Below are 72,089 nucleotides of genomic sequence, written 5' to 3'. Positions count from 1 at the left end.
CACTGAGAATTATGTGCTAGATCGGAATCACATCAAGCCCCATGCTGCTTTAAGCCATGCTATCTGCACATTGATTGAGACCCACAAACTGTGTGATATATGGAGACACTTGAATAAGAATGATAAACAATATACATGGACACACTCGAGGAAACCTGATTTCCTCGCCTAGACTAGATAGACTATATTGCTTTAAGCACCAACTTAATATCGTGAAAAACTGTGTAATAAGCCCTTCAGGCTTTTCTAATCATGCTTTTGTTATATGTACAGTATTCATAGCAAACATAAAATCAAAGAGTGCCTATTGGCATTTTAATGTTTTATTGTTGGGTGATTTAAAGTTTAATGAGGTTTTTAGTTTTTTTCTGGAAAGAATTTAAACTAAAGAAAGATTGTTTTGTTAACCTGCATCAGTGGTGGGACTATGGAAAAGTTGAAATCAAACTCTTATGCCAGCAGTATACTTCCAATGTCTTTTAAAATGCTACACAAAAATTGAAAAAAAAATAGAAGCCGAAATTGTAGAGCTACAGGCACTTATAGAGGCTACTGGAGGACAGAATGGAATTGATGCCCTAAAATCTAAAAAGTTAATCGATGCGGACCTGCTAGGCACGAAGGCAAAGGGAGCTCTGGTCAGGTCGCGCTATCAAAATCTTGCGCAAATGGATGCCCCATCTAAGTTCTTCTTCCATTTGGAAAGGAAAAATGGCCAGAGCCGATACATTCACTCACTGCGCTCAGAAAGTGGGCAAGAACTGACAGCGCTGCCTGAAATAAGACGTCGTGCTGTAAGGTTCTATAATGAACTTTATGAGAGTGAATATAAGGAAGATGAGGAGTTGGCCTCTAGCTTTTATGCAGGCCTACCAAGGCTATCGGAAAAGTCAAAAGCAGTGCTGGAGAGGCCTCTGTGTGAGCGAGAGCTTCGGAATGCATTGCAGAATATGGAGGGCGGAAAAGCTCCTGGTATTGATGGAATACCAGTTGAGTTTTACAGAGCCTTCTGGGAAGTGCTGGGTGAGGATCTCTTGGATGTTCTCAATGAGAGCATAGCTGAGGGATCTCTACCTTTGAGTTGCAGGAGAGCTGTTATTACATTTACATTTACATTTAGGCATTTGGCAGATGCTCTTATCCAGAGCGACTTACATTTTTATCTCATTACACATCTGAGCAGTTGAGGGTTAAGAGCCTTGCTCAAGGGCCCAACAGTGGCAACTTGGTGGTTGTGGGGTTTGAACCTGGGATCTTCTGAACCATAGTCCAATGCCTTAACCACTGAGCTACCCCTTATTACTCTTCTGCCAAAGAAAGGTGATCTACAAGAAATTAAAAATTGGAGACCGGTAAGATTATTGTGCTCTGATTTAAAGATCTTCTCAAAGTCTCTGGCCAATAGATTGAGGGAGGTGATGGACCAGGTCATACACCCTGACCAGACATATTGTGTGCCTGGTAGGCTAATTTCAGACAATATTGCTTTTATTCGAGACATAATAGAGGTCTCTGAACTTTTGGGTATTCATTTAGGGCTCATTTCCATTGATCAAGAGAAAGCTTTTGACAGAGTGGAGCACCAGTATCTTTGGGCAACTCTGAATGCTCTTGGGTTTGGACCAGGTTTTATTGGAGCAATTAAGGTGTTGTATGGAGATATTGAAAGTATGCTAAAAATCAATGGTGGTTTGAGCGCCCCTTTTAAAGTTAAAAGAGGTATAAGACAAGGATGTGCACTTTCAGGAATGTTGTACTCTTTAGCAATTGAACCCTTGTTAAATAAGTTACGTTTTAAAGTGGAAGGGTAGTTTTTACCTCGTAACAATTTGCAGCATCAGATATCAGCTTATGCCGATGATGTTATGATTATGATTAATGGACAGAATGATATAGATAATATGGTAAAAACTATTGAAGAGTTCAAACGCATATCTTCTGCTAAAGTAAACTGGAGTAAAAGTGATGCACTGGTTGTTGGGAAATGGGAGAGGGGTCCACCATCATTACCTGGTGGGTTAACCTGGAAAAAAGGTGGAATTAAATATTTGGGAGTTTTTATTGGGGATACAGTCACACAAGAAAAGAATTGGGTTGGGGTGGTTGAGAAAATCGAGGGCAGGTTAAAGAAGTGGAAGTGGATTCATCCACAACTATCTTTTAGGGGGAGGGTTTTAGTAATTAACAATTTGATTGCCTCTACATTGTGGCACAGATTGGCATGTGTGGATCCTCCTCCTGGCCTTCTTCCCAGGTTGCAAGCAATTCTTGTTAATTTTTTTTGGGATAGACTTCACTGGGTCCCCCAGGGTGTACTTTTTTTACCTGTTGAAGAAGGTGGTCAAGGACTTGTACACCTGTTGAGTAGATGTGCTACGTTTCGATTGCAGTTTATACAGAGACTTTTAACTGGACCTGAAGATCTGGTATGGAGAAAAGTAGCTCAAATTATCCTGCAGAAAACTGAGAGACTGGGACTTGACAACACCTTGTTCTTTATGGATCATGAACAGCTGAATTTAAAAGAACTACCTTCCTTTTACCATGGACTTTTTAAAACATGGGGACATTTCAATGTAACCAGGATTTGTAAGACAGAGTCTTTATTCTGGTTACTTGAGGAACCTTTGGTAAAAGGAGCTCGTTTTGATTTATCAGATGTGTATTTGCCTGGTCTTACACTTAAATTATGTGGTTCCGGTATCATAAAAATAAGGAATTTAATTGATGTGGCTGGATTTGACCTAAGTGATGTATTTTTACTGGCTACGGCTTTAGAACAAAGGTCTCTATGACAAGCTTGGATTATTATACAAATGTGGAAAAAAAGAATAACTGAGGAAGAACTGCTTTTACTGCAAAATTATGGTAATGGATTTTCACTTCCAGACACGAGAGATCCTTTTCCAAAAATTTTTATTTCACCTGACTTGAGGGGCATGTCTGGTATTTTGCCGGATTTAGAAGGATTGCAAAATCTAGAGTTTACTTTGGTGAAAGGAAAATTGTTGTACAGGTGTTTTGTTAAAATTTTTAATAAAGTGGTATTAAATGGAAAAAAAGAAAATGTGTGGCAAGAAAAACTTGGATTGCGAATTGAGGATAAACCAGCTTGGAGGGTGATATACAAACCACCATTGAATAAGCAAATCTGCAGTGGCGAATATTACACGGGGCTGTTGCTGTAAATGCTTTTGTTTCTGTCATAAACTCAGATGTTGTTGATAAGTGTGTTTTTTGTGGAGTAAGAGAAACTGTTTTTCATTGTTTTACGGAATGCATCAGATTGAGGTCATTTTTTGTTTTATTGAGAAATCTGTTTTTAAGATTTCAAGAAAAGTTCACGATTAATATGTTTGTTTTAGGATTAAAGTATTGTCAAAAACAAAAAACTAAATGGCAGCTAATTAATTTTATTCTTGGTCAAGCTAAACTTGCGATTTATGTGTCGAGGAGAAATAGAATAGAGGACAGACAAAGTCAGGATGTTGTACTTCTTTTTAAAGCACTTTTAAAAGCCAGGGTTGGTGTTGAGTACGAATATTACAAACTAATGAATGATATGGAGTCTTTTAAATTAATGACGTGTGTTACAATGATATCATCTGTACTGTACTTGAAGGTGAATTAATTTTTGAATTGTTACTAAGCTAAACTTTGTTTGTACACTATGTGATACAGTGACTTTGGTAGGTTGAATATTGTTAAATAAAGTTTATTTTTAAAAATCAAAATCTCTCTCTCTCTCTCTCTCTATATATATATATATATATATATATATATATATATATATATATATACACACATAATATTTTTCTTTTCCTGATGTGTGTATACATTTTTGGGCTGACTCTGTTCTTATACTGTATATACACACACATATACACTACATACATACATACATACATACACAAAGTTTGCTGCTAAACTGCTTTTAGATCTTTGTTTCAGTTGTTTCTGTGATGTACTGAAATATAATTACAAGCACATCATACGTTTTAAAGGCTTTTATCGACAATTACATGACATTTATGCAAAGAGTCAGTATTTGCAGTGTTGGCCCTTCTTTTTCAGGACCTCTGCAATTTGACTGGGCATGCTCTCAATCAACTTCTGGGCCAAATTCTGACTGATAGCAACCCATTCTTTCATAATCACTTCTTGGAGTTTGTCAGAATTAGTGGGTTTTTGTTTGTCCACCCACCTCTTGAGGATTGACCACAAGTTCTCAATGGGATTAAGATCTGGGGAGTTTCCAGGCCTTGGACCCAAAAGTTTAATGTTTTGGTCCCCGAGCCATTTAGTTATTACTTTTGCCTTAATTTTTACTAACTTTTAATTTTTATCATGCTGGAAAATGCATTGTTCTTCACCAAACTGTTAGATGCTGAAGATGCTGTTGGAGGGTGTTCTGGTACCATTTTTTATTCATGGCTGTGTTTTGGGGCAAAATTGTGAGTGAGCCCACTCCCTTGGATGAGAAGCAACCCCACACCTGAATGGTCTCAAAATGCTTTACTGTTGGCATGACACAGGACTGATGGTAGCGCTTACCTTTTTTTCTTCGGACAAGCCTTTTTCCCGATGCCCCAAACAATCGGAAAGAGGCTTCATCTGAGAATATGACTTTGCCTCAGTCCTTAGCATTCCATTCACCATACTTTCTGCAGAAGATCAACCTGTCCCTGATGTTTTTTGTTTTTTTTGTAGAGAAGTGGCTTCTTTGCTGCCCTTCTTGACACCAGGCCATCTACCAAAAGTCTTCGCCTCACTGTGCGTGTAGATGCGCTCACACCTGCCTGCTGCCATTCCTGAGAAAGCTCTGCACTGGTGGCACTCCGATCCCGGAGCTGAATCCTCTTTAGGAGATGATCCTGCCGCTTGCTGGACTGTCTTGGACCCCCTGAAGCCTTCTTAACAAGAATTGAACCTCTTTCCTTGAAGTTCTTGATGATCCTATAAATTGTTGATTTAGGTGCAATCTTAGTAGCCACAATATTCTTGCCTGTGAAGCCATTTTTATGCAACGCAATGATGGCTGCACACGTTTCTTTGCAGGTCACCATGGTTAACAATGGAAGAACCACCATCCTTTTAACATGTCAATTCTGCCATTCTAACCCAATCAGCCTGACATAATGATCTCCAGCCTTGTGCTCGTCAACATTCTCACCTGAGTTAACAAGACGATTACTGAAATGATCTCAGCAGGTCCTTTAATGACGGCAATTAAATGCAGTGGAAAGGTTTTTTGGGATTAAGTTAATTTTTTAAGCTAAAGAAGGACTATGCAATTCATCTAATCATTTTTCATAACATTCTGGAGTATATGCAAATTGCTATTATAAAAACTTAAGCAGCAACTTTTCCAATTTCCAATATTTATGTAATTCTCAAGAACTTTTGGCCACGACTGTACACTGCCCAGCCAGAAAAAAAAAATAATAATAATCACTTTATCTAAACAAATGGTAAAGAGTCTTCCAGTGGATGCTTACTGCAGTGATTAATATGTTTCAGCTGCAACACATTATTTGAGCCTAAGTAAGGAGCTTCCTGTGAGTTAAAATTAGAAAACAATTAAGAAGATTGCAAAAACTACTCAAGTTCAAGTAGACTTTGTCACTTCAACCATATACAGTTAGTACACAGTGAAACGAAACAACGTTCCTCCAGGACCAAGGTGCTACATGCAACATAAATTTACAACATAAATTAACAGAAGAGCTAAAAATAGCTAACTAATACCTCATTTTCACTACACTGGTGCTGGTGCCAGGTGCCGCACCAGCACCAGTGTAGGCCCGCATTTACACTAGACAGGAGCTCAGCGGGAGCTGCATGATAATACGTCACAGGCCACTAAACAGAAACGACCAAAGCCGAAGTCAGTTTACTGGTTATTCTCCAAACTAGTATGAAAATGTATTTCAGTATCCAAAAGCAGTTTATTCGACGTGTTATAAAAGTTTTTTTAGCTTATACACTATTTGGTCGGTTGTTCGTGTGAAGCCTGCAACTATTAGTTCTTCTCTTATTTCCTCATACACTTTTTTTTCTTAAAGCACTTTCCAATTTCTGAAAAAACGCTTTTGTTTCGTCCGCGCTCCACATTAACAGACTTTGGGTCTCCGCCATTTTTTTAAACGCTTCCTATAACTCCGCCACCGCTCCTGACATCACAGGTTCTCGCAACTAGACCAGCAGAGTTAAGGGGCCGGTTTGGTGCTTATTTTAGGGCACCAGCACCAATTTTTTTCTGTGGAAAAGCACGGCGCTGGTTCCAAAATTGGGAACCGGCACGGGAACCAGAGCAGTGGAAAAGGGGTAAAAGAAACCTAGTTAGCTGGCTAGCGGAGTCAAGACAGATTGACCTGACCATAAATTTTACTAACATAATTTAACAACATAAATTAACAAAAACTTACTATCTAACCCAGAGACAACAGACAACATAAAGTGCATGTGCAAATTTGCAAACGAGCAACAAAGTGACAGTGTGACAAACACAAAATAACATAATACTTTGTGGTGTTGAGGTGATGAGTTGAGGTAGTGTAGAACCAGTAAAAGTTTTAATTAGGAAGAATTTAAGACGTTAGTGCAAAAAGTAGTCCAGTAATGAATATTGTATTTTATAAATTTTATATTTAATATAGCTTTTTTAGGTTGGTGTGTACAATAGTTTGGTAATGTAGGTCAGTGTGTTTGCGCTTGTGTTGATTAGTCAGTCCAGTCTCAATGTTTTGAGGTAGTTGAGTTACGCTGAGTGATAATGTTTGTGCGTGTGTGTGTTAATCAGTCCAGTCCCTATTTGTTGAGAAGATGGATGGCTTGTGGAAAAAAGCTATTGTACAGTCTGGATGTGTGTGCCCGAATGCTTTGGTAACTTTTTTGTAACTTTTGGAGTGAGAGGGGTGTGTCCGATCAGCCACAATGCTGGTGGCTTTGCGGATGCAGCGTGTGGTGTAGATGTCTTCAATAGAGGGGAGAGAGAACCCGATGATCTTCTCCGCTGTCCTCACTATCCGCTATAGGGTCTTGCGGTCCGATATGGCACAATTCCCAAACCAGACAGTGATGCAGCTGCTCAGGATGCTCTCGATAGTCCCTCTATGGAAGGTGGTCAGGATCGGTGGTGGAAGCTTCTTTTCAAAAAGAAGAGACACTGTTGGGCTTTCTTGTGCAGGGAGCTGGTGTTGAGGGCCCAGCTGAGGTCCTTCTCCAGGTGGATGCCCAGGAATTTGCAGAGGAGCCGTCAATGTCAGCGGAGAATGGTCGCCTCGTGTCCTCCTAAAGTCAACAACCATCTCCTTTGTCTTGTCGACATTGAGAGACAGGTTGTTGTCTTTACACAAGTCCGTTAGCCTCTGCACTTCCTCTCTGTACGCTGACTCATCGTTCTTGCTAATGAGACCCACCACGGTCGTGTCATCAGCGAATTTGATGATGTGTTGTTACACAGTGTGTCAGCAGTGTAAACAGCAGGGGACTGAGCACACAGCCTTGTGGGGCCCCAGTGCTCAGTGTGGTGGGGCTGGAGGTGCAGTTCCCGATCCGTACTGACTGAGGCCTTCCGGTCAGAAAGTCCAGGATCCAGTTGCAGAGGGAGGTGTTCAGGCCCAACTGGTTCAGAATTGGGTTAAGAACTGTATAACACATTATTAAATTGCACTGTTGTTGCACATTGGAAAAAGCTCATATGGTCTGATGAGTCCAGATTTACCTCTTTCCAGAATGAAGGGTGCATCAGAGTAATGATGCACCTACCATATCCTGCCTAGTGCCCACCGCACAAGCCTGTGGGGGGCAGTATTCTGATCTGGGGTTCCTTCTGTTGGCTAGGTCTAGGTTCAGCAATGTGAGTTACTCAAAATGTGCTCAGCTGAATTACCTGAATATACTGAATAACAAGGTTTATCACATCAGTGGACTTTTCATTACCTGACCGCACAGGCATATTCCAACATGTGTAACAGTGGGTCAGGAAGAAGGAGACATTTTGACACATTGATTTGGCTACCATGGAGTATCAACCTTTTTGAGAATCTTTGGGATGTGCTAATAAAATAAATGATGTGCATGAACTTATTGCAACAATGCCATGGCTGCAATCAAAGCAAAAGGCAGTCTACATCAGACTGACATTTACTGTATATAGGGGTAGCTGAGTGGATAAGGCATTGGACTACGGTTCGGAAGATCCCACAACCACCAAGTTGCCACTGTTGGGCCCTTGGGCAAGGCCGTTAACCCTCAACTGCTTAGATGTGTAATGAAATAAAAAATGTAAGTTGCTCTGGATAAGAGAGTCTGCCAAATGCCTAAATGTATAGCAGGATGTGTGTGTACACACATGGAGGACTTATCATATACTTGAGGACTTATCATATACTTTTCCAGTGTGTGTGTGTGTTTAAGTCCTGCCCTATTTTCACATGTCTACTTGTAAATTTCTGTCTATAGAAAATAGCAACCTGTATATTATGTTCATTTCTATTTGCAAATTCCTGACTATAGTTAATAGCAACCTGTATATATTGTTTATCCATTGTAGATTTGTAATTATAGTTACTAGCAATCTGTATATTATGCTCACATATTGTCATTCTGTAATAGTTACCCATAGCTTCTCCCTGCACATATCCCTTTTAGGTGTACTTAGAACTTATACCTTTATCCTGCACTTTCTGCTAATTGCACTTCTGGTTAGACAAACTGCATTTCGTTGCCTTGTACTTGTACATGTGTAATGACAATAAAGTTGAATCTAATCTAATCTAATCTAATAAATTTGTGTGAAGTGAAAACAATAGACTGAATAATGTACAGTAAATAGTGCAACTTTATTCCTTCCATATTTTGCCAGATGAATTCAGTTGTGATTTTAAGCCTTTCAGCAATTCCAGAAAAAATTCTAATCAAAACAACTCAGTCAGCAATTTTAAACCTATGGGAACAAATGGCAGCATATATTTTGGAATAATCAGGTAAGAATTTATAAATGAAATGTTTAAATCAATATTTTCTACAAATTTCGACAATAAAGGATAGTTGGTATGTACCATGACCGAATAATAGATAGATTTTCAATAATTTAATAATTTTTTATATTTTTCATTAACTAATAGCATGTAGAATCACTCGATGAGCTCCGCCGACTTTATGCACTGGAGAATTGCCCAAAAGGTAGTGTGAAGTTTTCCTGGGTGAATATTTTATCATTATTTAAAAAGAAATAACTGATGAAACATGCTGCTTATTTAATTTTCAGTGTTTGACACATAACCTTTTAACAGAGATGTCAAGTAACGAAGTACAAATACTTCGTTATCTTACTTAAGTAGAAATTTTGGGTATCTATACTTTACTGGAGTAATTATTTTTCAGCCGACTTTTTACTCCTCGCATAGAACTGCAGTTTTTACAGTTAAATTATTACTTTGTAAAATAGTTTTTAAATAATAATAGTTTATACAGTTAATCCGGTTTATCTTGTTTATACAGTTTGGCATCAGTCACTTTATTTCAAAGTATTTATTTAGATTTATTTACATTATTTATTGTGAACATTATCTTTTTAAAACATATTTGATATGTTATAAACAATACACTGTAACATAGTGCACATACACTACTTCTTTTTATCTCACTTACTTCTCATCACTGTAAATAGTAAATATTTTTCAAAAAGGAGAAAATTTAGATAGAGAAGGGATAATCTTGAATGTTTGGCGAATGTTGAATATAAAACCAACTTTACTGCGATCTTGATAATTATATACACTTTACTTTAACAGGGTTTTTTTTTCTTTTTTTTGAGAAGCATGCCACCTTAGAAACCTTTGAGGAGAACAAGAATCTCAACAAAGAACCTGCTAGCTGAATAGTGTGTTTAGGTAAATCTCAAATGTTTTAATACATGTTTTTGTTCCATTAGATATTAAGCAGCTTCAGGAGTTGCAGTCTTTGAACAAACTTGATGGACGTCCACCACAAGAGAAGACTGATGTAGCGCGTGAGAGAGAACTTTTCCTGGCATTGGCCTGTTCTTGTAGCCCTTACATACAGCAAGCAACCAAATTTTTCTTTAAAAATTTTCATCTTCTTTTTGACTGATTATTTTCACTGGAAAAGTCACAATGTTGTGAACTTTGTGTAACTCCTGTATAAATCATACTTTGAGTTAAGCAGTGTGACACTTAATATCTTTGTCAGGCTGGGTGACATTTTGTATCATTTAGTGTCTTGATTTGCCAGATTTTGCTGGTTTTTGTTATATTGTGTGAATTGTTAATTTATTACACTGTATGCTGGTAATTTAGGATTTTTGATATGTTCAAAAAAACTATAATATTTCTAATTTGTTTCATGCATCTCATTTAAATCTGACTTTAATCTCATTATGGTCTTATATATGGCTCATTTGCTTCTTTTTCAAATGCAATTCTGTTTCTCATGTACATCTCAGATTTTTCAAATGTTCTATATCTGAAAGATAACAGAATTAATGCATGATAACGGCAGAGCTCCAAGACATGAAGCGGACCATATTCCAGTGTTCGGTTTATTCCAGAGCTTTGGATTTTTTCATTCCCGAGATGACTGTGTAGCTCATGGCATACTAACACTTTAAGCTTTTTTTATCATGTCTTCAAATTTTTTTTTGTTGTAAAATGCAGATTCATTAAAAATAATAAATGTGTTTTTAATTATCTAGTCCAAAACATATTCCTGATCCAGAAAAAAAAGTTACATTTAAAAAGAAATTATGCTAAGGCTGCTATTCTGGATTATTTGTATGATTCACTTTGCTATTCAGGGCCCGGTTTCTCGAAAGCTTCTTATCGCTAAGTAGTTCTTAAGTTGTACCATAACCTCTCTCTTAACGTTATGGCGCATTTCCCGAAACGTTCGTACGCTAAGTGTCTCTTAGGTAAGTCACACGTTCGTAAGGTTGGTCTGGACCAACCTTAACTCATTCTTAGCGTAGTTTCAGCTCAAGACGCTAGTCGCCGCCACTGAGCAGCAGTCTTTATAAATCAGCGGCATATGGAAGCACATTATGGCACGTTATCAAAGTCGTATTAATGATGGAATATACTGTAGGCCTGTTTAAAAATTTTATTATATTTGATATCAGAATTAATAAAAATGACTTTTAATTAGCCTATTTCATAATGTGACTAAGGCATCAAAATTGGCAATTACGTTTAATATTAAACAGGTGGCAAACAATTTGATTGTTGTGCTAAACTGAAAACAGTGCCGTCCGCTGAGCCGTGTGGTTCATGTAAATTTTTCCTTTAGGCAAAACTTCAACCCTTTTCATATTTTGCCTATGGCTGTGGCTATTGCTTTCCAAGGCAACAGATTATGAAGCTTCTTGACCTGCTCAGACCTGCACTTGCCAGGCCAACGCGTCGTACTTACCCTGACCCCGATGTCCAGCTGCTCGCTGCTCCATCATCCATAACTGGATGGACTTTTCTTTTGACACGTTTTATTTTATGATGAAATTTGATTAAGTTAAATGAGAAAATAAACTTGGGAGTTTCAAACCCCGCATCCATTCATTTTTCTGAGTGATTGTAATGCTTTATACACCTATCTCACCTACAGTATGCGGTTTGACTCGCTGTGAGATGAGGTGTTATACCCCTATCCCACTTACATGGTTTCGCACGATGGCCATATGTAGGGTTTATCATGATTCACCCCGAGTTTTTGCGCTGTGATTCCATCTTTCCGCGTGGAAAATTAAATGTTTAATTTTTTTGCCGGTCCTTGCGGAAGCTTGGAAGATCTGCAAGGTCTGCAAGCTTCCGCATGTTAAACATGTTTAATTTTTTACGTGGAAAGATGGAAACGTAATCACGGCACCAAAACTCGCGCTATATTATGATGAACCATACGGCCACCGCACGAAACTGCATAGGTGAGATAGGAGTCTTAAACCTCTACTCTGTCATCTCGTCGTATTTATTCCATAAGTGCGCTATACAACCCCAACCACTGACATGCTTCACATTGTTTCTGAAGCTGGTGAAGATTGTTGTCAGTTGTTTGTCAATCAACTATGATTGTACACCTGGTTCGTTTTATCCGTCACCACAGGTTACATGAAAATATTGGCAACAGTTTGGTGATTTAATTTATATATTTGTCTATTATCGCATGTATTGATAAGTTAACCAATGTCGAAATAAACACTTTCGAAAGAATTGAGTGCAATGTTAATTAGCATAGAAAGTGCCGTCTTTCTTAACGTTGTCATGTAAAAGGAATCAATAATCGATTCCTGAGCAATGGATGTCAGCTAATTCAGGTACTTCACTGTAGACAGCGCCTTGTAACGTCGGACGTAAGAGGCAGCGACTTAAGAAGACTCCTAAGGTACAGTTCGAGAAACACACTTAGAAAAGTAAATCACTTTACGAAAGATATATCTTAAGAGTCTTCTTAGCATGCTAAGAGGGTGCGTTATCAAGAAACCGGCCCAGATTATTTTATTTAATTCAGTTTGCTATTGACCAGAGATGATTAAAGGAATTACATTTTAATTTATAATTAGTGATATTTATTATTCAAGGAATATATTTAAATTATACATGTAATTATACAATAAAAAAGTGTTATTATAATTATATCACATATGTTTCATTATTGATATTTAAATTAAATAGGTCACGATTTGTCATCCAGCTAAATCAGCTAAGAATGAAATAAACAGTGCCTCAATGTGGTTATATAGTGTGGTTATAAACCAATATTCACAGTGCAGTAGCATAGGGTAAGGAACATGCTTAGGTCTGTTAACCCAAGGAAGGCTGCAGGCCCTGAGAGGAAGGGGACACAAAAATATGTGCAACACAGCTCTCTGCAGTCTTCACGAAGATCTTCAATCTGACTCTGTTGACAACTGCCCAGTTGCACCTACCCCAGTTCTTATGAAGTGCTTTGAGAGACTGGTGCAACATCACATCAAAACCAATTTCCCAGACACCTTCAACCCAGCCACTTTGTATACAAAGACAATAGATCCACAGAAGACACACTTGCTACACATTGCAGTACTCCACCTAGAACAGTGGGAAAACTACATGAGGATGCTCTTCATCGATTATAGCTCTGCATTTAATACAGTCTTAATTAACAAACTGGTAACCAAACTGATGGACTTCTCTTCATCTCTCTGCCACTGGATTAAGGACTTTTTGACCAACCACCTCAAATGGTTAAGATAGGCCCCTATACAGCCTCCATCCTAGCACTCAGCACAGGTGAGTGGCTGCAACCCAATCCATTCTACCAACACCATCATCAAATTTGCAGGCACCATCACAGTTATTGGACATATCTTAGGAGGTGATGAACCAGCTTATAGAGATGAAATCCAGAGACAGACACAATCTGACCATTAATGCTTCAAAAATTTATGATAGAATTCTGAAGGCACAACAAGGATCACACACCACTGCACATCAGCTGAGTCTGCATGGAGAAAGTCCCAGCCTTCAGATTCCTTGGCACGAACATTGCTGAAGATCTTTCCTGGATCTCTCCTAGACCACCTGATAGTGTCTTTCTATTGCTGCTCCATTGAGAATGTGTAAACATAGTAGGTAACTTAGTAACTTACTTGCAGCTCCACACCAGCAGCTCACAGGTAGACAAGAAAGCCCTCCAGAGAGTGATCAACTAAGCACAGAAAATAATTGACTGCGCATTGCCTTCCCTTAAAGAACTTTACATACTGTAGGATGCTGCCTTCAAAGGGCAGCAAGTATTCTAAAGGACCTTTTGCACTTATGTAAACTGCCGCACATTGGCAAACAATTCAGGTCCAACAATTCACAAACCAGTAGACTTTAGAACGCCTTCTATCTCAGCACCATACAGTATGTGAGCTAAATGCTGTCAGGTTTGCAAACACACATAAACATACTGTAAACTGAAGGATCGCCCCAAACCTAAAGGTTTTCTGTATATCGCAGTTAGTAATAAAAAAAAAAGTAATCACTTTTTTTAAGATTTAACAAAGCTTGCAACATTTTCTTAACCTTAAAATCAAAATGAAAGATTTGAAAAGGAGGAAGACCCAGCTATGCCGTCCACTGAACAAGCTGTAGACCAAATAACAAGCATCCTAAATAACAACAATCCTCTCATTTTCAGTAAATTGTGGAGGATTTTATTAATTATTATTATTATTAACACATAATATTCCGGCCCTTTCTATGTTTTGTTGCATGCATCTAATATCTATTTCAGTTTAGTTTCTCTTCAGCGCATTTCTTCAGTTCTTCCATTTTCTCTACAATGTCTTTATCCAGAGTATCCTTTGCTTCCTTAATCATGATGTCCAGATCCTGAAGTGTAGACAGAGCATCATTTTTTAAGGCGATCTCCTGTAGGAAGTGCATACACTTCTGACATTCCTCCACCAGTCTTGTAATTTCTTTTTCTTGTTGTGTTTTTTTCTTCTCTAATTGGCTTACTCGATTTTTATTCTCCTCTGACTCTGCCTCATAATTCTTTTTCAGATCTTCCAGAGTCTTCTTGACCTTCCTGGTTTTCACCACATATATTTTTCCCTCTTTAACATGTTTAGTGTAGTCACACTTTCCAGGACAGATTGTGCACTTGCCTTTTGACATGGCGGTACACCAGTAAAGATCTCTGACCCACCAACATCCTGGGTAATGGCAGTTCTCCTCACACACACTGCAGCATGTAGCCTCTGTGCTCAATGATGGGTCAATTGGTTCCTTTTCTTTGTAGGATTCCTCCACTTCACATTCAAGCTTAATTTCTTTGATTTGTTTCCGTAATCTGGAGATGTGTTCTACTAGCTGCTTGCGGTGTGTCAGCACACTTTCAGTATTCTTCAAACTTACAGGTTGGCTCCCATTTAGAAAATCTATAAATTTCTTCATGCTTGTGGTGAACAGATTCCATGCTGCCTTATAACTTTGGAACAGTTGGTCGCTTTCCTCTTCACGGTCATATTTTGCATAAAAGTTTTCGCAGTGACAGTTGTCGAACCTGAAATGCACAGGTTCCCCATCGTCAGTCAGAGCACATGGTATTTTGGCATCTTTAATGGCCTTAATGGAATTTGCAGACGTTGTTGGGGCATGTGTGAGAAACACAACAAAGTTTTTCTTCACATCGTTCCCGAATAAGGAAAGAACAGAATTAAAAACATAGCTCTGTCTTTCAGTGAGTCGAACAGTGCTTGATGACATCACAAGACAGACTGCATCAATTTCATGAACCCAATCACTGAATTTAAATAACTCAAGAAAACTTTCACCAATTTTTAAATCCTCCTTTGTAACTTCTGTTTTCCCAAATCCAGGAGTGTCGATGACGGTCAGGGAGAACGGGCTGTGTTCAGTAAAGATGTCATACACTGTGACTGCATCTGTCTGAGAATGAGTTTGGTTCTCTTCCGTCACCACGAGCTCGAACCAAATTCTGTCTTCACTGGGAACACCCAGCATGTAGTTGACCATGGCATTGATGAGTGTTGACTTCCCTACTCCTGTTTCTCCCACCATTATTATGGTTTTATGAGGTTTGCTCTCATCTTTTTCTCCAAAGGCCATTCTCTTCAGTCCTTCACCAGTAAGTAGAGGCCATGTCTTTAGAATATATCTTGTAAGGAATCCATTTATTGTTCGGCTGTTTTTCATGTATTTATGTTGTTGTTGTTGTTGTTCCTTCTTTAAGGAGCTCCTAAAAATAGGTCCATGTATAGTGCATTAAAGAGACATAGATTACAGACTGATAGATAACTATGCAATCAATATAATTGATTATTTACACCTGAAACATCAAAGGTAAGCTTGTTTAAAGATATGCTGGAATATTATATAAAATCCGTAAAATTTAATTAGCTGCTGTTTTAATTCTAGATTAAACAGCTTCCGTTTGTCTGTCTGAAATTTAGGATTAAAGACTAAATCTATTATGTGGAGAATGTAGTTCTGTCAGAAAAACCTTACCCACGAGACACATGGCGTCCGCCTTCCATTACTGTTTGTTACACTTGTGTCTAAATGTGAGAAAAGAGAAAACATATTTAACCTAAATATTATAGGTACAATAATAAGTACATTAATTTCATAGCACACTTTTAGACACAGCATTAGTGCTTTTTGTCAAAGGTCAATGTTTAAGTCCTGTGTTTGTGTAATCTTGGTTGATTAATTAATGAGTAGTGCAAACATTTCTGGGACCTAGGGTATGTCTTCACCAAAACTTGCACCAAATGGAAAAATACACACACACACACACACACACACACACATAGGAAGAAAAAAACATGCTTGATTTTATCAAAATGCTTTTATTTGCCATACTGTCATGGCAATTCACCTAGAATGCACTGGAGAACACCAGATGTGAGGAAAGCCATTAAATGATTGAAGGTGGATTTCTATGAAAAGCCACTGCAAAGTTACTGCAAAGACAAATGCAGATTGGGCTTAGAAAGAATTTTGGGAAACTATTTAGAAAAGAAAATTATCTGGGTGGCCCAATATATATATATATATATATATATATATATATATATATATATATATATATATATATATATATATACACACTCACCTAAAGAACACCATACTAATACGGTGTTTGACCCCCTTTCGCCTTCAGACCTGCCATAATTCTATGTGGCATTGATTTAACAAGGTGCTGAAAGCATCTTTGCAGTTGATGGAGATTTGTGGGATGCACATCCAGGGAGCGAAGCTCCTGTTCCACCACATCCCAAAGATGCTCTATTGGGTTGAGATCTGGTAACTGTGGGGGCCATTTTAGTACAGTGAACTCATTGTCATGTTCAAGAAACCAATTTGAAATGATTCGAGCTTTGTGACATGGTGCATTATTCTGCTGGAAGTAGCCATCAGAGGATGGGTACATAGTGGTCATAAAGGGATGGACATGACCACTATGCACTATGAAACAATGCTCAGATAGCCCGTGGCATTTAAACGATGCCCAATTGGCACTAAGGGGCCTAAAGTTTGCCAAGAAAACATCCCCCACATTATTATACCACCACCACCAGCCTGCACAGTGGTAACAAGGCATGATGGATCCATGTTCTCATTCTGTTTACGCCACATTCTGACTCCATTTCAACGACTCAGAAATCGAGACTCATCAGACCAGGGAACATTTTTCTAGTCTTCAACTGTCCAATTTCGGTGAGCTCATGCAAATTGTAGCCTCTTTTTCCTATTTGTAGTGGAGAGGAGTGGTACCCGGTGGGGTCTTCTGCTGTTGTAGCCCATCCACCTCAAGGTTGCGCGTGTTGTGGCTTCACAAATGCTATGCTGCATATTTCGGTTGTAACGAGTGGTTATTTCAGTCAATGTTGCTCTTCTATCAGCTTAAATCAGTCGGCCCATTTTTCTCTGACCCTCTAGCATCAACGAGGCATTTTCGCCCACAGGACTGTTGCATACTGGATGTTTTTCCCTTTTTACACCATTCTTTGTAAACGCTAGAAATGCTTGTGCGTGAAAATCCCAGTAACTGAGCAGATTGTGAAATACTCAGACCGGCCCGTCTGGCACCAACAACGATGCCACGCTCAAAATTGCTTAAATCACCATTCTTTCCCATTCTGACATTTAGTTTGGAGTTCAGGAGATTGTCTTGACCAGGACCACACCCCTAAATGCATTGAAGCAACTGCCATGTGATTGGTTGATTAGATAATTGCATTAATGAGAAATTTAACAGGTGTTCCTAATAATTCTTTAGGTCAGTGTATATATATATATATATATATACAGTAGAGATAGAGAAAAATATCGATTCAGTGATGTCTCCTGATTTGTTTGTGTCATGCATCACTTCACTGACTCTAAAATTTATTTTAAAATATTTTTTAATTTAAATCTGTTTACATTTGAGGTGGTAAAATCTTGCGGTCCTTTATAATCCTACATCCTCCAAACTATTCACACATCCTGCCTAATAGATTCAAAGATTCAAAGATTTAAATAACTTTATTAATCCTAGAGGGAAATTGCTTAAAGAGGAGCAAATTATTTGGTAGGTTTGTTTAAAATTTTAACAAAATCTAAAAAATGTCAATCAAATCAGCACCATCATGATATCATGATAATCCATGACCACCATATCATGATAATATCATATTGTTTCAGTCCTGATGATTCCCATTCCTAATATACAAACAGCCTTTATTGATCATGAATACAATTTTCAAGCCCAGCACATTCAGTCCATTACTAACAATCTAATTTCATTTATTTCCATATATTATAAAACTGAAACTAAACTTTAATCAATAATAATAATCTTCCTTATGAGGAAGGATCCAGTTGACAGGTTAAAAAGAAGATAATGTTGCGGTATGGAGAGCCGTTAATGATAAGAGCGCTGACGCAGGGCTTGAGTTGTGAGAGTGCTTATGACAGGCACGGGAAGACTTTCCCGTGTAGTGATAGCGTGGGATTATTAATTATGACGCTTAAAAGGAAACTAAAAGAAAACTGAAAATAAAAATAAACAGAGCAATGGATGGGGCTCTGGAAAACAAAACTATCCTCTCAGGGCGTTGGCCATTACTAAGGATTTATTGGAGAGAGAGAGTTTCTTTGTGCTTTGCACTATTAAACTGAGTGCACACGCTGGACTTCACTCTCTCTCTAACTCGCCGGCGTTTTCGGGAGACAGATGCTGGGGCTTTGTCTCTTTCTGCGCGCTTGTCTTTGATTTTTTTTTCTTTGGTCTTTGTCTTGGCCCTGGTACCTTTACTGGTGTTACCTAATGATCACACAAAGTGCCGAGGTATTAGGACCCTTTATCAGGGCCGTGCACAGACCTTTTAATGGGCATGTGCTGAAACTGAAAAAAGGGCACCCCCTCCCAATAATATTCTTATATTATATTTAATTAGTATTAATAACTGCAATGTTGATTAAACTATAGGTCTGCATGTTATACACCATTATAATGACATATGACAAAGACATTTAAGGACAATTTCATTTCTAAATTTTATTTTACGATAGCTTGGCATTATACAGTGCAAATACACCTGGCCTTCTAGTAAAGTTAATTTTACCAATTTGCCTTCTTTGCTTTGCATACATGCAGATTACATTTTGCATGATAAACTATATAGAATGCCTAGTGACCTGATCATTCTCATTATCATTATGTAATGTTTTTTTTTTTTATTTAATACAACATTATTACAGTAGTAAACCATGTTTTTCTATGTTTATACATGTGAAGACGAGCGGAGAGCATACAGTACAATAATAGATTTTTAAATAATCTAACCAGCAAATACATGCATAATATAATAGCATCGTAAACGTTAACCTTCCGTGCTGTGTGACCATAGGCTATATAATATGATGAAATGTTAATTAATTACATCATGTCATTTACATGCATTAGCACATTTAGCAGATAGCCATAAAATTAAAATAGAAATTTCTTATGATATATTTTACCTGGCTGACCCGGATCACTCGGGTGCTTTGTGTCAAACTCAAATGTAGTTACACCGCGGGTTTTTGACCAGTAAATTTGTGCAATTTGTCCATCATTAAAACGACGACATCACATTATGTCAACATCACAGCAGTGTGGTGAAGCATTATATGAACATTTATAGACATACTAGTGTTTATTTCATAAAGACAACATTGCAGATATTCAAACAACAAGATATTTTACTGTTACAAGACGAAGACGTTGGTCTTCTTCTGCTTTATGACGCTGATGAGCTGAATCGTAAGTTTGCGGCGCTCAGGGGGCGGAGTTGTGAAGTTTAACTGACAGTTTGAGCGGTTCTAAGAGATGCACTTTTTAATGCCTTCAAACAGGGTAGATTGGCTGAATGCCTTATTAATTCACTATATTGGTATTTAATAAATGTGTAAATAAGCTCCAAAGGTGTAGAGGCACGTGAATTTGAATAGAATTCATATTCTTGGTAGTGTTATCAGGAACGTGGAGCTATTGCACATTTTTGATAATACCCTTATAAATTACTTCTGTTTTAAATATAATTAATAAATAAAAAAGCTTAAAGTGTCTGCTTAACTTCTAACAAAATGGGAAGTGGTCATTCCAAAAAGTCTCTTACTCCTTATGATTGGATGTATAATCAAGGATTTGGAATTTTTGTTCATCCTTTCATTACCAATTTGGCTGGATGGACAGAGGGTTCTCCTCAGTGGAGACATTATCCTAAAGAAGGTTTATTTCACAATGCTGACATTATCACATGCTAATCTTGTCTCTCATCTTTTACAGGATAGTTTGCTTCCCTCACAATTGGTTATAGTGAAGGTCAAAGGTCCTGCACCTGGTGACTCTAAAGAGGTTTTAGGTAATTTTTAGCTGATGAAGTTGCCAAATGGGCAGCTAAAGAAGCACCTTTGTCCCCATAAGTTTGTAGGGATACAGTATTCTCTTTCACGTCCCATGTCTCTGTCCCAAGTTGGTCATCTGACATTGACATAGCCTTCTTGCAAACCCATTCATTACCCAAAGATCTACATTTTTGGTCTTCCTGTAAGTGTTCAACTGGCAGCGATATGCTAATTTAGGATGAGACCAGCTATATAGCTCTTCCAGAATCTGTCCTCCTGTTATTAGTGCGTCATTTTCATGGTATTTTACATGTCGCAAAACGGGGGGTATCTGCATGATTGAGGACAGATTCTGCATTCACAATATCAAACAGACTACACTTGTTCTATTAGATTCCTGTTTGATCTGTGCTCGTGCAAATACACAAGGAAAACATGTTAAACATGATGCCTTGCCAATGCCTATTGCACCATTTAACTGTTTACAAATTGTCTTTACACACATGCCACCTGTCAGAAATCTAAAATACATGCTTGTAATTGTGTACAGATTTTCTAAATGGGTAGAGGCATTCCCATGCTCAAAAGAAAATGCAACAATAGTAGTTAAAATTTTGGCTAAAGAAATCATTACTAGATATGGTATTCCAACATCTATTGACAGTAATAATGGCACGCCCTTCATCTCCATAGTGAAACAAAAAATGTCACATCCCCTACCATCCCCAAAGTTCTGATGTGGTAGAAAGGAAAATACAAAACATACAAAAGCCACCCAATTGACACCCAATTCTACAACAAAACTCTCACCATTTGAGATTATAATGGGAAGACTATTCCCCACCCCCTGCATAAAAGGTAACCCCGGTGTTTCCCTTACAGGTGATCTGGACGTGATTGTTGGCGATTATATGCAAGAACTCATTGAAAAACTGAACAGTGTTCATGGAAATGTCTCTGCTTCTCTCCCTCTGCCTACAGACAAGCCTACTCACTCTTTCATCCCAGGTAATACAGTGCTGGTGCAAAGTTTAAACCCCAGGAAGGTGGGGGACGATGCCCGCAGTACACCCACAACTGTTATTGCAGTGACTCGCACAGCTGTTCTTATAGACTCACATGCAACAGTGGATTCACGCCAGCCGTGTGAAGAAGGCACCTCAGACGACTCTGACTGCTTGAGATAATCAACCACTAGCTCACAAGATCTCCTAGCCCGCACCGAGGGGCTAGTGGAGCGACACACGTCCTGAAGACACCTTAAAGGGTGTAAAATTTTTTACATACACATACAGGTTCAACTTTGTATTAGCTTGCTCTTTTTTTTATTTTATTTTTGTGCCAACGCCTGATTACCTATGTACTGTTAATTTCATTTCTAATTGTGATTCTAGAAGTGATTTAATCCTGACCATCTTCTCTATAACTTTTCTATCTATTCTCTTTATCTCTAAAAGCAATTTCCCTCTGGGATTAATAAAGTTATTTGAATCTTAAATCTTTGAATCTTGAATCTTCTTATCATCATCTTTGCCGACTTTACTGATTATGAATCTGCTTCTTCACGTTAATATCTCTTGCTATGTTAACTATTTGACATTCACAAATTATTTTAGAATTTAAGGGGGCAACTGTTAGAATTATTTTATATATAAAGGAATTATTTCTACTCTCTTGCTCTCTTCCTCATAGATCTGATATTAACGTTTTAAATCTTCCCTGCTGCTATCTTCCTATCTCTTCTTGCATCTGCTCTTGAAGGTGTGAACGCTCCCATGCTCACCTTCCCAAACTCTCTTTATGTTTCTCTCTCTCTCTCTCACACACACACACCAGGACAGCCAGGCACAAAAACTGTTTTTTTCCCCAGGCAATCTACCTCATGAACAGTTAAACATCATTCTAACTGACAATAACTACCTCCCTCTGCCTCGGGGAAGGAGACAGAGGAAGGTAGTGAGAGATACCCATAACTCAAGCCAACATCTTGTGATCTGTCTCTGGACAGACACCTTTCTATCTTCCTCTCCTTTGATTCTTCAGGATCTCCCCGGGACATTTACAATGGTTCATGTTCTTTGTAGTAACATAAGTCGATGGCACAGGCATTCAGTCGTACATATAAAAACCCCATCTCTTGCTGTTAATAAAGAAAGACCTTTCTGATAGACAACGTGTGTGCCTGTGTTTGACTGAGTCTCTCCTGGTGCCATAAAAGCTTAACGAAGCATAGCGGACAGACCGAGCAACTCGCTTCTTCTACTACACAACTTAAAAAAAAAAAACTTTACCCCCCAATAAAAAGGGCACTTACGAGTGGTTGAGCTCTACCTGTGCATGTGCCCGCCCCTTTATATAAACACAACTGATTGCCTGATGGCGGCGTTGCCTGGCAACCATGTGTATAGATGACCGCTCCTTGGCCTGTTCGGAACTCCGCGTGGTAGCAACCTGCGGAACCCTATTTTTGTATCAAGTTTATACAATATGACATCAAAGTATACTATATGTAGGCCTGTCTCAAATATAAACCTTTTTAAAAATATAAAATTCCTACATAAGCATTGTGTTTATGCACATACATTGGCTAAGAAAGTTACATTTATTTCGGAATGTGAATAGTTTGCAAAGTGAATAAGAGTGTGATTGTCAGAAGGGGGTGACGAAGTGGCGGAGCAATAGATCCAGATGCAGAGTTGCAGGTGTGATTTTGAGGCGTTGAGAAGCTGTGAGACCCTGAAGCCGCATATCAAGGAGAGACGTGAAGCAGAGCCATAGTCAAGGAACGAGAGCAAGAGTTCAATGCCTTTAAATCCAAATCGTGAGACAAGAAACAGGAATACGAGGTAACAAAGAGAGGTCAGCAACATGAAAACTATTAAACAAAATACAAGAATATCGAGACAAGAAAAGCCAAAAATCCAGCATCAAGGTAGCGAGCTGCAATTCCTTATAAGCCGGAAGAAATCAGCGCCGGATGAGAAACAGGTGTGCAGGTGGGGCGGTCCGGGGGTGTGTAAGGAGAGATGACAGTGTGGGAAAACATGACAAAAGTGATGAGAAGCCTGAGAGCGTGGGAAAGTAAATGTCAAGGGATGACAGGGGACTTTGAACGTGGTGTGTGCGTGAGTTCGTGAAAGTGATATACTTCATATACTTAAGTTTATATACTTCAGTTACTGAAGTATATGAAGAGGTTGAACAATAAACCATGTATTACTTCAATAAACCATGTATTACTTCAATGCATGGCCTCATCCATCCTTTATATTCAAGCGTTAGTGATAAAGGCCAAGTTACAATTACACCAAATAGCCCTGATTAACTTAAAAAAAAGAATATATGAATAGGAATAAGGTAAAATGATAATGAGAATGTGCCTTTAATAATAAGAAGAACTGCTGAGGAGTTTATGATAAACTGCATAAATTTAAACAGAAAGATAAAAAATTTAATCAGTAATTTAACTGTGTGTAAATTATTGAGGTCAGCTTCAGTAATTGTGATTAACTTCCATGTAAACCTAGTGATAGAGTTCCTCTAATATATGCTTAAACGATCATATTTATTAAAACTTTTATATTATGTCTGCAATTGACAGTGTAACTGTAACTTCACTAAATTTCAACAGTGCTAAAGACTACAAAAAGATGACAAAGAAAACCAAAACACTGTGAAGCATCATATTCATTTAAAGACAAATCTATAAATGTCACCTGCCTTCCAACGTACATGTTCTTCTCCTGTCCACCAACAAAAAGAAAATGAAATCAGCAGAACGTATAATGCAGAACCTCAACGTTACAGGAAATCCGCCTGCACACTTTCAAAAACACAGAGTATTTCCTGAGCACTGCTTTCTTTCCCTCTGTAGGCATCCATTTTTTCTGTTACAATTTCAAGATATTAACGTTCAGTTTTAAAAACCATTTAAACAATTAAGTACACATCCAGTCAGTTCTCAAAACTAATATTATGTTATGAAAGCCAAGAGTTTATTCTTTTATGCTTGACTTTTAATTTTCAACAATTTAATGCCATTTATAGACAATATTAACTAAAGGAATGATTACTAAAGTGAATATATATATAAATCATCGACACTTTTAAAACTCCTAAAGAATTTGTTTTACAATTAACTTTCGTTTGGTACTCCTGGCACCTGGGAAGGCCGTTGATAGCTCTGGGATGGCTTTTCACTAGATTTATTTAGTTATAAGAGCATTAGTCAGGTCAGACGCTGGGACTAATGAAAAGCTCTGGGCTGCAGAAACTGTAACACTACAGCATACAGTAACATTCTATACAACTGTGTGGTTTAAACTTTGTGGTATCTGTTTGGGTAGACTTTGGTGTACATATACAGATCAGGTGCACTGATTACAAAACCAAGCGAGTGTCATGTATGCACTGGACTTACTACCTAATTACTGTATATTTTACAAAATGCAGTGTTACCTACAAACAGGCCTGCTAAGGACTCCAACTGCCACACATGGACTTCAACACATCTGATGATTCGGTCTCGTTCTCGGCTGATGCAGACAGCTGTTCTTTGCTGGACTCAGTTACACACACAGCCACAGTATATAAAGACTCTCTTACTTTGTTCGTTTTTGCCAGTACTTATATTATATAGCCTTATATTCCTGTTGTGGAGTTACAGTTTTGATTCTGTTCTAGTTTCCTGTTTTAATGCTGTTATGCTGTTCATGTTGTTTATTGATTGCCTGACCTTTGCCTGTTTCCCAGCTTTTGATTCTGATTAACATATAGTTAAACTTCTTGTGTCCTTCTACCTTTAATGACAGTGAGATGCAATCTGGCCTATATAATAGTTATACTATTTATATTTGTTAGGTAATGATTGGTGCAAATCATTGAACAGAATCACAAAATAAACTCTCAGAGTCATGAACGTGTACCAGTGTGAACAGTTCATACAGAATCTTCACTAACATGTTAAACAGCATGACCAAAGGATTAATCAGAACAACATAATTAATTTGGCTCTGCATTCACCAAATACTCCCAGGTAGCACATCTACAAACTAAAGCGCAGCAGGATGCTTGTTTTTAACCAGTGTTACCACAGAAATGAACTCTCATGAGACTTTGTATATTTACATCCTGACTCACTTCCTGTTTGCAAAATGGGCACAGAACTGTACTGGCCATAATGCATGGGTTTCAAGTCAAACAGCTTTTTTCTGATACCTTATAACCATCTGTACCGTTAGACCAAAGCATTATTGACTATCCAACTAATAACTATTAATGAAAATCTTTCATTTTCCTGTTCACAATCCAATTGTACTCATTAAGAATATAATGAAATATGAATACATTGTTAGAATACACAGCTATTGTGTTATTAACAAATCAAAATAAAGTGTAATTAGGTCAACCTTTTTTTTTAGTAAGTCACTTTTGCATAAATACTTTTCTCACGTGGGTTTAAGTAAGCAATCAGATATGAAGCTTAGAGAAAAAATAAAGACTACATTCACTGACAGAAACATTAACATTTAGTGCAGTGCTATATTGTAGACATGGGGAAAGCGATTCGGCGATGTACAGTATTCGCTAAAATATACAGTATTGAAATGAAAAGACAAAAGTTTCCTCCTAAAATAAACTAACATACACAAAATTACACACTTATACACAGTGTGTGCACTGCCTATACACAGTGTGTCACATACAGTCATACACAGTATGATAAGTGACCTTAAACAAATAATAAAAGCTTATACATAAGAAATAATATGAGTGAAAGAAATACGTCAAAAAATAAAATTAACTAGTAAAATATGCTGTACAAAGTAAAATATACTGTAATAAGAAAAAATACGTAAAAAAAACAGATTAACCAGTGCAATGTACTGTACAAAGTAAAAGTAAAATATACAGTACAAATAAGAACAAAATATCTATAAAAAAGCAAAATATCAATATATCAAATATATAAATATAGAAAAGAAAATAGAAATAGAAATTTGTCAAAAACAAATTTAGAATTTTTAAATGGCTGTGGTGTGCAAGTATGCATAAAAAGTGACTTTGTAAAGTGTCTTATTTTAAGTGATTTGTGCATTATTTAAAGTTTATGCAAATTCTCAACCCAGATACCCAGAACAAAGGTTGATGCAGACCCCTGCAAAAGAAGACGATTTGCTTGTGTAATGCAGGAACCAATCTTAAGCAGATCTTTACAGTTGAACACCCTCACCTCTCCTCATCCCCTACAGGTAGGCATCAGGTGCTATAAGATCGGGGGGAATGGGTTGGGTATGGGAAGAAATTGTTCTGCCAACTACTAATGGGCCATTCATGAACAATTCATTCTTTTTGAACAAGTCTTTAACATGACTCATAGAGTGATTGATTTCGAGTGCTTCAGAGCAAGCATTGTGTTAAAAGATTCTGCGGAATCTCTTCTCACTTTTTATTCACGATACAGATGTCGCCATTAAAAATGCACGTTTCGAGAAAAGGGATCCCGCGACTTGCTGCGGCTGCGCGCGGCAAGCTGCGAAAATGCCCTTCCTTACCTGTAGAGGGCAGTCGTGTTTCCTTCTGAAGTATTGTGTGTCTGCTGAAGCCGAAAATGTGTTCTCTCTCTTAGGCACCTACAGTATTGACAGCAAGCGACGGAGCTCATAAACATGTCGAGCTCAAACTGTAAATACTGATATGTATTAATTCTTCATTTTCTTTTCTCCTTCAATGATGATACTTCTTCGACTGCGCTTTCTTCAATCAGTATTATAATTATTTTTAGTAGCAGTGCTCCGAATTTATTAGTGTTATTATTCTTATTATTATTGTAACACACCTGCACGTGTGTGCAAAAAGACTACAATGATGTATAATATGTTAGCCTAAAACAATTGTTTTATTGTTTTTATGTGTTTTAAATATACAATCTTGTGCAAAGTGAAAGTGAGTTGCGCGTGCGGCTTTTTGATCAAAAGGCTGATAAACACGTGCACAGATTTATCCATAAAACAACAGACATGAAATGAAAAAAAAAAAAAAACACAAAAATATATACTACTCTCTGAATACAACGTGACAGCACGCAGAATCCCTGGGCTTTGATTGCACTTCATTCATTAGTACTGTAGTAGTACACTTAAAAAATGCTGGGTTTCTGTAAACACATCGTTGGGTTGTTAATGCTGGGTCAAAATTCTGTGTTATTTCGGGTACTTTAATCACACTGTTGGGTTGCTTTTGCTATGAATACTAAAAGTGCTGCATGATTAAACTTAATGCAAAAAAGAAAAAAGAAACTTCTCTGTTTTGTCCCTAGACCTTTGTGTTTATGCAGTAAACCCATGGGTAAACATGATGATTTAAGAATTTAATTAAACACGAATATAAGTGACATTTTAATTCAAGTCCAACATTTTAATGGTTAGTGACCGGTGCAAGGGCGTCAACTCGCACATTCTGCGATATTCCATTGTCCAAGTGTTAATGTGCGTGCTTTGCAATGTCAGACACATTCAAATGCAAATAATACCCCCTTCTCAGGTGTGAATAAGTTTCTCCACTGTGCATGGTTTCAGCAAAGTGGAGGATCCTGGATCTTGCTTCGGGTCTCTTCATAAATTTGTGTAAATTTAAAATCTTCTGGATTCTACATTCTAAAATTGACATTGTTACCGTTTTTAATCCCTGGAATGCGATTTTTCTTATCATAACATGCATGCTTTTAAATACTCGACAATGTTTTAATTTGAGATTTTATTTAAAAATTAATGAATAAACCAAATTAAATTATTCCATTTGTATTTACCCTTGTAAAATAGCATTAAAAATGATGGGCGAAGATTGAGCGAGTAAAAACAATACAAGACATGTTACGATAAGGACTATGTCTTCCGATCCAGTGATTAAAAAACGGCTCACCAGCCGTGCCTAATTCCGTCATGTCCTGTGTCCTCCTCTTTAATTTACTACGTAGTCTAAATCAGTGCTCAGCCGCACGCAAAAAGTTTTCCAGAGCGCACCGGCAAAAGTTGACTAATGATTATGAACGCATCGGGAAAAACAGCAAGCGGAATGACTCCGACCATTTAAAAAAAAAACGTTTGCCATCATTTTCTGACGGGCTCAAGTTTACAAAAACAATACAGAACAACGCAGCTTATTTGCTTATTTACAAAATCATAATGTTTTTTTTGTTATTGTGAGTGCACTTAAATAAAAGCCTTATAAAGACTATGTAGTCTTATATAGTTTTATTATAGTTTTTGCACTTTAATCAGAGTCCTCATCTGTTACATTTTTGAGGACAATGGGTTTTTTAGCCTGTCACGGCGTGCGCCCAAATCAATATCACTCCTCGCTCACTAGTTAGGCGTCCTCCCCTTCAGATATGCGAAGAAGCGGGGCTTAGTTAGAATTAGACACTGCTGGTGAGCTATCCTTGCTAATGATCCCGGGCTTGCACCTTGCGCTATAAAATATTTTACTACACGGTGCAAATGCGACGCGCGCACAACACCGCGGAAGTGCGGCATGCAAGCGGGGCAAATAGAACGCGCCCCAGGGACTTCAATAGTAGCGAGAGATGGGAGGGGCCGGTGTGGCCATCCGCGGAGAGCAGAGTCAGCGCGAGCGGACGAAGGCAGGAGCTGCTGGAGCTGCTGTCCTCGCGGGCCCACGCTGCCACTCTGTCCGCTGCCCACCGCTCACGAGGCCGTGCCCGCATGCCAACCAAACCTGCACGTGCACATTTCTTCCTTTCCATCCTCACTCCTTTAACCTTTTTCTTTCCATTTTTTTCCGTAAGACCTCACCACGAGTCCGTGCTTCATGGTGCCGCCCATGCACTTAGAGTCAAACCCGTTACACGGCCCAAATGTAGTCAACAATATATATTAAACGTTTTATTCTTGTTTTAATGTTATTTGGAAGTAAACGAAATAGTAATAGCTAAAATAGAAAAATGAATAGTTAAAATATTAACAAGGGGAATGTTTAATGTCATGTGGGCATTATAAGATTTGTATTGAAAACTTCTAACTAAAAAGTGGCAGCTGGCACACCTAAAAATAGGCGCAGGTTAATTTTTTTAATAGTCTAAATAAAAATTCATTTTTTTAATTCCCTACATTATAATTTCCTACATTTCCTACAGTCTAATCAGTGCTAAACCGCACCAAAACGTTTTCCCGAGCGTGGGGGAATTTTGTTGTACTAAATAATATTTATGCAGTAAGGGCCTCTTATTCCTATTAATCCTGGGTTATCGCACCCTCCCCAGGTGTGAATCAAAGTAATTTAAAGTCATTTACTTTCTTTCCATTTACTTACATCTGAGTCGTTTACATAAGTCACTGATCAATAGCTCATCATATCAATTTATTCATACAGATGTTCCTGTTTTACATGGAAATTTACAGGTTTGTTACAGAATGATTTACTCTGACAGAGCCATAAGAACAGTGGCAGCTGGAACACCTAAACACATGCAGGATAATTTTTTTTATAATCTAAATAAAAATGCTTTTCTAAACATGGGCTATTGTTATTTACTAACAATATTTGTTAATTTAATTTAAATGGGGTTTAGGCTCCGGGATGTTGAGCATCGTGATCCTCAACTTTACTTTCTGTGACGGCGTGCGCCTGTGATGGGTGTGCGCCCCAATTCTACTAACGCTACTCGCTCACTCCGTAGGCTCCCTGAATAGGCGGCAAAGGGACGGAGCCGCCTATTTGTGCCGGCTGGCAATAATTAACGTTAATAAGATTGCGGGCTTATAGAGTTACTGCATTATGTTTCAAGACATTCTTAATTAAGATTCTTCTCCTAATTACATGTCCACAAATACTTTGACATACACTTATCAACAGAAACTCTCCTTGTTATCATGAATTGCATTTTATATGAATGTTACATATGAGACGCGTGCACAAACACATACTAATATAATATATTCACATACAAACACATGCTGTATACACATAAAAACATACAACAATATATTTAATAAATTTGTAAATTACACTCAAAGTAATTATGAAGTCTGATTTAATTGGTACCATAAAAGATTTTATTTCTATTTATGTTAATGTTTTGCTGGCGAAATACATTTTAGGCAGAGACGTCTGCTTGGTCTTGTTAAATAGTTTTAAACCCCTCAATTCTGCCAATTCCCCCATCCGCGAAACCGGTTTGATAACTTCACTACATCAAAGGTGAGAAGAGGGATGTGAGCGCGCTGTCTCGTTGTATATACTGCACACACACATATACATATATGTGTGTAACCCTAACCCTAACCCTAACCCTAGGGAAAACACGCACAGTTTTAATGGCTACATCTGTAGGTGTGAATTTATTAAACTTTGTGCACTGTTGGCAAATACTGGCATTTTAGATGAAAGCGGACGTCTCTGCCTAAAATAGATAAAAAATAAATAAATAAAAATGGTTAATGATAGCAATTGAATCAGATTGGTTGGATTTGATACTTTTCTTTTTATTTACTGTATGAACAGTCGTATTAGCCTTTCTCTATATATCCTCTTATTATGACTAATAAATCGGCTCACATCGGAGCACGCTGGCGTGTTGGAAAAGCCAGCATTTATCTATCGAGTAGCCTATATATTTGTGTTTGTTGTTTTTCTGGTGGGGGGTGGGGGGCTGTTTATGTCTGCATTTTTATCGATAAATCGCATGCGTTTATCACCCTTTTGATCAAAACGCTGCCTTTTGTAAAATGAAAGTGCGAGCCGCTGATAAATTCATTTTAGATGGATTTTTTTTAGGCCTAAATATTCATTTTTATTAATGGCCAGGTGTATTACAAAGTAAAGACCTGTTGTTCAGTTGTTCTCTGCATGGTCTATCTGCACTGAGAGATTGTGTGTGTGTTTGTAACGTTATCTTCTCCTTCAAACATGCTTCCAACCAACCACCCAACCCTGGACTTCAAACTCCCTGGCCCTTGCACCAATCACTAGCCATTAAAATGTTGGATTTGAAAATTCAAATGGCACATATATATATATATATATATATATATATATATATATATATATATATATATATATGGCGCTTAAAATTCAAATGGCACATATATATATATATATATATATATATATATATTCGTGTTTAATTAAATTCTTAAATCATCGTGTTCACCCATGGGTTTACAGCATGAACACCGGAACAAAAGGGAGAAAACGAGACGTTTCTTTTTCCGTTTTTTTGCATTGAGTTTAATCATGCAGCACTTTTAATATTCATAGCAAAAGCAACCCAACAGTGATTAAAGTACCTGAAATAACACAGAATTTTAACCCAGAATAAACAACCCAACGATGTGTTTACAGAATTCCAGCATTTTTTAGTGTACCACTACAGTACTAATGAATAGACAAAGCGCAGTCAAAGCCCGGGGATTCTGCATGCTGTTGCGTTGTATTCAGCGAGTAGTACATATTAGTATATACATTGGTTGCATTTCATGTCTGGAGTTTTATCGATAAATCTGCTCATATCTACGCGTGCGTTTATCAGCCTTTTGATCAAAAAGCCACACGTGCAACTCACTTTCACTTTGCAAAAGGCAGTGTTAATTGTTTAGTGTATATTTAAAGTGCATAAACACAATAAAACAATATTGTTTTAGGCTAACTTATCATACATCTTTGTATTATTTGTACATTGTTTTTTGCACACACGCTCGGGTGCGTTACAATAATTATAATAATAATAATAATAATAATAAATTCGGAGCACTATACTACTACTAATAATAATCATAATAATACTGAATGGAGAAAGCGCAGCTGCAGCAAGTTGCGTGATCCCTTTTCTCGAAACGTGCGTTTTTAATGGCGACATCTGTATTTCTCCTAAAGCTGTTTTAGGAGAAACAATGAGGCACAACTTAGATACAACCTGATACTTACTTTAACATTTGAGAAATCTGACATAAGAAACAGAACTGCATTTGAACGAGAAGCAAATAAGCCGTATATAAGACCATAATGAGATTAAAGCCAGATATAACTGAGATGCGTAAAACACAGATGAGAAATATTATAGTTATATATAAATATTATAGTAAATATTCTCAATTTACAGCAGTGATGAGCCACAACTAGCACCACCTGAGACCAGTCAGTGTCCATATTGACCTCTGTCCACCACAACATCAAAACCATCAGATTAACAATATTAAACATGTTACAGTTTACTATTACCATTAATTTGTAAATCAAGCCCATGCGTAAAAATAAATACATAAATGTGCAAAATACGATATACAATTATTATTGTTTAATAAATTTACAATTCACACAATAAACAGTCACCAATAAAATCTGGCAAATGAAGACACTAAATGATACAAAAGGTACCCACTAGAGGGCACTGTTTGGTTTTTGTAGTTTTTGTTTGCAAACAGTTTCCCAGAATGCACCTAGGTCACGTGATGCGGGTGCTAACCTGAACTGAGGTAGCTCATTAGATCTTCTATAAATACAGTGGAACCTCGGATTACGAGCATAATTTGTTCCGGAAGTGGGCTCGTATTCCAAAAAAAAAATACATAAAAATAATTAATACAAAATATTAAGTAAAAATAAAGCAAATTAACCTGCATTTTACCTTTCAAAAAAGTAAAAAAATAAATCCTGGCAGATAAGCGTTTCCCTTTGTGCACGCAGGCGCTGTGTATGTGTGTGCGTGTGTGTGAGGCTAGAGTAAGTGGAGACTCTTGCTTTCAGCCCCTCCTGTCTCCCCCTTCTCATCCTACACATTAAAACTTTCTTCTCTCGTTTAAACACACTCACACACACATTAACGGAAAGACACTTGTTCTCATCTAAATTATTAAAGCTTCTCCGCTTTATTTTAGTGCCCGTTAACAGCCTGTTAATTCATGCTCGTGTAATGATGACATCGTCGATGCGTATTCTTTTATTTTCTGCATTGTCAGGTTATATTACAAACTTTCGGGTGGATCCTGCACTTAAATTCAACAAAGAAACTGCTAAAGAACAAAAATTAGGCTCAATATCCTGATTTAAATCTCGCATTCGTGTTCACACACACACACCAGACTGCATTACCGACAATGCATCTCCCGCACTGGACTACACTCCCGTAAAAGCGGTCATAAATCAATGTCTCTCTCCTGCTTTATCTGAAAATTAGCAATAAACATCACTTAAACATCAACTAACAGAATCACTGATGTAAAGTAAAACAAACAAATGACCCAGCACCTTACCTCTGAAAAGATTTGCGACAGTTTCTTCAGAGAGCAGAGTGTGTGTCTCTTGCCTTCATTTCTGTGCTCGCATGTGTGTTTTTGTGAATGGTTGGTTTCTCACACACACACACACACACACACACACAGCCGGCACAGTGTCTCACTACGCTCGTGCGCGCGCACACATACATACACACACACACACACACACACACACACACACCGCGATGAGGAAGAAAATAGATTTTTAACCTCTGGATTGAGAATTTCTTTTGCCTTACTCGCGCGCACACACGTGTGTTATAAGAAACAGTACACGCGCTGTACACACGCGATTCCGAACAAAAAATAAAATATGTTTTACACACACACTGGGTCACAGTGTTATAGTAAACAGTACACGCGTGCACAGATGTTAAGTATACCAGTAAGAGACGAGCACTAAGACCCAACAGGGGAGACGATTCCGCAGCGCAAGATGCTCGGCGTCAAAACAAGAAGCGCATGCGTGAAACATGATACTCGGTGCTCGTAAACCAAGACAATGCTTGTTTTTCTAGTTAAATTTTATAAAAAACTTTTTGCTTGTCTTGCAGAACACTCGTAAACCGCGTTACTCGTAATCCGAGGTTCCACTGTAGTTGTTTAGTCTGGGTAACTGGGTCGAGCATTGTTTGTATTCACTGTCTTTTATGTGGGCATTTTGGTTTGTATTTTTAGTTAGTTTTTTTGGGTACTTTGATTTTGTTTTACTTTTGTAAATCAGTCAGGATTTAGGCCTCATCACAGTACAGAGACAGCACTCGTTAAAGTAGTAAATGACATTCTATTGGCCTCTGATCAGGGTTGTGTAACTATGCTTGTATTACTTAACCTCAGTGCAGCTTTTGACACCGTTGATCATACTATTCTTCTTCACAGATTAGAAAATGTAGTAGGAATTAAGGGTACAGCCCTCTCCTGGCTCAGGTCCTATCTGACCCATAGTTATCAGTATGTAGACTTAAATGGTGATTATTCTGCATGTTCTCTAGTGGAGTTTGGCGTTCCGCAGGGTTCAGTTTTAGGTCCACCGCTTTTTTCCCTTTACATGCTTCCTCTGGGCAACATAATCCGTAAGCATGGTATTAGTTTTCATTGTTATGCTGACGATACACAGTTATATGTCTCAGCAAAACCTGATGAGAAAAAACAGCTTACTAAAATTGAGCAATGGGTGCAGGACATAAGAAATTGGATGCTAATTAACTTCCTTCTGCTAAATGGGATAAGACAGAAGTTCTAGTCATATGACCGCATACAGCTAGGAGTAAAATTTTAGATCACACCGTAACTTTAGATGGCCTTTCTGTTCCATCAAATGCAACAGTGAAAGACCTTGGTGTGATCATTGATTCCAGCCTTTCATTTGAAGCACATGTAGATAATATTACCAGGATAGCATTCTTTCACCTCAGAAATATTGCCAGGATAAGAAATTTATTGTTGCTAAACGACGCAGAAAAACTAGTTCATGCTTTTATCACCTCTAGGTTGGACTATTGTAATGCCTTACTGTCTGGTTGTTCAGCTAGATGCATAAATAAGCTTCAGCTAGTCCAGAATGCAGCAGCGAGAGTCCTCACTAGAACCAGAAGATATGAGCACATCACCCCTATCTTATCTTCACTCCATTGGCTCCCTGTGAAATTTCGCATTGATTTTAAAATACTACTCTTGACATATAAAGCATTAAATGGTCTCGCGCCGCAGTACCTGAGCGAACTGCTAGTGTCTTATGATCCGCCACGCCTACTTCGATCAAAGGATGCAGGCTGCTTGTCAGTACCGCGTATTATGAAAAATACAGCTGGGGGCAGAGCTTTTTCTTACAAAGCCCCAAAATTATGGAATAGTCTTCCAAATAGTGTTCGGGACTCAGACACAGTCTCAGTGTTTAAGTCCAGGCTAAAAACCTATTTATTTAGCCAAGCATTTTTATAAATAGATTTGCCATAGGTAAAGGAGCAGATCTGGGGGATTCATGGACGTAGAGTATTATGGTGAACTGGTATGTTTAGATGCTGTCTTCCTCACTCTCATTGATCACTCAGGTTTGCTGACGGTGAGGTGATTGTTTGCTTTACATGTCAGGAAGCCCTCATGTCTGTGTTTCCTTTTGGCTCTCCCTTTTAGTTATGCTGTCATAGTTAGTCCTGCCGGAGTCTCTGCTTGCACTCCACAGTTAATATACATTCACATTATACATTGTGTGACTGTGACCATACCTAACTGCCATCTCTCCTCTTCTTCTCTTCCCCCCCCCTCTTTCTCTTTCTTCTCTCCTCCTGTCTCCCCCTTCACTCTTTCTTTCTCTCTGTCGAGCTACACATGTCGTTCCTGAGCTGCCAGTGATCCAGACTCCCTCTGCCCTCCGGACCTGTCTGACCCATCCTGGTGCCCCGCTTCTGGCTGAAGATCTCGTCACATGGATGCCCCGTGTGTCTCTCTGGGATGCGTCTGGTGTCTGGGGATGGTTCTCTCTACCTAGAAGACGGTTCTGGCCTTGACTGGTGTTGGCAACTGTTTCTCTGGGGACTTGACAGTTCGATAGTTCATGACTGGAACTTCTTATAAGTCTACCTGGGTCTTCAATAACTACCTGGACTCCATATTAACATCAATTAACATCAGCTATTATAGCTGAACTGCCTCCCACCCTACACATTGTATAAATGCAGATCATTTACTGCTTTCTGTTTCACCCAAATGAGGATGGGTTCTCTGTTGAGTCTGGTTCCTCTCAAGGTTTCTTCCTATTACCATCTCAGGGAGTTTCTTCTTTGCCACTGTCGCCCTCGGCTTGCTCACCAGGGACAAACTGACCATTTTGATTCATACAAATTCACATTTCATACAAACTTAAATAATTCTTTTGACTGTGTAAAGCTGCTTTGCGGCAATGAAAATTGCTAAAAGCGCTATACAAATAAAATTGAATTGAATTAAATTGAATTGTAACCGGTGTGTAAGTCCCAAGACTCCAGTGTAGAGGTCATAAGTATGATTGCTGTGTTTTAGTGTGTGTGGAGCTGATTCCGTATCGATTGTGTTAGTAACAAGTTTTATGTAAGTATTGTTTGTTGTGTCCCTAATGTTGAGGTATCCTAGTATGTTTAGCTAATTGTATGTTTGGCTAATTGCATGTTTGGCTAACTGGCATGTTTGGCTGGGTGTATGAGTAGCTAGGGGTAGGTTCGGATCTGGGTACGTTTAACTATTAACCTGTTCCATCATATGCTCTCCCTTTCTGTCTCTAGTTTTGTCTAGTCTCGTTCCGTCTCTAGTCTTGTCCAGTTACCAGCCTTGTTATTGTCTGTGGTCCTGTCTTGTCTAATTCAGCTACATGCGTAGTTTGTTTGTGCGCTCTGAGCCTCCGGTCTCGCTCTGAGCTTCTTGTCTCAAGATACAGAGCCTATGTAATGCTATAGAGCCTATGTTATGTGTGTAAAGCTACAGAGCCGGTGTTTCGCCATAGAGCCGGTGTTTCGCCATGGAGCCGGTGTTTCGCCATAGAGCCTGTTTGCTCTATGCTTTTAGTTATAGTTTCAGTTGTTTGTTTTTTGTTTTTGTTTCATTATTGTTCATGTTTTATGTTATTGTATTATTAAAAGACTCTTTTGTTTAAAACAACCCTCTGCACCTATGCCTGCCCTTTGTGCCCACGGCAACAACAGCCAATAACACGCAGTTCGTGACAACAGGAGTTACACAAAGTCCACAGCATTGTGACAATCTTCCATTGAAAAGAATCAGTCAAAACAAAGATGAAAATCTTAAAGAAAATTTGGTTGCTTGCTGTATGTAAGGGCTACAAGAACAGGTCATGCCAGGAAAAGTTCTTTCTCAATGGGTATATCAGTCTTCTCTTGTGGTGGACGTCCAACAACTTTGTGCAAATTCTGCAGCTCCTGAAGTTGCTTAGTATCTAATGAAACAATAAAAAAAAAAAATAACATTTAAGATTCACCTAAACACAATTCAGCTACTTTATTCCCAAATTTCTGAAGGTTGAGAGATGGGCTTAAGCTTGCTTACCTGACTGATGACGTGGAGCTGATGGAGACTTCGGAACATTCTCCCGCATTCTTGGTCTTCTGAGGTGGCATGCTTCTGAAAAGAACCCAGTTAAAGTGAAGTGTACTGTATATAATTACCAAAATAACCTTTCTACAAACAAACATATTGGTCTTAATTTATAGAATATAATTAACTAATGTTTCTAAAGTGTTCTGTACATGTTCTGGTAATTACTGTTAAACACTGAACTACTGGTTTTCAAAAACTGATCATGCAGTATCATAACCTTAATTTTAAAAACTTTAAAAAATATTAATATTACTATTTAAACCACACTGGTTGACTTGGTGCCTTATAATAATACTAGCCAGCTGACTTATTTTACCATTACAAAAAACAAACAAACAAACAAACAAACGAAAGCAACAACCTGCAAACTTGCTAGTGTTAGTTACGGTACCAAGACATGCTAACCCACATGCTAAACCACAGGTAGCATTTGGATTCCTTTTGGAATGTAAGCCATGTAATTTGAAGCTAAAATATCCTACATGTTTTTTGACCACAGACTCTGTGGTTTTAACTTACATTCTGACTCCTTGTCAATAATAATTAAGCACTTAATTTTTAATTCGACACAAAAAGTAAAACCCACCTTCACCGTCCACTTTGTCTTCTTCATTTGATCTACAGTAGGCAAAGTAGGTGTTGCGCTGGATGAATAGTGATTGGTAAAGTGGTTTTTGCTGACTTGACACTGAGGCCTGGAGATGCCCTGCACATTTCTCTGACACACTGGCCACTTGAACATTTGCAGGATTAGAGCATGTGTGGGAGAAATTGTGGGAAATTATTTCTTTATTAGAATGTACTGTAGGCTTGATTGGGTCATGAAAAAATGTTGAACATTTAGTCAAAAATGTATAAACAAAAATAGTTTTGGCCTTAAATGATCATTGTAGACAGAAATCACTGAAAACCAACATTATCATATTGCTTCATGTTAATTAAAAAAATCGCATTCTTATCGAATGTAAATTAAGTTTGCCATTTATCAGTTTAATTTTAATAAATTCATTAAGGTGTACACGTTTGTAAAAGGTTAGCCATGTGTATCAACTAGAGACACCTGGGTGTACTGTACGATAATATAACTGGGGGTTGGATTTAATTTCTTTTTTTTTTTTCAAATAAAGAAACTAGATTTCAAAATAAAACATTTCTTTATTACAAATCAATTTTGTAATAGAGTTTAGTCATTACCAACATATCTACATATCTTCATTGAACATATGGTGGATTAAAAGAGAAACTTCCTTGGGTACTTTATTTTTTTTTTTTATTCTAAAGCAAAAAGTTCAAATAATTTACACATTGCAGTATTTACAGGTGTGAAATAACCTGCGGTGGTAGTCATCAAAACTATCAAAGAGTTTTTTTTAAAGCAGTTTTACAGATTGAAGATTAAAAAAAAGAGAAGAAAAAAAGAGAAACAAACTAAAATAATTATTTAAAAAGATAATTAATTATAATTAAGATAATTATAATTTGTGTATGTATGAAAACTAAATACAAAATTCTACCAAAACCTACAGACTGCATTAAATCTGAATGAGCATTCCTTATGTAGAGCTTCGGGCAAATTTAAATCCTTTGATTCATTGATTTAGATGTGCACAAGATCACAAGACAGCTGGATGGAGTTCAGTCTGTTCTCTTTTGCAGACTCGGTTCAGTCAGTCAGCACCTTCTATCATGAAGAACACAATGGTGTTGAGGGTGTTGCTGATGTTGATGGTGTTTTTTGCGTGAAAGTCGAAGCTTTGGGAATTTATCTGTTTGAGTATTGTGTACAGGTAAGGATGTGAGACAGCTGGACACTAAAAGAATTCAGCGTCTGCAGGGAGTTTCAGGGCATTATGGGTATGGGAATTGGCATTATTATGGGAATTTTCCATAAGGAAATTCATTTATTTGTATTAATAAGTCATTCAGGCTGCAGTTTCCCTTTAAATACAGCAGTATTTACCTTTTATGGACTCCAAAATCTTTGTATATATCTCAGGAGCTTCTGGTTTTCAGCCTCAGTTCTTTTCTTTAGTTCTTCTAGTTTCTTCACTCGTTCTGCTTTTCCTGTTTCCTTCACTTTCTCAATCAAAAAATCCATGTGCTGAAGGATGGACACACTGTCACTCTTTAAAGCAATTGTATCCAGTTTAACCACATACTGATAACACTTGTCTACCAGTCTAGCTTTTTGTTTTTCTTGTTCCTCTTTTTCAGATTTTAATTTGCTTATTAAACTCTTTATATCTTCAGACGTTTTTTCATATTTTATTTTCAGTTCTTCCAAAGTCGTCTTGACCCTCCTTGCCTTCACCACATAGATTTTCTTCTCTTTGATATGGGCAGAGTAGTGACACTTTCCAGTACACACTGTGCACTTACCCTCAGACATGACACTACACTTAGAAAGATTACTGACCCACCAGCATCCTGGGTAGTGACAGTTCTCCTCACACACACTGCAGCATGTAGCCTCTTTGCTTACAAAGTTCCACAACTTACGTTCTATAGGCACCTTTTCTTTGTAAGGCACATGTACCATACATTCAAAGGCTTTAAAGTTGTCCTTTTTTTCTTCCTCAAGTTGTTGTAAAAACGCTTCTGTCTGCTTAAGCTCTATTTGTTTGTGATCTGCCATCATGATTCGATCCTTTATATTGTTGATGGATGCTGTCAATTGTTTGCGTTTTTTCAGTACAATTTCAGTTACCTTCAGACTTACACTTGGCCTATAATTAGTAAAAGCCAAAAAGTCCTTCATGGATGCGTTGAACTGATCCCACGCTACCGTGTAATCACTGAATATTTCCTCATCATCAAAGTCTTCACAGTGACAGTTGTTAAACTTGAAATACACCGGCTCCTCTTTATCAGTCTTTGCACACACAACGTTGGCCTGTTTAATGGCCTTAATGGCATTTTTAGGTTTTGTGGTGGCGTGTGTGATGAACACAACAATGTTTTTCTCCACATCATTGCCAAATAATGAAAGAACAGAATCAAAAATATACAGCTGTCTGTCAGTGAGTCGAGTGGTGTTTGATGACACGACAAGACACACTGCATCAATTTCATGAACTCCATCTTTAGATTTAAATAACTCGTGTAAACTTTCAGCAACATTTAAATCATCCTCGATACCATCAGTGCTTCCAAACCCAGGCGTGTCGATGGCGGTCAGAGAGAACGAGCTGTGATTAATAAACACATCATACACTGTGACTGCATTTGTCTGAGAATCAGTTTGTTTTTCTTTTGTCTCTATGATCTCAAACCAGATTCTGTCTTCACTTTTAACACCCAGCATGTAGTTGACCATGGCATTGATTAGAGTCGATTTTCCTACTCCTGTTTCTCCAACAAGTATTATGGTTTTATGAGGTTTGCTCTTGTACTTTTCTCCAAACGCCATTCTCTTTAGTCTGTCACCGTCTATTATAGTCCTTGTGTTCAGATAATATCTTGTGATGAACCCTTTTTTTGATTTGCTGTTAGTTCTGATTTTGTTTATTTGGTCTTCATTTGGCATCTTCAAGTCTTCATTCCTAAACAAAAATTCTAGTTTTATGCATTTATAAAAGTTACTATAGATTCTGAGGTTGTGTACATGTTTTGATCCCTGCTTTAAAAATATATTAAGATTTCAGGATGTAAAGCAGATTATTTGTACATCATACATCTTAAAAGAAGAAATCCCTAACAAATTGGTGCACAGGTTTTATTTCTATATTATTTTTCCCTTTAAATCAACATAGGGTCAAAAATGTAGACACAGAGTCAAAAATGCCTAAAGAGCACACCTAATATAAATGTATATAAATGTTTCTCCTTTAACAGATTGGTTAACCTTTTGGTTGCCATCAACAAGCTTTGGGCAGAACTCCGGTTGGATATCTGACCAACTTCATGGCAGAATTGAAAGTGTTTAATTAAATTCATTGGTTTCCTGGCATGGACCTGACATACACTCCACATTCCTTCTGATAGGATTAAGACTCTATGAATGTAATCATCCATTCCACAACCAGGTTCTGCTGAAGAATTCTGAGGTTCTCCTTTTGATTCTTCTTACAGAACTTGGCCATGTGGTTCCATCTCCAAATTATTTATGCTCGCATACATAATCTTCAGTAGTTTAGAATTTGCTCTAAAAAATGTTCCTGACTTGTGTAAATCTTCCATTATGTTTCTCAGATCTGCACTAAGATCCTGTTTGTGATGTGTGTTGCTCAAGCCAATGAGTGCGGTCTCACACATACTTTTTATGTTGCACTTTTTATATTGTGCACATTGTTTTTTTATTACAGATGTATGTTGTACAATTGTTCTGTCCAGTTTAATGAAATAAAGCTGACTATTGCTGAGACATTCCTGTTTATGATAAGTGTATGTAAATTTCTCACCACAGCTGTAGATGTCAGATGAGAACTTACCTCAGAGCACAATATCGTGCCATTATGAGTATCTTGCTGTCGATGTCTGGTATAAAGAAACCAAAAAAAAAAAAATCAGAAGAAGTAATTTTTTACAGAATGCTCTGGCAAGGTTGCAGCTGCTGATGGCTTTTGCTATGCAAAACACAGGATGTACTCAGTGTTTGCATCAAACACGGGAGCATCCTGTGTGGGCAAGATGACTGCAATCCTTTTTTTACAAAAAAATACCAATTATGTAAAAGATGGTAATTTTCTCTGGAGTGTTAATTTGTTAATAATAATAATGTGGAGGCTATAGAAATAACAGTTTATTACAGAATCTCTATTATTAAAGTATTAAATAATAAACGTTGTGCAGCAGATGACTATACTAATATCACCACTGAGTCTTAATGATGAGCTTATATGACAAAACATTTACAGTGTTTTAATAAGAATGTATCCTGTTTGAACAGGTTGTGCCAGAAAAGATTCACTTATAGCATTAACATTTTTACACACAATTTTGGCAAAAATATAGAAAACATTGTTTTATAAAAGTTAAGCTCTTTTTAACACCTATTGCACCTGCTTCTGCTTTTGCATGCAACATGAAACATTTGATTTTGTGGTGGAATACTGATGTTTAAAAAACATAGGAACATTTGTACTAAAAACACAGAGTGCCTAAGACTTTTGCACAGTAACCAAAGACCCCCCCCCAAAAAAAAAAATATATAATATATATATATCACATCTGCAAGATATAAATGAAGGAAACCATCTGAAACATCTCCATAATCAAATAAACTCATCACCTACCTGAGTTGGTGTTCTTTTTCTTTTGTTCCCCCAGAGAAATCTGGTCTGGACAGCATGCTGCCTGTATATAAAGCAGCTGTCAGCATCATGTGATTTACAGGAACTCTGTCTTGTTTAAAAAATAACACTGATAGAGCATTTCCTGAGCACAGGTTCTTCTTCTTGGTTACTTATCCACTAGATGGCAACATAACCAGACCAAATCAGGCCAAGCTTTGACTCCATGTTTTACTCAACAGGACCAACAACATAAAGCCACTTGGTTACGATTTCCAATATAAATGTATTTATTTCATCAACGCATGACAGTTTTATGTTTTCTGGGCATAATGGTGAGATTATAACGTAACCAAGCCCCAGTGGAATTGAATGATAGCCAAAGAATTTGGGACTTCAGCAAATGATTAATCTTTGCCAGCATAATTCAGAAAGAGTTTGGCCATGTTTGACTTTCTCTGGCACGACATTGTTGTAGGACACGACAGCTTATATTTGCAACTTATGTTGTTAAAGCAGGAAGAGAAACAGACTGTAAACCTGTCATTTATATGTGCCACATTTTCAGACAAGATTAGCATTAGCCTATTATGGTTTCTCCAGAACATGAAGTGCCTCATACCAATCCAAGCTGATCAGTGGCTTTTACACCCACTGTGCCTCTTATACAAAAAAAAAATTAAACTTAGTTAAAACTCTGATAATATCATAAAAAGGCAATAAAGTATAATTCTTTCGACATCATTACTTGAAAAAACACTTTTAAAAAAAATCAGATTTTTTAACAAAGAACGCAATGAAATTTTTATTTTGATACATTTTGCTCTTTATTTTTTTTTAACAGTGTCTTTTATTTACTCATTATAAAAGTGGTTTATGATGTCATGCATTAATAATCATTTTAAATAAATAAAATATTAGTTTATTCTTCGTGGTTTTACTACTTTTCTGATTCTTCAGCAGTTAGGATTCAATTTTTTTTTCAGTTTTAGCTATGAACGCAGGTATTATTTTAAAAGCCTTCAAAATGTTAATTAAATGCTTTAACTAATTAAATCAGTTAATTAGTCAAGTTAACTAAACTTTATCTGACTTTATTCTTAAGATGCACCTATTTAAAATAGTTTTTTTAATGTGTTTTACTCACACTCATCATCTATACCGCTTAATCCTGCATTCAGGGTCACGGGGGGCCTGAAGCATATCCCAGGAGACTTAGGGCACAAGGCAGGTTACACCCTGGACTGGATGCCAATCCATCACTGGGCACACACACATACACACACTCACATTTACACACTATGGCCAGTTTTGGGAATGCCAATTAACCTAACCTACATGTCTTTGGACTGTGAAAGGAAACCGGAGTACCCGAAAGAAACACACCAAGCACGGGGAAAACATGCAAACTTCATGCACACAGAGACAGAAATCGAGTCTGGCCGGGAATCGAGTCTGAACCCTGGAGGTGCAAGATGACAGTGGTAACCACTACACCACAATGCTGCCTTGTACAGTGAAACCTCGGATTGTGAGTAATGCGGTTTGCGAGTGTAAGCATGTTTTAATCAATATATAGTTAGATAGGAAAGAATATAAATAAGATTACAAATGTGCCATTATTACAAAGCGGAAAAAGACAGGAGTAAGTCAGAAAACAGCGGTCCCCGAAACCTGTCCATGCAGCTAGGACTAGAAAAAGCAGAAAGGGAGCACGACATGTCGTAAAACATAGACGAGATTAGGCACCAGGAGTCGGACTTCATCACACCTAATGAAGGATTGAAACAAGTGTACATATGTATAAGTAAGAATATAGACAAATATCCAAAAGACACAAGATCAGTTTTAAGAATACTGAGCTTATTAAAGTAGGCAAAAAATAAACTAATAAGTGCATCTACATGACATGACATGAGTCAGATAAGCGCAGGGAGGAGTCAATTGACCAGGTGTAATTATAATGGAAAAATTAATTGAATAGAAACTGGATTATAATGAAATAAAATTTTGCTGTGGTCAACAGATGAATGTACAAGTAAGGAGTCTGGGAATTTTCCCCTGAACTGTATAAAAGGAGTGTGCTTTTCACGGTGAAGTCAGTCTGACTTTGACACTGCTTGTGGTTTGATCCAAAGCATTGCTAGGCTGGCTCATCTGGGTTCTTATTGCTGCAATAAAAGCCTGACTTACTTCATCCAGCTCTGCGTGGCGTCTGAAATCTTCTTTAATTCTTCTTTAATTCTCTTTCTAAGTAATTTGTTAAATGTTTGATATTTTAAATTAAAGGCAACTTCAACAGGTGGAAGAATTATCTCCCACACAACTGTCCACAAGACAAGCAAAGATTTTGTATAAATTTTGACTTGAAAAATGAACAAGTCTTGGTTTACAAATCATGTATCACGCATGCGCTTATCGTTTAGACGATGAGCATCACGTGATCACAACAGAGCCAACGGTTTTTCTCTCTCTTGCACTGCAGAATTGTGGGTAATGGTCTCCCCTGCTGGGTCTTAGTGCTCGTCTCTTATTGGTATAATCAACATTCGTGCACGCGTGTACTGTTTACTATAACACTGTGACCCCGTGTGTGCATGTAAAACATCTTTTATTTTGTGTCTGTATGCGTGTGTGTATTATAACACACATGTCCACATGTGTAAAGCAAAAACAAGTCTCATTAGAGAGGTTAAAGATCAATTTTTTCTTTCTGTATCAGCCTCCACTTTTCGAGTTTCTATTATTTCTTATTGGAAAATACGATTTGGTTTACGAATGAATGATGTTCGTAATCCAAGGTTCCGCTGTATGTGTTTTATTTTGTTTTAATTATGTGAAGCACTTTGGTTCAACTTAGGTTGCTCTAAGATTCTATACAAATAAATTTTGATTAATTGATTGATTTATTCTTGCCTATAATTCTGATCAAACAGTTGTGACTTTTACACCATTCAGCAAAACCAAATGCAATTAACTTGCATAACTACACTTTTTACTTTATTGTAGTTTGGAATAACGAATTGATGATGAATTATAACTAATTATATAATAAAAAAAAGTATGATTATAACTGAAAAATATATAACTACAATAATCGTATATGATTATTAAATACAATTCTTTAACCAAATGCCTCAAATTCAATTCAATTCAATTTTATTTTATTTATATAGCGCTTTTAACAATGGTCATTGTCTCAAAGCAGCTTCACAAAAATGAAAGAATTTTTTAGAAAAGAAAATATTTGGAAGTGTGTATGTGTGAGAAAAATGTGTCTAGATAATAATGAAATGAATGAATGATGAATGAAATGTCTCTGATGAGCAAGCCAAGGGTGACGGCGACAGTGGCAAGGAAAAACTCCCTGAAATGGCAATAGAAAGAAACCTTGAGAGGAACCAGACTCAATCAGGGAACCCATCCTCATCTGGGTGATAACAGATGAGGGGACCCCATATTTCACTGGCATTAGACCAGATGGTTCTCCATTCAGATCTACAAAATGGTATCGATCAGACAGGTATGATTTAAATCATTTTAATGCCTGCCCCTGAATACCCATATAATTTTGTAGGCGATCTATGAGAATATTATGATCTATAGTGTTGAATGCAGCACTAAGATCAAGTAAGACTAGTATTGAGATGCAAGCTAAACACTTGATCTGAAGCTAAAAACAAGTCGTTTGCAATCTTAACTAGTGCAGTTTCTGTACTATGATGGGGTCTGAAACCTGACTGAAATTCTTCGAGGATGTTTTTCTGCAAGAATGTGCATATTTGAGCTGATACTACTTTTTCTAATATTTTTGATATGAACGGAAGGTTTAAAATCGGTATGTAATCAAATTCAAATCAAATGAAAATTTTATTTGTCACGTACACGGTCATACACAGTACGATATTTAGTAAAATGCTTACACGACTGCCAGTGGTCTTAAAAAATAAAAAGTTAAACATAAGAGATAAATATGAATAAAAGAAATACATTAGAAAATAAAATTAACTAGTAAAATATACTGTACAAGTAAAATATACTGTAATAAAAGAAATATGGTGGAAAATGAAATGAACTAGTAAAATATACTGTACAAGTAAAATATACTATAATAAAAGATATATAGTGGAAAATGAAATTAACTAGTAAAATATAGGCCTACTGTACAAGTAAAATATACTGTAATAAAATAAATATGGTAGAAAATGAAATTAACTAGTAAAATATACTGTACAAAGTAAAATAAAATATACAGTACAAATAAGAACAAATATCAATATAATAATATAATATAGAAATATAATAGAAAATAAAAATTTATCTAAATCAGAAATGTAGAAATGATTGAGGTGTGCACATATGCATAAAGTGTCTCCTTAAAGTGACTTGTTATTAAAGTGATTTGTGCAGTGGTCCATAAATGAAAATATAAATATATAGTGCAAAAGTGTGCATGAATGTGTCCATAGTGGCCATGAATGCCCAGTCATTGTTGAATGTAAAAATATGATGTTAGTCCTATGTTGTGTTGTGGTTGAGGGACCTTATCGCCTGCGGGAAGAAGCTTCTCCTCAGTCTCTCTGTGTTGGCCTTCCGGGAGCGGAATCGCTTCCCAGACCGCAACAGAGAGAACAGTCCATTGTTGGGATGGCTGAGGTCCTTCACCATCTTCCTGGCCTTGGTCCAGCACCGCTTGCTGTAGATCGAGTGCAGGTCAGGGAGCTCGGTGCAGATGATTCGTTCAGCTGAACGCACCACCCTCTGTAGAGCTCGTCTGTCCTGCGTGGTGCTGTTTCCAAACCAGGTCGTGATGTTTCCTGTTAGGATGCTCTCTATGGTGCAGCAGTAGAAATTCCTGAGCACCTTGGAGGGCAGTCTAAAGTTTCTCAAGCGTCTGAGGTGGTAGAGACGCTGCCGGGCCTTGTTCACCACGGTGTTGATGTGACAGGACCATGACAGGTCCTGCGTGATGTGAACACTGAGGTATCGAAAGCTGTCCACTCTCTCCACTGGGCTGCTGTTAATGACTGGGGTCTGGTAGTTCCTCTCCTGCGTTATACAAAAGTCCACAATCAACTCCTTTGTCTTGCTGAAGTTCAGGTGGAGATCGTTCCTCTGGCACCATTTCTCCAGATTTCCAATCTCCTCTAGGTAGGCCGACTCATCGTTGTTGGTGATCAGGCCCACCACGACATTCTCATCTGCAAACTTGATAACGGTGGTGGAGTTGGTAGTGGCCACGCAGTCGTGGGTGTACAGCAGGGGGCTCAGAACACAGCCCTGGGGAGCTCCAGTGCTGAGAGTGAGAGGATGTGAGACATGTCCGCACATCTTTACTGCCTGTGGTCTGCCAGTTAGGAAGTTGGAGATCCACTGACACAGAGATGAGCTGAGTCCCAGGTGCTCCAGCTTGGTGGTGAGTGTGGAGGGAATTATGGTATTAAATGCAGAGCTGTAGTTAATGAAAAGCATTTTCACATAATTCCAACTCCGAGTGTCCAGGTGAGTGAGTGATGTGTGGAGGAGATGTGAGATTACATCGTCTGTGGAACGGTTTGGACGGTAAGCGAACTGTAGTGGGTCGAGTGTGTCCGGTAGTGAAGAAATAATGAAGTCTCTGACCAGGCGTTCAAAGCACTTCATCACTACTGACGTGAGGGCTACAGGGCGATAGTCTTTGAGAGAAGCAGATTGAGGTTTCTTCGGGACAGGAACAATGATGGACTCTTTGAAGCATGTGGGGATCACCAACTGAGATAAAGAGAGGTTGAATATCTCTGTGAACACAGGTGCCAGCTGGTCTGCGCAGGCTCTGAGGATACGGCCTGAGATGCCGTCTGGTCCTGCTGCTTTCCTGGTGTTTAGTCTTTTAAAGGCTCTCCTCATGTCGTGCTCGGTGATAATGAGCGCATTTCCGCTGCTGGCAGTGTCTTCCTGTCTGCAGCTGTTAGCGCCGCTAGCATTAGCGTCGCTAGCATTAGCTTCGCTAGCATTAGCATCACTAGCATCTTTAGCTGCAGCCTCGAAGCGAGTATAGAATTGTGCCTTGTAGCTGTCCTTTACCGTAGTGTAACAGTGGTCCAGTGTCCTTTCGCCCCTGGTGGGGCAGGTAATGTGCTGAGAAAAGTTTGGCGCTGCGCGTTTGAGGTTTGCACTATTAAAGTCCCCCACCACAATAAGTGCAGCATACCGGTGTTGTGTTTGGTGCTGTCTGAGTGCCTCATGCAGCTCGCATAAGGCAGTGTCCGTGTCCGCTTGTGGTGTAATGTAAACGGCGCTGATTATGACTGAGGAACTCTCGAGGTAGATTAAAAGGACGACACACGATGGACAGTAGTTCCAGATTTGGTGTGCAGGAGCGTGTAAGAGGAACAACACTCGCGCTGTTGCACCAGCTGCTGTTCACGATTAAACACACGCTGCCTCCCCTTGACTTTCCTGAGTTCCATGTCCTGTCCATGGGGTGAACCGAGAAAAACTCGGCCGGCTGGATGGCGTGGTCCGGCACCGCTGGGTTCAGCCATGTCTCGGTGAAGCAGAAGAGACTGTCTCTCTGGAACTTTATCCTGGCCCTGAGGTCATCGAGTTTGTTTTCCAGTGACTGGACGTTGGCAGGATGCTAGGCAGAGGTGTGCGGCGTGCACAGGCTCTCAGCCTGTTCCTGACGCCGGCTTGTTTCCCTCGTGGCCGCCGCTTTGTGTGGCGTCCTTTGTTCTCCCTCAGGATCTCACTCGGCCAGCTCGGATCCGGAGTTAAAAACGTCGAATTGTAAGAACATTGTACACCCATAGAAACAAGAGTGTCTCTGTCATACATAATGTACTCAATGGTAGTGAATTAGCCGGTATAAAGTTACTGAAAGATAACTTAAAAGACGAAAACAAAGTTTGTTATTTCATTTGCTTCCAAATTAGATTTTTTTTAAAAGCGGCTTAATAACTGCCAACTTGAAAGGTTTAGGGACATGACCTAGTCATAATGAAAAATTAATAATGTTTAGAAGTGGCTCTCCAACTGTAAGCATCACTTCTGTTAAAATCTGGTTGGAAATTTCACATATCATTTAGTAAAAATAAAAATGTCATTTAGTTAATAGACTCAGGCCAATAGTGGAATGAAACAAGCCATGAAATAAAAGTTATTAGGTCAAATAATCCTTATTAATTTACTGATATTTAGTTTACCTATTTTCAGGTCTAAACTGATTAATGAATCTTTTTATTAAGATTCCTGAACTGGAACACACCTGCTACACCAGTTTAATATGGTTTTATGTATTTACAAGTGAAATATTATTTTCTCACATCAGAAGCATGTCTATTTAATTATTATTATTATTATTATTATTATAATGCTTGTTATTTCTTTTAAAGATGAGTTTTTTCTTTAAATGAAAAATTAGTCTAAACTTAATTCTAAATAAGAAAGAAACATTTGGCATTATATATTGCCCGGGCAAAAAAATAAGGTCACCAGGGATCAATATGTTTCAGCTGCAAGGAGTTATTTAACTCTAACTGATGCAGAAAGTAGGTTCTCATTCTGAAGTGTACTTCACAGGGTGCTTCCTACTTCCTGCTCCATGTGTAGGGAATGACGTTGAAGGGAACTTCCCTCGACAAAACCCCACCATTCGGAACACCCTGCAAATTCACCAGTGCTGACGTCACTTCTTCTGTGCCATAGTAACATAAGCAACTCAAATACCTTTCGCTGCTGCTGTAGATATTTCACACTAAGGACATTAAATATTAATAATTTATTGAAACAAAAACTGCTACAATTATAAACCATATGCTATTGAATAGTGTACAGTCGTGGCCAAAAGTTTTGAGAATGACACAAATAAACTAAGCAAAAAAAAAAAAGTCCTCTGACTTTCAACTGTTTTTACTTTCAGTAAACTTAATGTGTAAATATTTGTATGAACACTAAAAGAGTCAACACCATAAGACATAAATTAAAAATGTTTTACAATGTGTCCCTGAATGAAGGAAGGCTTAAAATCAAAAGTAGCAGTCAGTATCTAGTGTGGCCACCAGCTGCTTGAAGTACTGCAGTGCATCTCCTCCTCGTGGACTGGACCAGATTTGTCAGTTCTTGCTGTGAGATGTTACCCCACTCTTCCACCAAGGCACCTGCAAGCTCCTGGACATTTCTGAGGGGGAATTCATTATTTTATTAGATTACAATGTTATTTTATTATTTATGTGAAGCACTTTGGGGCATTCATGTTGTTAAAGTGCTATACAAATAAAGATGAGTTGAGTTGAGTTGAATGGCCCTAGCCCTCACCCTGCGATCCAACAGGTCCCAGACGTGCTCAATGGGATTGAGATCCGGGCTCTTCGCTGGCCATGGCAAAACACTGACATAGCCGTCATGCAGAAACTCACGCACAGAACAAGCAGAGTGGCTGGTGGCATTGTCCTGCTGGAGGATCATGTCTGAATGAGCATGCATAAAGGGTACCACATGAGGGAGGAGGATGTCTTCCCTGTACCGCAAGGCATTGAGATGACCTGCAATGACAACAAGCTCAGTCCGATGGTGATGTGATATACCGCCCCAGACCATGACGGACCCCCACCTCTAAATCGATCCCGCTCAAGGGTACAGGCCTTGGTGTAACGCTCATACCTTCGACGATGAACACGAATCCGTCCATCACCCCTGGTGGGACAAATCCGTGACTCATCAGTGAAGAGCACTTTTTGCCACTCCTATCTGGTCCAGCGAAGGTGGGTTTGTGCCCATAGGCGGCGTTGTTGCTGGTGATGTCTGGTAAGGACCTGCCTTACAACAGGCCTAAAAGCCCTCAGTCCAACCTCTCTCAGCCTATTGCGGACAGTCTGAGCACTGATGGAGGGATTGTATGTTCCTGGTGTGACTCTGGCAGTTGTTGTGGCCATCCTGTACCTGTCATGCAGGTGTGATATTCGGATGTACCGATCCTGTGCAGGTATTGTTACACGTGGTCTCCCACTGCGAGGATAATCAGCTGTCCTTCCTGTAGCGCTGTCTTAGGCATCTCACAGTGTGGGGACATCTCACAGTGTGCTAAACTGCTTTTAGATCTTTGTTCCAGTTGTTTCTGTGATGTACTGAAATATAATTACAAGCACTTCATACGTTTCAAAGGCTTTTATCAACAATTACATGTCATTTATGCAAAGAGTCAGTATTTGCAGTGTTGGCCCTTCTTTTTCAGGACCTCTGCAATTCGACTGGGCATGCTCTCAATCAACTTATGGGCCAAATCCTGACTGATAGCAACCCATTCTTTCATAATCACTTCTTGGAGTTTGTCAGAATTAGTGGCTTCATGGCTGTGTTTTGGGGCAAAATTGTGAGTAAGCCTACTCTCATGGAAGAGAAGCAACCCCACACATGAATGGTCTCAGGATGCTTTACTGTTGGCATGACACAGGACTGATGGTAGCGCTTACCTTTTCTTCTCCGGACAAGCCTTTTCCCAAATGCCTCAAACAATCGGAAAGAGGCTTCATCTGAGAATATGACTTTGCCCCAGTCCTCAGCAATCCATTCACCATACTTTCTGGAGAAGATCAACCTGTCCCTGATGTTTTTTTTTTTGAAGAGAAGTGGCTTCTTTGCTGCCCTTCTTGACACCAGGCCATCTTCCAAAAGTATTTACCTCACTGTGCATGCAGATGCACTCACACCTGCCTGCTGCCATTCCTGAGCAAGCTCTGCACTGGTGGCACTCCGATCCCAAAGCTGAATCCTCTTTAGGAGACGATCCTGGCGCTTGCTGGACTTTCTTAGACGCCCTGAAGCCTTCTTAACAAAAATTGAACCTCTTTCCTTGAAGTTCTTGATGGTCCTATAAATTGTTGATTTAGGTGCAATCTTAGTAGCCACAATATCCTTGCCTGTAAAGCCATTTTTATGCAACACAATGATGGCTGCACGCGTTTCTTTGCAGGTCACCATGGTTAACAATGGAAGAACAATGATTTCAAGCATCACCCTCCTTTTAACATGTCAAGTCTGCCGTTCTATCCCAATCAGCCTGACATAATGATCTCCAGCCTTGTGCTCGTCAACCTTCTCACCTGAGTTAACAAGACGATTACTGAAATGATCTCAGCTGGTCCTTTAATGACCAGTGGAAAGGTTTTTTTGGGATTAAGGTATATTTCATCGCAAAGAAGGACTATTAGATAATTCATCTAATCACTCTTCGTAACATTCTGGAGTATATGCAAATTGCTATTATAAAAACTTGATCAGCAACTTCCAATTTCCAATATTTATGTAATTCTCAAAACTTTTGGCCACAACTGTATATTAATTGATTAAAGATCTACAGAGATTTATTTATTTGATTACTAGCCTATATAATACTACAGATTCTTTGATTAAATTAAGTTAAAATGTAAATTATTGTGTCCTATTAATATGATGTCATCCTTGATAATATTGACAATAAATATAAAAATCCTTCATCAAGCCCCATTTTTGTTTCACGCTCCAGGAAGACGTAATGACTGATGGGCAATTTTTCATTCCCTTTTTTAGTGAAGAGAAGACATGTTGTTAAGTAATTCCCAGATATAACTATTTGACATGGTGTACCACTAAAATTTTCTTATCTATTCTTACAAGCCTTGGACTCTGTGGCACAGTATGGCAAATGGTTGCTTCCTTGTATGAGGTGACATGGAGGAGATCTCCACATGTCCCATGCAGACTCTCCATTGATGTTCCACAGGGCTCAGTACTTGGTCCTCTTCTGTTCACCCTTTATACCTCGTTTCTTGGTAAGGTCATATCATCACACTGCTTTTCATTTCATTGTTATGCAAATGACACACAACTCATTCTCTCAGCATGTGTGGCAGACATCTTATCCTAGATGACAGCTCATCAGCTGAAACCCAATCCCAATTTAATTAAACTGCTATTCATCCAAGGTGGTCTGTTTCCCTGTCATGACCTTGTGATCTCTCTGCACAACAATCGGATCACTCCTTCAGCTACTGCCCACAAGTTAACTCCCATAACTGTCATGCACACTCGGTTCGCGACCGGCACTAGGACCCGGAAGTTAAGCAGTTGCGAACCAGGAAGTATAAAAGGAGTAAACAAACCATAGCACCTTGCTCAGTAGTTAAGTTTTTGCCCATGCCACGTCGGAATCGTTTGTCGAATCGTGAGTACTCACTTTGTTGTCTTTACTTTCTGATTGAGTGTGCATTTATAGGACGCGGGTTAGATTGTGTCTTTCCCTTGCTCCTCATTCGTGAGAGTCCTTAGATTAAATAGTGTGATTATCCTGCCTACTCGTGTTCTTCCACGTTTGGGTTTACCATTCACGCAACAAAGGGCTAACCGCTAAAGCTATGTCTTCTGGTCACCTAAGGTTAGTTCTTGACATAATCACTGAGCCTTCCGCGGTGAACCCAGCGGATCATGCGCACCTCTGCGACATGGTAGATCAGCACGCCGAGCTGAACAACTGAGATAAGAACATCTGTGCCTGGGCCTCTAAGACGTCACGGAGCTCCGGCGAGAGAACACGGATCTCCGTGCGGCTCTGGATCGCGTGGCTAGCCGGCCTCCCGTACCGCACCAACCCCCCCCTCCTTCTGGCACTTCCGGATAAATGGGATGGCACAGACGGACAGTGCAGTGTGTTTTTGACAGCGCTTGATCAGGTGTTTGAGTTTAATGCCACCAGGTACTCCACCGATCGGCTACTGTACTTATCGCGCTTCTGGTTTCGTTGCTATCCGGGCAGGCAGCTGAGTGGGCCACGGCAGTTCTAAGGGCAGATACAGACACTGCCCACTCGTACAACGAGTTCACCCGCCAACTCAAACTCACTTTCGAACACCCAGCGGGCGAGGTGGAGACCGACAACAAACTCTACCATCTGCGGCAGGGAGGATCTTTCGTGAGCCAGTACGCAGTTCCGGACCCTCGCTGTGCAGACCGACTGGGGGGATGGCACGCTCCGGACATCCTTCTACGAGGGACTGGCTTTGCGAATAAAAGACGAGCTCGCCGGGCGAGAGCTTCCCGCTACACTGGAGGGACTAATCCAGCTCACCCTGCTTATTGACCAGCGCCTTCTTTCTCGCCCAAAGCCAGCCCCGAGGACCCTGCCGCCTGCACCCACCTTCTCCTACGCCCCACCACGACCACCTACAGCCCTCACCACCACCACTACCAGACCTGTTGGATCTCCACCTCCTGCCATGGTTGACACCGGAGCCGGGGAACCCATGCAACTAGAACACACCTCCCTGACCGTGGCAGAACGCAAACGACGGTATCGAGGAGGTTTGTGTGCCTACTGTGGCTCGGCGGCACACCACCGGGCAATCTGCCAATTCGCCCGGGAAACGCGCAGCCCCGGTGAGTGCAAGGAGAGACTCACCGGGCCCCCTCCACCACGACCGACGCCACCATATCACGTTTCACGGTCCAGGTAAACCTCCAAATTGGCCACAAACAGGTTCGAAGTACCGCGTTCCGGATCCACCCAGTATTCCATATTCCCAACCTAAACCTGTCATCACTTCACCTATGGTGACTCACTTTGTTGGCTTTACTTTCTGATTAAGTGTGCATTTATAGGACGCAGGTTAGATTGTGTCTTTCCCTTGCTCCCCATTTGTGAGAGTACTTCGATTAAATAGCGTGATTATCCTGCCTACTCGTGTTCTTCCGCGTTTGGGTTTACCATTCACGCAACAAAAAGCTAACCGCTAAAGCAACGTCTTCTGGTCACCTAAGGTTAGTTCTTGACAATAACTGGCTGAATTTATGCAACTCTTTTATATTGTGGTCCGTTGTCTGAGCAAAGTGGGCTCATTTTCTTTATTCCTGTAGTAGACTTTGTATCAGGCAAGTAGTCTATTTCTCAAAAATTTGAGTAATAATCTACTGTGATAAGATACAGTAGTCCCTGTTGACAAAAGAAAACAAATTTGTGCCCACCTTTGCTCTCCTTGTCATCTTGTGTGTGTGATTAGTGTTTCTTTTCCTATTTATTATCTACTGACCTGCAAATGTCACACTTGCCTATATACGTTTTAATCTGCTAATTCATGCTCTGCCAGTAAGATATGCTTTGCTAAGTGTGTCTGCAGGCAGCATGTTTTTTCCTGGTACGTATACTACATCCAAATCGTACTTCGGAATACACATCATCCTTTGCAGTCTCTTGGGCACACTTAGTAATGGTTTTCTCACTATGTTTTCTAATGGCTTGTGCTAATTTTGTACAGGGTCAATTTTAAGTCCATCTGTTGTTGAAGGTGTCTTATGTATGCTGCTTCTTTTCCCGAAGTTTTAGTTTGTCTAGGTTCAGTTCAATGTTCTTTTCCCTACAATGGCTTAAAAACTTTCTTAACTTATCATCATGGTCAGCTACTTCTTGTGTCTCACCTTGCCGTGTTATTAGCACATCATCTGCAATGATATACAGGCCAGGCAGATCCTCTAAGGCTTGTATCAGTTTGTGCTAAAATACTTCAGGAGCCTGACTTATTCAAGTTAAGTCAAGTAGGATTTTATTGTCATTCCAACCATGTACAGTTCAGTACACAGTGAATCGAAACAATGTTTCTCCAGGACCAAGGTGCTTTGACAGTATATGCAACAACATAAATTAACAACACAACATAAATTAACAACACATTTTACCGGCACCAGCTAGCTTCTTCTTGTCAAGGTGCGTCAGACACCATAAACAGTGAAAACTTTGGCTGTATGTCTTCAATAGTTGGCAGTGGGAAGTGGCTGCGCTTTAGTGCTTTGTTCATTGACCTGGGATCAATGCATACCCTTGGCTTGCCATTTTGTTTCTGTACGTCAACCATCCCGTTGATCCAATCGGTGCTGCATTCTACCGGAGTATCTATGCACTGTAAAAAATAAATCGTAAATCTTGTGGTAAAAAACTGGCAGCTGTGGTTGCCAGAATTTTATCGTAAAAATATGGTAGCAATGTTTTTGGTTGTACGGGATTGCACTTATACTGTATATTTTTATGGCTTCTATTATTTATTCGGTGGAAATTTGTGTGTCTCTATCCTGTCTAGCGCACATTATGGCAGAATGTTGAACACTTCAGGAGCGCCCAGTACAGTGAAACCTCAGATTGCGAGTAACACGGTTTGCCAGTGTTCCGCAAGACAGCAAAGATTTTAAATATATTTTGACTTAAAAAACGGGCGAATCTTGGTTTACGAGCACCGAGTATTTCTTATAGTGTTTCTTATAACACACGTATGCACGCGTGTAATGCAAAAGAAAGTCTCATTAGAAGGTTAAAAATTTATTTTCTCCCTCAGCCTGTGCACACGCGTAATTTGACACTGTGCCGGTTCACACACTCTCTTTCTCTCTTTCTCGCCTTTAGAGTGTGTGTGTGTGTGTGTGTGTGTGTGTGTGTGAACCAGCGCTGTGTCAAATTACCTGCATGCACACACATAACGAGAGGCCCAAACATACACACACACACAGCGCCTGCGTGCATAAACGGAAACACTTATCTGTCGAAATTTATTTATACTTTTTTTTTAAGGTAAAGTGCAGGTAAATATTTTTTTTTTTTACTTTTATTTTGTGTTAATTATTTTTTATGTATTTAGTTTTTGGGCTGTGAAATTAATAAGTTGAGTTTACATTATTAAAATAAATGTAAATATAGAGTTTAAATTAAATTTGGTTTACAAGCCCGCTTCCAGAACGAATTATGTTATGTCATCCAAGGTTCCACTGTATCTGAGAAAGTTTTAACTGGACTTGAAATGGAATGTGGAAAAGGGAAACCTTCTCTGTCTATTTTATTATTAAAAAAAAAACAATAATCAACAATAAACAGCAACATACACTCACCTAAAGGATTATTAGGGAACACCAGTTCAATTTCTCATTAATGCAATTATTTAATCAACCAATCACATGGCAGTTGCTTCAATGCATTAAGGGGTGTGGCCCTGGTTAAGACAATCTCCTGAACTCCAAACTGAATGTCAGAATGGGAAAGAAAGATGATTTAAGCAATTTTGAGCATGGCATGGTTGTTGGTGCCAGACGAGCCAGTCTGAGTATTTCACAATCTGCTCAGTTACTGGGATTTTCAAGCACAATCTTTTCTAGGGTTTACAAAGAATGGTGTGAAAAGGGAAAAACATCCAGTATGCGGCAGTCCTGTGGGCGAAAATGCTTTGTTGATGCTAGAGGTCAGAGAAGAATGGGCCACCTGATTCAAGCTGATAGAAGAGCAACTTTGACTGAAATAACCACTCGTTACAACCGAGGTATGCAGCAAAGCATTGGCGGATGGGCTACAACAGCAGAAGACCACACCGGGTACCACTCATCTCCACTACAGATAGGAAAAAGAGGCTACAATTTGCACGAACTCACTGAAATTGGACAGTTGAAGACTGGAAAAATGTTGCCTGGTCTGGTACGTCTCGATTTCTGTTGAGACATTCAAATGGTAGAGTCAGAATTTGGCATAAACAGAATGAGAACATTATATAATGTTTCTAAACAGTATATAATGTGCCTCCATGGGATTTCCACAGGAATTTAATTATAGTAAAAGCATAAGCCCTAAGTACTTTAGAAATCATTTGAAAAATTGGGAGGAGGTCTATCTGGCAGTAAAAATTTTATTTAGTACATCACATTTTAGGTCACCTAATATAAGAGAATATTTGTCAGTCCAAAGAAGTTAGTCTCAACTCCATGGCAGGTACACAATTACAGGACTTTTGACAAAGAGAAAAGACAGTGGAACCTCGGATTATGAGTAACGCAGTTTACGAGTGTTCTGCAAGACGAGCAAAGATTATAAAAAATTTTGACTTGAAAAACGAGCATTGTCGTGATTTACGAGCACAGAGTATCATGTTTCACGCATGTGCTTCTTGTTTTGACGCCGAGCGTCACATGATCACAACTGTGCCAACAGTTTTTCTCTCTCTGGCGCTGCGTAATTGTGGGTAATCGTCTCCCCTGCTGGGTCTTAGTGTGCATCTCTTACTGGTATAATCAACATCCGTGCACGCATGTACTGTTTACTATAACACTGTGACCCCGTGTGTGTGTAAAACATATTTTATTACACACGTGTGCGTGCGAGTAAAGCAAAAGAAAGTCTCAATACATAGGTTAACAATCTATTTTCTTTCTCATCGCAGTGTGTGTTTGTGTGTGTGTGTGTGTGTGCACGCGAGTGAGAGTAATTTGACACTGTGCCGGCTATGTGTGTGTGTGTATATACCCCCTTCACAAACACACGCGCGCACAGAAATTAAGTCAAGAAACACACACTCTGCTCTCTGAAGAAATTCTGCTCTGTCGCAATTCTTTTCAGAGGTAAGATGCTAGTTCATTTGTTTTACTTTACAGCAGTAATTTTGTTAGTTTGTGCTCACACAAGTGTCATTAGCAATGTTTATTGCTAATTTTCAGATAAAACAGTGTAGCGGGAGAGATGTGTTGATTTATGACCGCTATTTAGTGTAGTCCAGTGCGGGAGATGATATGAGCAGGACTAATATGAGCAGGACTAACAGCCAGACCAAAAAAGTGTGCAAGTGGGTGGAAGTAAGATATCTGAGCGTCCACTTGGGCCATGAGCAGGTGCATCCACAAATTGATAATTGCAGGTTGCCTAAGACCCTAAAACAAGAAGTGGGTCTGGGGCTAGCTGGTCACTATCAGAGGTTTTTACCTACTTTTTTTTGAATGTCACCAGCCTGCAGACTTACTTTATTTAAAAGCAATCAACAGAACTGGTTCAGTAGATTAAGCAACACGAAAAGACTTTATAACTGGTAATGGTAATTTTGGGAGGAATTATTTCAACCCATTTAGGGGGTTGAAATAGCAATGTGTTGAAAAAAGTGAGTAGAGCTCCATTTCCATATAATAACTTTTAATTTAAATCACATAAATGCATTGGAAACACAGCACATTCTATTCTGAATCACAAGAAGAAGAAAAATGTGCTAAATGTAGTATTAGTTTAATGTACTCACTTTTTTCAACACACTGCTATTATTTTGAACACCACTTTATGAGCCAATGTGAAAAACTGCTTCCAAAGTGAAGATTTTCCAGAACTCCACTTTTCAGTTCAGTCGTGTGGACAGGGGAAACAGAGTTTTTGGCTTGTTGTAACGTCACTTTTTGTGGCAATGATGTCAATGTCTATGTGCTAGTCTCCTTGATTTGACGTCAGCTTTGTTTATGAGGATATTTGTGCAATAATCGACTTACGTACAGTAAACTAGTGACTGTGTTAACGCTGCTTACATTTTTTTTACGTTACATTACAGGAGAATATTTGCATGCCTGTAAAGAAAGCAATGTATTACATGAGAGACCAGTTTTTAGATGGGGAAAAAATGTGGACTACTGGGTTATAAAAATAAAAAAAATTAAAATGAAAAGGAGCGAGGAGTTACTGAAAGAATTCATATTCTCCATCTTGCTCAGTAAAATCTAACAGCTTTTTTAACTTAGAATACTGCACAAATCTGTATCGAAAGTGTTATTACTTAGTGCTTTATATAGAATTTTTTTGTTTTCAAAAGTATCATTGCATATGGCTTTTGTTTGGATGTTCCCAAGACTTTTGCACAGTACTGTAAATAAAACAGCTATTTTACTGAGCATGCTGAATAATATGATTCTTATTTTTTTTTTGGAAACTTTGTCACACTCGCTCCTTTCTATTTTCATGCAAAACCCTGGAGCGTACAATATTGATCTTTTTAACCATCTGAAGACTCGTCTCTCATGTAATATGTCACTTTGTTTACAGGCATGCAAATATTCTTCTGTAATGTTATTTATTCATTAATTTTAGTGTATCTTTGTAGGGAACGGTCTCGTACATACTGTAATAATGCAGACATAATAAATTTATATAACAAAATTACTTAAGTACTACAGATAATATGGCACCTAAGACTTTTGCACAGTACTGTATATAATTGGGTGTCATTATAATTTCACAAAACACAGGTCAACCCAGTTCTTACCCGTATCCATCATGGCTTTGTCTGTCTTTGATTGTTACGTTCATCTTTTCTACCAATCAATGCTTAAAAATTTACACAGTTTTTGTGTCACTTTGGAAATGAAGAGAGTGCCATTATTACTGTCAATTGATGTTAAAATACTGTATCTAGGAATTTTTTCTTTTACCAAAATTTTGACTACTATTGTTTCATTTTCTTTTGACCATGGAAATGCCTCTACTCATTTAGAAAATCTGTCCACAATTACAAGCGTGTGTTTAAGATTTCTAACAGGTGGCATATGTGTGAAATCAATTCGTAAACGCTGAAATGGTGCAATAGGCATTGGCAAGGCATTATGTTTAACATGTTGTCCTTGTGTATTTTCACAAGCACAAATCAAATAGGAATCCAGTAAAATAAGTGTAGCCTGAATGCAGAAGCTGTCCTCAATAAATCAAGGACAGCTGCTGGAAGAGTTATGAGCCCTCCCTCATCATGAATTAACATATTGGTGCCGGGTTTGCAGGAAGGGTATGTCAATGTCAAATGACAAATTTGGGAGAGAGACATGTGACGTCAAAGAGACTACTGTACAAACCTTTGGGACAAAGGGGCTTCTTTAGAGGTCCACTCAGCTACTTTATTTAGGGCATTCCCCAAAACTTCTTCAGAGGCACCAGATGCATTATCTTTGACCTACACTATAGCCAACTGTGACGGAAGCAAACTAGTCTGGAAATGATGAGAGACAAGATTAGCATGTGATAATGTTAGCATTGTCAAGTGATGGTTCTCTAGGATAAGGTCTCCACTAAGGAGACGTCTCCATCCATCCAGCCAAATTATTAACAAAAAGTTGAACAAAAATTCCAAATCCGTGATTATACATCCAGTCATTAGGAGAAACAGATTGTTTGAAATGAACATTTTCTATTTTGTTAGTACTTTACAATAAGAGCATAATAACCCAAGCATATTGAAGTTAAGCAGACACTTTAAGCTTTTTTTTTTACATTAATTACGGGTAGTGTGACATTCGAACAGATTATATAATCATATATTAAAAAATGTTAAGAATACTGTAATTTATACTTGTATTATCAAAATATGCAATAGCTCTGTGTTCCTAAGAACACTCAGAAAAATGAATTTTATTTTAAAATCACGTACCTCTATACATTGGAGATTAGTTATTTATTTATTTAATAGGGACAAGTAGGAACACTTAACATGTTCATACTACAGCACTTATAGCCAAAGCTAATTTGCAATGCTCGTCCCTAGTGGTATTTTACAAAAAAACACAACATAAATTACAATCAAATTCTACAGATAAAACATGGGGTATACAGAAATTTAGTGAATTAGTTATGTTCACATAATAGAGCACATTACTCTGAGAGGGACAATAAACTCATTAAAAACAGGAGGGGCTCGCTTATACAGACATTTGTACATTAATTTTAAATTACAGAACTTTATATAATTTTCAAAACTTAGTACATTAACTTCTGCAAAACCAGACAATGGTGTGATTGAATAGGTTTTTTATTAAAAATCTTTATGCTCTAGATCCTTTTTAGATCCTGTTGTAGATCCTTTTTAGCTGTTTGATTATTGTTGCTGTTGTTTGTGACCAGGAGGTTATACAATAATTCAGATGAGAGAAAATCATGGCATGCATAAAAACATTAGCAGCATGAAATGGTCTCTGATTATTAAACTATACAAGTTTGCTTTTGTTACTCTTACTTCCTTTTTAATATGACTTTCAAACAATAGGCGCGAGTCTAAAATTAAACTTAGATATTTGACCTCTTTAACCTGTGTAATATCTTGACCACTGATTTTTAGACACAGTTCCTCCATAAGACAAGCCCTAGAGGAAAAGCAAACTGACACTGTTTTAATGACGTTAAGAGTGAGACCTGACGTTTGAAGCCAAACTGATACAGCTTCTAAATGCTGTTGCAGTTGTGCAGTAACAGACCGAATGGTTTTTCCCTGACATAGACAACTGCATCGTCTGCATACATTTGGAATCCCGCGTCTGGAAAAGTTTTTGGCAAATGATTTATGTACAATGTAAAGAGCAGTGGACCAAGTATTGATCCCTGGGGGACCCTTGTTTTAAATGTTAAAAAGGATGATTTCTTATTATTAATTATTACGCATTGTTGTCTTTTCTCCAAATATGTCTTAAACCACTGTGTTGCTATTTCATCAAAATTCAACATAATCTCTGAATAAGAATATCATGATTTAGTAGATCAAATGCCTTTTTCAAATCCAAAAAGACTGCCCCAACTAATTGGCCTTTTTCAATTACTGATTTAAGCTGTTCGATAAAAAAAGCAATTAGCAGTCTTAGTAGAATAATTAAGTTCAAGTAGGCTTTATTGTCATTACAACCATATACACTTAGTACACAGTGAAACGAAACAACGTTCCTCCAGGACCAAGGTGCTACATGCAACATAAATTTACAACATAAATTAACATAGACACTAAACTAGCTAACCTAGAGGCCTAGTTAGCTGGCTAGCAGAGACAGGACAGAGAGACCTAACATAAATTACAACATAAATTAACACAAACTAACTAGCTAAGTAGAAAATTTTTATAGACAACATAAAGTGCACGTGCAAATGTGCAAACAAGAGCAACAACAAAGTGACAGTGCGCAACCACGACATTAACAGAACATAAAATATGGTGTTCAGGTAGTGAATAAACGTAAACATTCTTTAAAAACAGCAGCAAGAATTGAGGAATTAGTGCAAAAATTAGTCCAGTAATGATCATTGTGCAAAAGAGATAAACAGTGAAGCATTTACAGGTTGGTGTGTACGATAATTTGGTGGTGTAGGTCAGTGTGTCTGCACTTGTGTTGATTAGTCAGTCCAGTCCCAATATTTTGAGGTAGTTGAGTTAAGCTGTGTGATAATGTTTGTGTGTGTGTGTGTGTTTATCAGTCCAGACCCTTTTTGTTGAGGAGACGGATGGCTTGTGGAAAAAAGCTGTTGCACAGTCTGGATATGTGTGCCCGAATGCTTCGGTACCTTTTTCCAGATGGCAGGAGTGTGAAGTGTGTGTGAGAGGGGTGTGTCCGATCAGCCACAATCCTGGTGGCTTTGCAAATGCAGCGTGTGGTGTAGATGTCTTCAATAGAGGGGAGAGAGACCCTGATGATCTTCTCCGCTGTCCTCACTATCCGCTGTAGGGTTTTGCGGTCCGATATGGCACAATTCCCAAACCAGACAGTGATGCAGCCGCTCAGGATGGTGGTCAGGATCGGTGGTGGAAGCTGGGCCTTCTTCAGTCTTCTCAGAAAGAAGAGACGCTGTTGGGCTTTCTTGTGTAGGGAACTGGTGTTGAGGGACCAGCTGCGGTCCTTCTCTAGGTGGACACCCAGGAATTTGGTGCTTTCGATGACTTTCCACAGAGGAGCCGTTGATGCTCAGCGGAGAATGGTCTCCTCGTGTCCTCCTAAAGTCAACAACCATCTCCTTTGTCTTGTCAACATTTAGAGACAGGTTGTTGTCTTTACACCAGTCCGTTAGCCTCTGCACTTCCTCTCTGTACGCTGACTCGTCGTTCTTGCTACTGATAGTGTTGAATGCTGAGCTGAAATCTATGTACAGCATTTGAACATATGTGTCCTGCTTGTCCAAGTGTGTGAGGGCAAGATGTAGTGTAGTGGAGATGGCGTCATCCGTTGAGCGGTTAGGACGGTACGCAAATTGCAGTGAGTCCAGTGAGGAGGGCAGCAGGGTCTTTATGTCTTGATGCCGCTCAAAGCACTTCATGATGGTGGGTGTGAGTGCAATGAGACGGTAGTATTGAGACAGGACACAGTAGACTTCTTGGGCACGGGGACGATGGTGGTGGCCTTGAAGCACGTGGGAACGACAGCGCTGCTCAGAGAGATGTTGAAGATGTCGGTGAGAACATCTGCCAGCTGTTCAGCACATTCTCTGAGCACTCTGCCTGGGATGTTGTCTGGTCCAGCAGCTTTACGTGGGTTGATTCTGCGTAGAGTTTTCCTCACCTGGTCGTTCGGAGGAGGGGTGGTTTTTCTCGCCGCCACATCGTTCTGCCTGTCAAACTGAGCGTAGAAGTTGTTCAGCGCATCTGGGAGGGAGACGTCACTGTCACAGGCAGGTGATGTCGTCCTGTAGTTTGTGATGGCTTGTAAGCCCTGCCACATGCGCCGTGTGTCGCCGCTGTCCCTGAAGTGATTGTGGATTCTCTGGCCGTGTGCGCACTTCGCCTCTCTGATGGCCCGAAAAAGTTTGCTTGCTGTTCTGAGGGCCACCTTGTTTCCCGCTTTGAAGGCAGAGTCTCTGGTCCTCAGAAGTGCACGCACTTCCGCAGTAATCCACGGTTTCTGGTTGGGTCGTGAGATGATGTTCTTGGAGACAGTGACGCCATCGGTGCACTTGTTAATGTAGCTGGTCACTGATGACATGTACTCCTCCAAGTCAGTGAAGTTGCTGTAAGTTGCAGCCTCCCTAAACATGTTCCAGTCAGTGTTCTCGAAACAGTCCTGAAGAGCAGAGATGGCTCCTGCTGGCCAGGTTTTCATCTGCTTCAGAACCGGTTTTGAGCGCCTGACGAGTGGTCTGTATGCAAGAATTAGCATAACAGAGATGTGGTCTGAGTAGCCGAGGTGGGGGCGGGGCTCTGCCCGATATGCGCCGGGGATGTTTGTGTAAACAAGATCCAGCGTGTTTTTCCCTCTCGTTGCAAAGTCCACATACCGATGGAATCTAGGAGGAACTGATTTGCATGGTTGAAATCTCCAGCAACAATAAACAGTCCGTCCCGGTGTGTATTTTGCAGTTCACTGATCTTTGTATACAGTTCCCATAGCGCTTCCTTAGCATTAGCGCTAGGTGGAATGTACACTCCGAAAATGAAAACAGTGGTGAATTCTTGTGGTAAATAAAAAGGTCTGCATCTTACAGTCACAAACTCCACTAGATGAGCAATAACTAGAAACTAGCACAGAGTTCTTGCATCATTTCGTGTTAATGTAAACACACAAGCCGTCACCGCGAGTTTTTCCGCACAGAGCTGCATTTCTGTCGGTGCGAAATGAGGCTAGCCCCTCTAGCTGAATAGCGGCGTCCGGTACTCTGTCGCTGAACCATGTTTCTGTCAAAACAAAGACACAACAGTCTCTAACCTCACACTGTGTAGCCTGCTGGAGTCGGATGTAGTCCAGTTTATTGTCCAGGGAGCAGACGTTAGATACTGTAAGATGATGGACGGGAGAGTCGGCCGGCTAGGGTTTGTTTTTAGCCTAGCACAGACTCCCGCCCGCTTGCTGCGCTTCCGCTTCCTCGCGCACCGCTTCCGATGATCTTCAATGTGGGTGGAAACCAAATTGCAGCGGATGAAGTACGTTATGGCTCTGTAAAAAGAACATTAACTGATTTGCCACTATTTTTTCCTTGGACAACACTGACAGAATACTAATTGGTCTGTAGTTACATGCCTGGTCTGCTGTTCCTGATTTAAAAATTGGTATGACCTATGATGGAATTGGTTTCCATTCATTTGGAAATTCTCCATTTTTTATAGAGAGATTTAGTTAGGGGTTTACCAGTATCTCTTTATTTCTTTTTAGAAATAAAGTGTCATGGTGGAAGAGATCTTTGAAGTGGCTATTGTTAATTTTTTCTATAATAGCTGATATTTTTGACTTAGTGATTTGTTGAAGGGTAAACAAGCTATCAATTAAGCTTACAGGTCTCCGAGGTTCCATATTGATGTTTAAATTGTGACTTTTAGAGAGCTGTTCAACAGATCTAACAAAAAAATGATTTAATTCATGAGCAATCTGTTTGCTGACAGTTACAAGCTCTTCCCCTATTTTCAGTTCCTGAAAATTTGAAAGTTTCCCTATTGCTTTTGTTATATTGTTAATAGTTTTCCAGGTTATGAATGAATTGCCTCTGGCTTCAGTAATCACTGAAATGTAAAAGTTGGCTTTTGCAGCTCGTAGATCTTTAACTACGCAATTTCTTAAACATTTGAATATGGCTATGTCTGTATTTAATTTACTTTTGCTCGCTTGCTTTAGAGCTTGGTCTCTTTGCATTATAAGTTTTCTAATGTGCTCACTAATCCAAAATTAAGTTTTTTGTGATTACTAATGATTCCTTCTATATAATTTATAATTTGACCACAACAACTATGCACATCCTGCTCTTCCACAGTGTTACTCGAATCAATTTAATTTAGTTTGTTGTCCACCTTGGGAATATCATATTTCATAATTGTTAATATATTAGATTTTGGCTTATTAAAATTCATGAACAGTGTTTTAGATAATTTCCCTTTAAATAAAATCATATTATGATCAGACAACCCAGTCAAAAATTTATATGATTTCAGTATCCTCTTTTTACTATTTGGGAAAACTAAATCCATCTGAGTTTTGCTTGAATTTGTAATGTGTGTAGCCCCCTTAATAATCTGAGAGAAGTCAAATTTTGTCATTAATGTTTTTAGTTTTTTCCTTTAGTTTTTGTTAAACCAGTCTATGTTAAAATCCCCTAATATCATCAGTTCAGATTTATATGAGGCTACTTTTAACAACTTCTCCAGTTCACCACAAAATTTTTCATCTTGAGTGGAGGGTGGGTTATATAATACCATGATCATAAAGTGCATTTGCAGTGACAAGAAAACATCAACACAAAGATATTTTATTTGTACATCACAATCAAAACTTAATTTTGTAAATTTAAAAGTGTTGCACACATAAATGACCACGCCCCCCGTCTTTACCTGTTTTCCTGTCTTTTCTAAAGCAGTTAAATCCAGGAATATCTAACATACTGGTTTGAATTTTCCTATTAAGCCAGGTCTCACTAAGGCCTAAAAACAAATTAAGATTAGAATCCATTAATAGGATTTTTATTTCATTGTGTTTTGGTGCTTAACCTCGTATGTTTAAATGTGCAACAAATAACTCCCTATTGGCTTACTGTTCTTATACCATATTTTGCATTATTAACAGTGGAAAAAATATGATAATGTATTTGAGGATCTACTCACAGTTTGTCTTACAAAAACTTTCTGTTTAGTTTCATGTTCATATCCGGGTGGTAGCCCGGCTAGCTGTGGTGGTAACCCGGGTTGCTGAAGTGACAGCCTGGCTAGCTGTGGTAATGACCCAGCTAGCTGTGCTGGTAGCCCGGCTAGCTGTGCTGGTAGCCCAGGTTTTAGCCCAGCTAGCTGTGGTGGTAGCCCAGGTAGCTGAGATAGTAGCCCAGGTAGCTGAAGTGGACATAAATCGTTATAAAGACAATTGACTGACATGCTGATAAAAGAAATCTGTGTCTTTTTGTTGATATTCCATGTCTTTTGAGGCAGACATGCAGGACCAGCTCTATGTTGACTGCCATGTTGACATTATTCACACATTTTTTAATGTGTGAATAATCTTTAAATTAATAAGGCATACAGCAGAACAATATACTTTCTACCTAGTTTCTGAGAGCACTCAGAAACAGGAACCTCGGGGGCACTGGGCCAAGCCAATCAGAATGAGGGATATCGCTGTCTTCCTATTGTGTTCCGCCGCCCCCCAAAGGTGTGTGAGCAAGCAGTTTAAAAAAGATGCAGTCGGTAACGCCATGAGTTCGAAGGAACCACGTGATAGTCTGCGGCCCTCCCGACTGAGTGGTCGTGGTAGCTTTAACTCTGAAAAGCCCACTGTTGCAGAATTACAACATCACTTTTAACAATTCTAAAAAAAACAAATGTTTATTTCTCTCAAAACCACATTTACCTATTTAACAGGTCTTATTTTTTGTCTTCACGATGCTTATTGGATAGAAAAAGTGTTTATAGGTCTGGTCATCTTGCCATGAACTTACTCTACCTACAAACTTCGCATTAAGCAGATCACCATTTTTTGCATGACTGGATTTGTCAAGATTTAAGTAAGTAAAATTCCTTAAATATTTTTTGTGTGTTTACTACAATGTCTAGAACACATACATATATAGTTATTTTAGAAAACATTCATTAAATTTGATCCAGAGCTATTATGTCTATGTTGTAATTCTACAACGTTGGGGCAGAGTGGTAGCCTGTTGCATTGTTCAGGAAAGAGTAGAGAACATAACAGGCCACAGAACTGTTTGAATGTAGTGGAATTTTGATTAGCATTTGCATTGAAATTGTAATACTTTGATGGATAATACTTAGATCTCCACCCTTGACACGTGGTCTACCACCCTGTCTATTCTTTGTTTATCTGCTACAATATAAGATCTAGAGGGTATTCCATGAAAGTAGCTAAATAAAGACAGGCTTTCGCGCAAAAGTGAGACAACTTTGCAGCATCTTCAAATTAAGCCTCATGTCGTTCCACAAACGTAGCTCAGCTGTAACACATTTCATTGCAATTCCATTGCACATGACACTTTCTCAAGTCACTTTTCATGCATATTTGCATAGCCATTGCCACTTTTTTTCCTTTCCCCCATATATTCCTATATTTCTATATTTTGTAATATTTTTTATTATGCCCTTACTTGTACAGTTTATTTTACTAGTTACATTTTCTTTCGTATTTCTTTTTATTAATATTTATTTCTTATATATAGTTTTTATTTTCTTTTTAAGAACACTGGCGGTCGTACAAGCATTTCACTGTATATCGTACTGTGTATGACTGTGTATGTGACAAATAAAATTTGAATTTAGTCTCACTTTGTGCGCGCGCCCGCGATATTTAAAAAGCCCAAATGAATGGATGAACAAAACATAGATCCAAAATGAGCCAGACAGGTAAAATGCAGGCATTTTTTTTCTCCGCTGCTGAGCAAACGCTGCTCATGGAGTTGTATGAGGAATACTCAGACACAATAAATTAAAAAGGGAACACCGTTGCTATAAATAAAGCCAGGGAAAAGGCTTGGCAAAAGATTGCGGACAGACTTAATGCGTAAGTTATGTAAACGTTACAAGTGTATCATGGTTACAGTGGTTAATGTTTCACACTACTGCGGTTGCTGGTTCGATCCCTGTGGCTAACGTGGACCCTTCTGTGTTGAGTTTACATGTCCATCTTATATTATAATGTTCTTTATTATTTGATCTCTGTAAATACTTTAAATTGAACCTGTATGAAATGTTCTGCACAAATAAGCATATTAGAAAAATATCTGATTTAAGCCTGCTTGTAACCAAGTAAATGTAATATAACTAGGTTGTTAATAAGAGCTTTACTGATGTGTGTGTGAACTCTACTGACCCAGTAGCCTTACCCTGGTCTTACATATTAATCCTTCACTATTACATCTCAATAGAAGCAATCTAAGTGGACAGCCAAGAACCTGGCAGCAAGTAAAAACTAAATATAAAAATATCTTCCATAATGGTAAGTAGCTTATTAAGAAATTGCAATGTGATCTCAATAGTAGATTAAAAATGTATAAATGTCACTGTAGCTGCCAAGAAAAAGAGGCAGCCAACTGCTACTGGTGGGGGGCCTCCACCTGAAGACCTCACACCAGCAGAGGAGCCGGCACTGATCCCTAAATGAGGTCGGCCTCTGGTTGAGGGAATGGGGGGGTGGGGGGTATCAACAGAGATCATCCCCTCAGGTGTCCGGGAGAAATACGTACAAAGTATTGTCCACTTCTTTTCCTTCAGGTGTCAGTCTCTTAGTTGTGATAATTGATTAATTGAATTAAGTGATGGTATGCCCATCTATGCAGTGAGAGGAGATGATGTAATTCTGCTTGATCCCCCAGCTACATTTGTGCAAGACACTCCTGACCCATGTGTAAGTTAGTCATGGTTTTGGTTTACAGGCTATTCTGTCATGCTATCTTCTCTTGCTTTAACAGATTTAGTTTTCCCCATTTTGCAGTTTGATGGCCCCAGTACATCCAGGGCTGTTGATGAAGAGACACTGCAAAGTGACGTCTGCAGACACTGATCTTTAGGAGGTAAGCCCAAATGTGAAATGGTTTGTATATGTGTGCAATCTGAAGAACTGTTTTATTAACAGTAAACCTTGTTGCAGGATGTGCCCACACCACCGTCCCTATCAGCAAAGAGTAATGTTAGTAACTACCCATTATTACCAGCAACATACTTAAGGTCTTTGTGACGCATTATCTTTGTCACAGGATGTACGAGCCATTTACAAGCTAAATATAGAAGAGAAAAGCTAGATATAGAATACAAAAAGCTCCTGATACAAAAAACAAAGTTGGAGATCAAACAACTACAGACTGAGGTGAGTATACATTGTAACAATGCAATAGTACATGGTTCAAACTGGGTTTTTAATTTTCTGTTGTCGTTCTCTCCACAGCTTTGAGCAAAGGATGATTGACATGTCTGTTCTGAATGTAGGAGTAATTACAGTAGACAGCTTCAGAACAGCGACTGCAGGAGGCAGAGTTGTGAAACGGCACCACCAGCTGGTGATTTAATATACGGACATATTTTTGCACCTTGAAAAGTACTCCAACTTGTTTAAATTATTATTTTTTTATTATTATTATTTATTGGGAAAGTGTATTTTACATGAAAAGATGTTATGTTAATGTTTAGGAATCTGCAAGGGTAAAAAAGCAGTGAGAGCTGTGTTACCCTTAACTTGCCCTGCAATAGTTGTGAAATGTGTACAAATTTCAAACCTGGATTTTAATTGGCCGAAGGTCATTTCTATCCGTGCCCTTGTTTTTTGTATATATATATATATATATATATATATATATATATATATATATATATATATATATATATATGAAGACTTATAAAGTTATGTGTGCCTACTGACTGTTACAACTATTTCTTTTTTTAAATGATCACTAGTTTCCATGAAAAATGCTTGTGAAGTAAAAAACCCTTGCTTGAAATACTCACTTGCCTTCTGCAAACCTCTGTGCCAGTGAGGATGCTCAAAAGATCCTGGAGTCATGGACAGAGCCTGGTCATTTTGCCTCCAGATCATCTGAACACAGAGAGTGGATTTAGTGATATAGCATATTTTGTCTGGCAGAGCATTAATTTAAGATTGCTCAATAT

The 72,089-nt window shown here is 38.6% G+C and overlaps 2 protein-coding genes across 8 annotated transcripts; both read right to left on the bottom strand.

The window, feature by feature from the left end:
* Positions 1–12,741: 12,741 nt before the first annotated feature.
* On the bottom strand, positions 12,742–24,159 carry LOC128520525 (uncharacterized). 3 transcript variants are annotated; one of them, XM_053494793.1, is made up of 3 exons: positions 24,105–24,159; positions 16,014–16,063; positions 12,742–15,744 (listed from the first exon to the last, which is right to left on the bottom strand). In XM_053494793.1, the coding sequence occupies exons 2-3, from the start codon at positions 16,040–16,042 to the stop codon at positions 14,271–14,273; spliced, it is 1,503 nt and encodes a 500-aa protein (XP_053350768.1). In that variant the 5' UTR covers positions 16,043–16,063; positions 24,105–24,159; the 3' UTR covers positions 12,742–14,270. The 3 variants fall into 3 exon arrangements, with proteins under 3 accessions (XP_053350768.1, XP_053350771.1, XP_053350769.1); XM_053494796.1 differs by having other exon boundaries at positions 24,117–24,133; XM_053494794.1 differs by having other exon boundaries at positions 24,101–24,123.
* A 12,475-nt stretch (positions 24,160–36,634) lies between these two features.
* LOC128520173 (uncharacterized) lies at positions 36,635–43,104 on the bottom strand. 5 transcript variants are annotated; one of them, XR_008357919.1, is made up of 6 exons: positions 42,997–43,104; positions 42,193–42,238; positions 39,723–41,304; positions 38,349–38,495; positions 37,712–37,786; positions 36,635–37,601 (listed from the first exon to the last, which is right to left on the bottom strand). XR_008357919.1 is itself a non-coding variant. In XM_053494281.1 (4 exons), the coding sequence occupies exons 2-3, from the start codon at positions 42,213–42,215 to the stop codon at positions 39,726–39,728; spliced, it is 1,602 nt and encodes a 533-aa protein (XP_053350256.1). In that variant the 5' UTR covers positions 42,216–42,238; positions 42,997–43,104; the 3' UTR covers positions 38,143–38,495; positions 39,723–39,725. The 5 variants fall into 5 exon arrangements, 3 of the variants coding, with proteins under 3 accessions (XP_053350256.1, XP_053350255.1, XP_053350254.1); XR_008357920.1 differs by lacking the exon at positions 38,349–38,495; XM_053494281.1 differs by lacking the exons at positions 36,635–37,601; positions 37,712–37,786 and having other exon boundaries at positions 38,143–38,495.
* Positions 43,105–72,089: the final 28,985 nt, after the last annotated feature.

The sequence above is a fragment of the Clarias gariepinus genome, chromosome 4, assembly GCF_024256425.1.
Source record: "Clarias gariepinus isolate MV-2021 ecotype Netherlands chromosome 4, CGAR_prim_01v2, whole genome shotgun sequence".
Lineage (NCBI taxonomy): Eukaryota > Metazoa > Chordata > Actinopteri > Siluriformes > Clariidae > Clarias > Clarias gariepinus.
Note: the sequence above shows the minus strand (reverse complement) of the source record. Positions and strands in the feature narration are given on the sequence as shown.

Excerpts from the sequence above, each read along its gene's own strand:
- LOC128520525 (XM_053494793.1), bottom strand. The coding sequence starts at position 16,042 with ATGGAAGGCGGACGCCATGTGTCTCGTGG. Across the intron at positions 15,745-16,013 it reads GGACGCCATGTGTCTCGTGG|GAGCTCCTTAAAGAAGGAAC; the intron begins GTAAGGTTTTTC and ends ACCTATTTTTAG.
- LOC128520173 (XM_053494281.1), bottom strand. The coding sequence starts at position 42,215 with ATGGCACGATATTGTGCTCTGAG. Across the intron at positions 41,305-42,192 it reads GCACGATATTGTGCTCTGAG|GAATGAAGACTTGAAGATGC; the intron begins GTAAGTTCTCAT and ends ATTTTTGTTTAG.